The sequence below is a fragment of the Pantherophis guttatus genome, chromosome 9, assembly GCF_059756535.1.
Source record: "Pantherophis guttatus breed Tessera chromosome 9, ASM5975653v1, whole genome shotgun sequence".
NCBI classification, from domain to species: Eukaryota; Metazoa; Chordata; class Lepidosauria; order Squamata; family Colubridae; genus Pantherophis; species Pantherophis guttatus.
Window position 1 is genome coordinate 18,284,698 of NC_142071.1, and position 70,558 is coordinate 18,355,255.

At 41.6% G+C, this 70,558-nt stretch overlaps 4 protein-coding genes across 8 annotated transcripts; 2 read left to right on the forward strand and 2 right to left on the reverse strand.

Moving 5' to 3' along the window:
* Positions 1 to 1,899: 1,899 nt before the first annotated feature.
* On the reverse strand, positions 1,900 to 8,015 carry RPUSD4 (RNA pseudouridine synthase D4). The gene is made up of 7 exons (XM_034421907.3): positions 7,706 to 8,015; positions 5,931 to 6,096; positions 5,092 to 5,293; positions 4,805 to 4,898; positions 3,927 to 4,077; positions 3,217 to 3,314; positions 1,900 to 2,501 (listed from the first exon to the last, which is right to left on the reverse strand). Exons 1-7 carry the CDS (start codon positions 7,847 to 7,849, stop codon positions 2,277 to 2,279), a joined length of 1,080 nt encoding a protein of 359 aa, XP_034277798.2. The 5' UTR covers positions 7,850 to 8,015; the 3' UTR covers positions 1,900 to 2,276.
* A 14-nt stretch (positions 8,016 to 8,029) lies between these two features.
* HYLS1 (HYLS1 centriolar and ciliogenesis associated) lies at positions 8,030 to 18,629 on the forward strand. Of its 4 annotated transcripts, XM_087875623.1 has the most exons (5): positions 8,135 to 8,241; positions 10,019 to 10,069; positions 13,154 to 13,339; positions 15,882 to 15,963; positions 17,291 to 18,629. In XM_087875623.1, exon 5 carries the CDS (start codon positions 17,321 to 17,323, stop codon positions 18,233 to 18,235), a length of 915 nt encoding a protein of 304 aa, XP_087731749.1. In that variant the 5' UTR covers positions 8,135 to 8,241; positions 10,019 to 10,069; positions 13,154 to 13,339; positions 15,882 to 15,963; positions 17,291 to 17,320; the 3' UTR covers positions 18,236 to 18,629. The 4 variants fall into 4 exon arrangements, with proteins under 4 accessions (XP_060549528.1, XP_087731749.1, XP_087731751.1 ...); XM_060693545.2 differs by lacking the exon at positions 13,154 to 13,339 and having other exon boundaries at positions 8,030 to 8,141; XM_087875625.1 differs by lacking the exon at positions 13,154 to 13,339 and having other exon boundaries at positions 8,141 to 8,195.
* Positions 10,862 to 19,990, reverse strand: PUS3 (pseudouridine synthase 3). The gene is made up of 5 exons (XM_034421903.3): positions 19,719 to 19,990; positions 15,263 to 15,653; positions 13,513 to 14,069; positions 13,142 to 13,332; positions 10,862 to 11,891 (listed from the first exon to the last, which is right to left on the reverse strand). Exons 1-5 carry the CDS (start codon positions 19,805 to 19,807, stop codon positions 11,572 to 11,574), a joined length of 1,548 nt encoding a protein of 515 aa, XP_034277794.1. The 5' UTR covers positions 19,808 to 19,990; the 3' UTR covers positions 10,862 to 11,571.
* DDX25 (DEAD-box helicase 25) lies at positions 19,829 to 39,518 on the forward strand. 2 transcript variants are annotated; one of them, XM_034421904.3, is made up of 12 exons: positions 19,829 to 20,229; positions 22,059 to 22,119; positions 23,279 to 23,341; positions 25,175 to 25,310; positions 26,376 to 26,468; positions 27,063 to 27,165; positions 29,351 to 29,465; positions 31,512 to 31,689; positions 33,648 to 33,885; positions 35,535 to 35,697; positions 37,129 to 37,317; positions 39,375 to 39,518. In XM_034421904.3, exons 1-12 carry the CDS (start codon positions 20,140 to 20,142, stop codon positions 39,434 to 39,436), a joined length of 1,491 nt encoding a protein of 496 aa, XP_034277795.1. In that variant the 5' UTR covers positions 19,829 to 20,139; the 3' UTR covers positions 39,437 to 39,518. The 2 variants fall into 2 exon arrangements, with proteins under 2 accessions (XP_034277795.1, XP_034277796.1); XM_034421905.3 differs by having other exon boundaries at positions 19,849 to 20,229; positions 22,059 to 22,126.
* The last annotated feature ends 31,040 nt before the right edge of the window (positions 39,519 to 70,558 follow it).

Below are 70,558 nucleotides of genomic sequence, written 5' to 3' on the forward strand. Positions count from 1 at the left end.
TAAATCAGTATCCTGTTTTTCCCCTGAAATACTTCTGATTTTTATATAGTAGTAATCCTTTAATAAAGTTTCTTTAGTGGGCATCAACATATTTTTGCAGTAATACAGTCAAGCCCAGTTTGTTGTTCTAATTTTTGTAAGAACCATTCTAAATTATTTTAATAACAATGTGAGATCACTTTATAGACCACCCTTTAGAATGAAAAATGGGCACCTGTAGAAAAAGATGATTCTTAACCACTTTTAAGACACTGACAAACTAAAACACTCATTCCGAGATTAGCTAATATCCCCATGTTCTGAAATTTGGTATTCCCCAATATTATGCAACAATTATCTCACCTTCCAGAAATACTGTAATAAAATGCCATTTACAGTTCTACTGGCTATCAGCCATGAAGCTAAATAATGGGATTTGAAAGTTACCTTCTTTTCCTAGATTTGTAACCCTAAATTTGTAACCACACAATGTTTTACTCTAATTAGAAAAAAATGAGTAATCAAAAGCAAGTAAGATGGAAGTGGCCTGGGGTTGCAGTTTTTGTAATACTAAGCCCAAAAAGACAGTGTATACATAATACATTATGACCAAAAGCGATACATACGGTAGGAAAATATGGGAATCAAAAAGATACTAGAAATAAGTCTGTAGAGTGTCTCTAGATTCTTTTACTGAGTTATTTCCAATTCTCAGTGTATGTGCATACCACATATACCCAAATCAACTGATATTTTAAAAGTCTTAGCAGGATAAGGGGATTGTGCCTCATTGGCACTTATACAAAAGTATCATTATACTTTAAAATTACTTTTTTGACGGGGCATTTAACAGACAAAAAAATGTTTATAAAGACTTGCCACTGAGTAGCAAATCTGTTTGCCTCTTAAAATATCTTCCCAGAATAAATTCTATTCTTCAACAAGGCACACAGTCCAGCAGGGCCCAAATGCTAATGGAAATTGTGTTCCCTTAGTTTAGGGTTGTGCTTCCCAAATCCTTCATTATCCAAGACCACTTATCAAAAAGACCTTTTTACCCAATGTAAGTAAAACATGTTAAGCCAATTTAAATGTCCTAGTTGTAATTGGGTAATGGTTTTTTTGTGGTGTTACCTATAGAAAAAACACTTTCACTCAATTTTGGGTTAACCTAGGTTTAAGGAATACGATAACCAGAAAAATCCAGTGAAAGTAAAATAAGATTGGCTTGTTGTAACTGGCAACTGAAAGGGCAAAAGAAAGCAACAGTAATGATTCAGTGATGCATTAAAACCATCCATTTGAGAATATGTAAGACATTTTGTGTAGGCTGTTTATCTGTAATCTTTACAATGCCTTTACAATAAGAGCTGTGGTGGCGCAGTGGTTAGAATGCAATACTGCAGGCTACTTCTGCGGACTGCCAGCTGCCTGCAATTTGGCAGTTTGAATCTCACCAGGCTCAAGGCTGACTCAGCCTTCCATCCTTTTGAGGTCAGTAAAATGAGGACCCAGATTGTTGGGGGGAAATATGCTGACTCTGTAAACCTCTTAGAGAGGGCTGTGAAGCTCGGTGAAGCGGTATATAAGTCTAAGTGCTCTTGCCTATACTTCCAGCTTTAGGGAAGTGTGCTTAATCTTTGTCCTTTCCAGCTGCCATTCAGAATTGATAACACTGGGGTAGACAGCAGATTAGTAGTCAGAAAGCAGCTTCGTGTTCTATTGCAGTTGCGAGAGAAAGTTGAGGTTGACTTTCCTAAGACCGTCCTGTAAGCTCATGGCAGAAGTGAGATGTGAACCAAGAACTCCCCAATTCATAGTTCCATCAATTATTGCATACCCCAATCCTAAGGACCCTCTGAGTGTTCCTCTCCTCTCCCCAATATCTCTGTTCCAGTTATATGAATGTGATATAACACATTTACACAAACACAAACACATTTAATTCTGTTTGGCTGAGCATCAGGTATATGTTGACTCTCAAGTACTGAAAAAAATGTGCCCAGCTAACTCTTATTCCAGGTATAGCAGCTCATATAAACTGTATGAATCCTTCCAAATCTCCCAACTTCATCTGAAACCAGCATACAGGCTCTGGGAGATCTGTGACCATTCCTCAGTTCTATTTTCAGCTGCCAGGCAGGAAGATTTCCCCTGAAAGGCTACAAGCTTCCAGAGAAGCGTATGTTGTGATTCCACAGCTGAGAACATCTGGTTCCAGGTGTTTCCCCTTTCACAGGATCCTCCCATGGCTTTATAAAGTCAGGAAAATGAGTCCCATTAACAAACTAGGATAGCTAATCAGTCTTAGTTTCTTTGTGTTCCGATTTTGGAAATTCTAGCTTTAGCCGTTTTAAGGAGAGCTTGAAGAAGATGGGCGGCTTGCAAAATAAGTGGATTTTCTGCTCCTCATTGCCGTTTATCAGAGGCAGGGTGAGCTCGCAGGCATGTAGGTGGAGAGGGAGGTAACGGGCTTTGACTTGTTCCAAACCCAGTTTCTTCAGTGTACCTAGAGAGAGTTTCTATATGTGCATAAAAAAGAAAAGAAACAATGACCCACTTGCATTTCTAATTATGCTGAGTCCAACAAAGTATTATTTGACAATCCTAACTACTGTGAAGCCCATTTTACCCTACCATCTTCTTGGATTTTAGTTCATGGCCATATCCGCCCAGGTTCTTCTTAATACCCCTCTTACCATGGGTGAAATGCTCCCGGTTTGGACCGGATCGCCTGATCTAGTAGCAATGGCTCCGAACGGGTAGTTCGGAGAACCAATAGAAAAAATCCCTGCGCCCCTCCCCCATGCCCAGCTGAGCCGCGCGATCATCAGAGGCTTTTTTTTTTACTTTTAAAAGCATTTTTTCTACAACCTCTTCGGCCAAAAAAATGCTTTTAAAAGTAAAAAAAAAAGCCTCTGATGATTGCGTGGCTCAGCTGGGATCGTCAGAGTCTTTTAAAAGCATTTTTTTCCTCTACAACCTCTCCGACCAAATAGATTGTAGAAAAAGAAATGCCTTAAAAAGCCTCTGAGATCCCATCTGAGTTGCCTGATTGGCAGAGGCTTTTAAAAGCATTTTTTCTGCAACCTCTTAAGGTTGTAGAAAAAATGCTTTTAAAAGTAAAAAAAAAAAAAAGTTGGCCACGCCCACCCAGTCACATTACCCCACCCCCCCACCAAGCCACACCCATAGAACCAGTAGTAACAAATTTTACATTTCACCACTGCCTCTTACCTGTGGTGCTAGCTTGCTCCAGTGGGAATACTTGTGATCCCCAAGGATTGGGCAACCTAAGCCATAAGCCAAGTGGACTCTGAGTTGATGCTTCACTCCTGCATAATGAACAACATATGGAGAAAAATAAGAAACATAACCATTAAATATATTTGGTTGGTTTTGATCAGGTTACATAAAATGACTTTCATATGCAATTTATCCTGAGGGAAAATTTAAGCTTTGTTTGATTCAAACATCATATCCAAATTTTAGCAGAAAAAAAAGCAGAAAGGGATATCACTAGTTTAATAGTACAATGTCTTTCCTTGAGGGACATGTCAAGTATAGAGATATTTCTCTTCCACAAAGCAGTTTTGCCTATTAGCTTTGACCTTAAGTGTTATATTATACTAGGATAACAGCCTTTATATTTTTTTATTCTATTGTTCTTCTCAATTCTTTAATGCTTTTTGCAATATCTACCATTTTATTCATTGTTGTAATGATGCAAATCCTTGGTTATTGCATACATCAAAAAATAATTAAGGCTTCAATCCAATAGTATTTCATTTAGATTCAGTGGGAAAAAACCAAGAAGATTTTAAAAAGGTCAGATTCTCAAGATGCTTGAGGTTTATGGGTATTGATTTGATGTTTTTTAACACCAATTGTTAGAGAACAGGATAGGCAATGGGAAGCATCAAAGAAAGGGGCATGTAATTGCTTACCTGTGATTGGTTCCAATTCAATGAGAGAACAAGTGGACCAGTTGTTTAGCACACGATACTGGGTCACTGCTAAGTGAGCATCTTTGTTGCGGCGCACTTTGCGCAACTTTTTGTCTTCTAAAGATACACGATAATTTGGTGCAAGTGTCATCTAAGCCAAAGATGTACATGATTCAAAATCAATTCTTCGTAACATCCAAAAAGCCAATAAGACAACAGTTGAGAAGATTAATAGGTTACATAGAATGCAGAAAACTGTTGAATTGTTCCACTGGTAATCTAGAACATCCAAACTTACATTATTTTGGTATGGCAGCTAGAGAGGAACAGGCAACATAAGATCTGTTGGCCTTTTAGAGGCCAACACTTGCTCTCAATTTCAGGTGGGCCCATCAATTATACATAAATATTATATGTATAACAGGAAAGCCAATTTGGTGCAGTGCTGAAGGTATCAGGCTAGAAACTAGGAGACTGAGAGTTCTATTCCTACTTTAGGTGTGAAGCCAAATGAGGGATCTTGGATCAGTCATCGCTCAGCCCTAGGATGAAGGCCATGGCAAACCACTTTTGAAAATGTTATCTAGAAGACTGCAAGGACTTGTCAAGCTAGTTGCTAAGAATCAAGATTGGTTTGAAGGCACTAACCCTCCTCAAATAAAGCACCCCACAACTTAGTGCAATAGTGATACTTAGGGTACAAGTTGTTCAGCATTTTTTTCAGGAACTGGTATCCATGTTGGTGAAGATGCTGATGAGTTCCCTGAATCGAGGGTGCTAATCCTAAATCTGCCTAAATGCTTTCCAGTAAGCAATAACTAAAACAGAGGTTTCCAAGTGGCCACAATTGGCAAGTCCCTGCTGCCAGGTATACTTACTTTGAAATGTGATTGGTGGCTCTCCACTTCTTTCTCCATAATGGGAATGTCTACCAGTCCCTCTTCCGGCTCTGGATTTCCAATACAAATTGCCCTATGAAAACAAAAGGGAAGGATTTCAGTTCTCTCCAATCAACACTCTCTGCATGAAGACCAAGAGCTGCTGGGTTCTCCTTATACTATAATTTATACTACAGAAATGCAGTCCTTAGTAAATTCTTGGCTTACTGAAAGTCAATATTATCAAGTCACAATAACAACTTACTCATTTGTAAGATTTCTCCTACCAGTATTTCTTTTCCACCTGACGGGTTTTGAACATCTCTTGGACCCGGTGTGCAATCATCTCATCTTTTGCTAAGACCATCACTCCAGTAGTTTCTTTGTCCAGCCGGTGACATAAATGCAGAGGTTCAGCTTTCATGCCATCTAACATCTTGGACAGTATTGGCAGCGCATCTGTAATGCATGTCTTCACCCCAGGGCCACCTGAGAAGCAGGAATAATTTAGGTTCACCTATAATGCAAAGGCATAAACCCCAGCTTAGAAATAATTGTTAGGTTCATTTATTCCACTAAACTAAACCAAACTATTTTACACTTAACACAAATCACATAATTTCCAAAGCTATGTTTTTTTATTTATGCTACAGCATTTTCAAATTTGCACATCAAACTCAAGTTGGACCAATTTCAGGAAAAAAAAATACTTTCATGTTAAACTACTTGGAAAACACGTATCAATGTAATCTGAGTGTTGGGTGGTCTTTTTGCTGCCACTCCAATATCTACATTATTATCAAAACATAGATGCTCAGACAGATGATGACGCTCAGGTTATTTCTATTGCTTTTAATAGCAGTCTACACAGTGTACAAAAAGAAGAAAAAAACCTGGCAATGTTTGCTTAAAGAATCCACAATAGAAAGCATCTGCCCATATATCGCTAGGAAGTCTCAAGCTACATTCTGAAGCAAAATAAGACCTAGTTCCACAGAACGAATTCCTATACAGCCTCAGTAACAGATACAAAATCATTTGACTTCTCAGCAGGACATTTATTACCCAACTAGTCTAATACATTTTTATCAACACTGCTACAAAATCAGCATTATGCTACACTTACCATGGACAGGAAGTCCATAAGGCTTGTTTATTACTACAATATCTTTGTTCGAATAGAGGATTCCCTTTTTGAGAACCTTGGCTAGGACATTAGGATGGAGCTGTTGGAAGCATCGGGTCTGCTGAACATATTCTTGCACTCGTCTCAATACTCGGTCTTTTGGAACCTTTGAATAGTCAATAAAGAACAAGTCAGGTAGTTAGTCTCTTTATCACTCAGCTTTGGTGGCAACAGCATACAACAAAGCAGAAACAGATAAAAGACAAGGTGCCAAACAAGGTGCTACACAGAAAATATGTATGTTGGAGGGATTTTTGTTTTTTTTTGGGAAGGGTGAAAATTGATGTGAAGGTGCTATAGGACAAAACGATAGGATGGTTTAAGAGAGGGGGAGAGAGACAGCAGTTCTTCCATCTCATTTGTTAAAAAGTCTGCTTTTCCAAGGTTGGAGAATCCACTAATTGTTATTCAAAGATAGATTCAAATAAATCTGATGGAGCAATACTGAACAGCTAAAGAGAATTTATACTCTAGCTATGCTTCTTTTGAAAATTACTGCAGCTTGTTTTGATGCAAACATTTTTAAGTCCAGGGTAGCCTAAACTATAAATATTCCTATAAATATAAAATATGAACGATTTTATCGGTTACCTTTACAAGGTTAACAGGATGGCGGGCGAAGGATAGTCACATCTATGTGTCTGTACGTGGGTCTATGCATAATGGTTATCTTTTGAGAACTGAATGCAACAAAATTTCCTTTTAATGTATGCTGATTAGTGTACATTTAAATCAGAGGTCTTCAAACTTGGCAGCTTTAAGACTTATGGACTTCAACAATGTCCACAGCATATAAGGAAAATCAATATAAAATGTTTTATAGCTGGCATACGCCACCGGATAAGTTAGCAAAAATGTTTAAAGATAAATCAGCTAACTGCTGGAAATGTCATCAAACAACAGGATCTTATTATCATATGTGGTGGACTTGTCCCAAAGCCAAAAATTACTGGTATAAGATTAAAATCTGGCTGGAAGAAATTATACAGCAACATATTGAATTTAAACCAGAGTTGTTCCTATTGGGTATCTTTCCAGAAAAAATTAGTAAGGAAAAGGTATATTTGATTATACATGTAACAACTGCTCCAAGAATTGTGTATGCACAAAATTGGAAATCAGAGAAAACACCTATGGAAGAAGAAGTAATAAAAAAATTTTTAGACTGTGCAGAAATGAATAGATTTAACTTTGATGATTAAAGATAAGGAGAAATCAGAATATTTTAAAACATGGAATTATTTTTATTGTTGGTTGGAAAAGAGACATAAATGACTGATACTATAACTGTGCATAAATGATGATTATAATATTGATTTAGAAATGAAATGTTAGAATGGTTTGGATGAATATGAAGATAGAAGAAACTTATGGAAGATGGAGAAGAAGCCTAAAAGATAACACCGAGACATCACAGGGAAGGGAGGATTGATATATTAAATGTTTGTTTGTCTTAAAAAATACAAAAAAAATACAAAAAAAAAAAAACCTTGTGGACTTCAACTCCCAGAATTCTCCAACCAGCATAGCATCTCGGCAAATCATTCTAGGATTTTGCACATCACAAAACTTCCATTGCAGCATCTCATATAATTTTCAGCGTTCCAGCCACCAATGCACGCTGGGAAATGTAGTTTCTCCGTGGTGCATGCCGGGAAAATCCCCCCCCATAACCCCCCTCCCCTCATGATTCCCAGTCAAGGCTACAGATTCACCTCCGGGACCGCTTTTGGCTTCTTCTGTTCCCGCAGCTTCTCCGCCATCTGCTCGGCGGTCACCGAAGCGGCCGCGGCTGGACTGTGGGCAAAACTCCGAACAGCCGCTCGTAGAAAAGAGCAAGGAACGTTTTGGGCGGCCATTTTCCTTCCTGCCCGGATGACATCAGAAAGGGGTGGGTTCAACTCTTCCACGACCCGCCTCTTTCTCTCGCGGGCTCGCCTCGCGCCTTGCCCGAAGAAGGCCCACCAATCGCGGCGTTCGGGAGAAGAGCCCTCTCCTTCCAATGAGACGTCGGTGCGACGCTTTATGCCGTCTCTCTCGCTCTCTCTCCGTCCAATAATCTACCCGGAGGGGCGGAGCAAAGATGGGCAGGCCAATGAGAAAGAAAGGAGCGGAGCCCTTGCAGCCAATAGCAACGTGCCGGCGGGCGAGGTGGGTCTTGTTTTCTTGGGTTTCAAGAACGACAGTTGGGGAGCGGCTTTAACGGTTTGTCTGGCAACGGGGAAGGCGGCGCGGGTGCGGCGGTGGCCAGGTACTCGCGGAGGGACCGGCCCGGGGAAGCCAGGGGAGCGTCGCGAGGCTCAGCACGCTCGGGAGGGAAGGCTGGTGGATTCGGAGCCGGTTAGAAGAAGGGGAAGCGTGGAAAGCACGAGGCTGAGGAGAAAAATCCCACTTTCTGAGGAGTTTAGCCCTTGCTCTCAAGCCTCGCTTTTCAAGTGGTGGACTTCAACCCTCAGCATGCTGACGGGGCGGGGGGGGCGGGGAGGGGGGCATTCTAGGAGTTGAAGTCCCCACAGAGTTTCCGAGGTTGAGAAACGTTGCTTTAAAAAAAAAAAACTCCTTCTGTGAATGGGAAAGTTACAAACTCGCAGCCTCAAGCCCAATTCGGATAGGAGTTTCCTTCGCTGGCTCCGGATTAATATAAAGCGGAGAACGGTTTCTGACATACCTGAATTCTCTATGTTCCTTATGTGATCTATGTGAATAAGTAATCCCACCCCTACAGTAAACCAGGAGTCTCGGTTACACGATAAATGGCAGAAACTATGGGACAGGAATTATAAATTAACGATGTCAACTGCATATAAAGAGAATTTATATAAGATGTTTTATCGATGGCATCTTCTACCTGCGAGGTTGGCTGGTGGAAGATGTTTAAAGACAAATCAGCTAAATGTTGGAAGTGCCACCAGATACCTGTATCTTATGAGGTGGATATGTGGAGAAGCAAAGAAGTATTGGACAAAAATAAAGATGTGGTTGGAAAAGATGATAAAACAACGTATTGAGTTTAAAGCAGAAATATTTTTGTTGGGGATCTTGCCTGAAACTTATAACAAAGAAAATATATATGTAATTATTCATGCATTAACAGCAGCTAGAATTGTATTTGCACAATATTGGAAAAGTGAAGACATTCCTACTGAAGCTCATATGATATGGGAAGTATTTTACCAATGGTTAGAGGGGAAAAAAGGAGATTGGAAATAAAGGAAGAAGACAATAAGAATAGAAAATATTTTATTTATTTATTTATTTATTTATTTATCTATTTATTAATTAATTAATTAATTATATTTCTATACCGCCTTTCTCCCGTAAGACTCAAGGCGGTGCACAGGCAAGAAAAATATAGACACACAAACATCATAAAATTGCTAATTAAAATTATTACTTAGCTTGGTCAAATAAAACCCAGAATTAGATAACATTTTAAAAAAATCAAATTTAAATTTAAAATATTAAACAGCGATAAGAATAAAATGGCAATTGATATGAGTGTGATGAGAATAACTATGCTTAATGTTATTGTATTTGTACTAGAAGATATGTTATGGAAATGAAGAATTGTTTAATGTATATAATTTGTGGAAGGATGTTGCACAGAAATATTTGTACTCAGACAACACACTGCTTAAGGAGAGATGGATTGTTTATGTATGATTTTAATGAAAAATAAATAAACTTATTAAAAAAAGTAAACCAGGGGTCTCCAACCTTGGCAACTTTAAGCCTGGAGGACTTTTAACTCCCAGGAATTCTGAGAGTCCCCCAGGCTTAAAGTTGCCAAGGTTGGAGACCCCTGCAATAAAGGGTGTGACCACGAAATAATTTTATTCTAAACGATAGCTTGATAGAGGTGGATCAGAGAAATGGACCGAAATAGATTCAGTGAGGGCTAGAATTTTCAACGCACACCATTTTTGCTAAAAATATTAGCAAAACCTGTGTCCTGTATCCTTTTCTCCATTTGTTACTACCCACACTTAGTGCAGGTTTTAATATTTATTATGTTGATTCTTTCCCAGGTAAATTCATGAACATTTTGAAGCAATATTACTTGCTAGAAGATATTACAGGTATGAGAGCCCTTTTTCATTCTTGTAAACAAAATGACATCAGTTTTGTGTTACGAAGAGGTTGATTGCTGTATCCAGTTAGGGGTATAGTTACTACATTTGAAGACTGCATAATTTCCCTATTTATTTAACTAATTCTATCCTGTATTCATAGACACACTAAATCATGGTTTACTTTGATTTATTAAATAACCCATCAACTTGCTCGGGTAAAAATGTATGTTAAATTATGGTACACATTGTCTAGTTCAGACATTATGCTAAGCCACAAAACCAGAAGCCACTTTTGGCTTAGTGAGTGTTTTAGCCAAACTAATGGTGTAGGGGTGTACTGCATGCCCCATCCCTGTGGTTTATTTTTAACTAATTTTGTACAATCTCAAAAGAAAATTTTTGCAGTCTATTATTGTATAGCCATGGAAACTGGTTTCAGGTGCGATAAGCACCATGTTGAGCATGCACTAATTTGTATGCCATAATTTGCAATCCACAATGCCTGAATTCACTTGTTATACTAAGAAGAAACCATATCCTGACTTAGCAAAATGTATGAACTCAGCTTATGATTTGAGAGTTTAATAGATGCAGGCTTTTTATGTCTTTGACCACTGATTGTTGTACATCTAAACAGATGAATATTTTAATATTTCATATGGCATTCTGTAAGGCTGAGACAACCAGGTGATCTACTAAATCTCCCATTAGACTTGTCTGGGTTACATCATGCTTTCCATAAAGTGTATATAGTGATTTCTAGGGAAGGTATCCTCAGTATCCAGAGTTTCCACACTGTTTATTTTTTTTCTTTTGTTTAATGATCTCCGATTCTTGGAGATGTTTGGACAAAGCCTGCTATTTTCTTGGCAAGGTTTTTCAGAAATAGTTTGCTATTCTGTCCTTCCTAGGACTGAGTTAAAAAGACTTACCCAGCTGGCTTTGTGCCCAAGAAAGAACTAGAACTCATAATCTGATTTCTAACCTGATACCTTACCCTCTATGCCAGACTGATTCTCATGAATGTACCAAATGTTTAAAGTAGTTCAAAAAAATTAGTTTTTAAAAAATATGAGAAAAATATAAAGGACTGAGAAATTTGCATAATTAGCGAAGGTATTTTCTGGAGAAAACTAAACTATTAAAATACAATTCCCTTGGAAGCTGTACCTACTTGTCTAGCTTCCCCCATATTCCCTGAATTACTGCTTTGGCAACTATAATTGTTATAATCATTATTTACAATTGTTTAAGTATTAGATACTTTCTGTATGCAGTTATAAACAAAAAACATAGAACCAATATTAGTATCCGCTTCAGGTTTTTTAAAAATAATTAGATATCTGCCCATCACAGTTATATAATGAAATGTTTTATTTTTTGAAGGTTAAAGGGAATGTGTGTAAGTCTATATGTAATCCAACTATTTACCATTGTAACTTTAGATGTCTGTAATAGATAATTTCAAGATAATTTGTTTAGAGATAGCAAGATAGTGTCAAGAAACTTCAATCTGTACTAATACATATCCTTTTTGCAGCTTGTTCTGGAATTTCCTTATCCAATTGAATAGAATCCACTGGGCTGCTTTTAATTTCCATTTGATCATCCAATTCCCTTTCAGGATGTTTTGTTTTTTCCAAATTTGGTTGTTCAATGCGTCCTCTGCGCACAAAATGACTGATACGAGATTCTAGATCTTCACATTTGGGCCGATCCATTAACGGTTTGTAATTGTGGGCTTTCACTCCCTCGATTAAAGCACTAATCTGGTTGTGGACTGGTGGTGTTACCTCTCTCCAGAGTATTGTTGTGCTGTTGCTTGAAGCTGTAATCAACAATTAGTCATCAGAACAAAAAAATATATATCGGCATTTAATTTACTAATTGCTTCTGCCCTTTGAAGTATTCTAAATATATTGGAACTTGTAAGAACCTCTCTACCCAACAATATAGTTTTAACGTATTGCTGGATATACCGTGTTTCCCAGAAAATAAGACACTCTTACATTTTTTGAACCCCGAAATAAGCTCTTGGCCTTATTTTCGGGAAGGTCTTATTATTTTGGGGCGTGTGGAGCAAGACGGGGCTCCTCTTGTCATCTTACCTGATTTCCAGCTCTGTCTCCCTAACCAGAGGAAATGGCGGGGACTGTCTGCGCATGCATTTAAATATTTTCAGGGAGGACTTATTTTTGGAGAGGGCTTATTTTGGGGGGGGGTATTTTAGCGCATGCGCTCAAAAGCCCGCTTGGGCTTATTATCCAAGGATGATTTATTTTCAGGGAAACATGGTAGTAAACAAATAATATATTTTGTTTAACATATGTTAAACAAAAGGAAATTGTTCTTCAAAAACAAAATGTTCATTAAATATGAAGTGAGTTATGACTACACCACAGTGTACCAAGGAGATAAAATATCTTACCATCCACATATTGACAGCGGCACGCATAGTGTACGCTCAGAATTGGAAATCCGAGATAATACCAACAGAAGAAAAAATAATAACAAAAATAAATGAATGTGCAGAGATGGATAGGCTCACAAAAGAGCTCCAAGATAAAGAGAACACTGACTTTTATTTAGTTTGGCAAAAATGGTACACATGGTTAGAAGGAAGGATAGGGCCAACAACATAGGACACTAGGAGAACATAACTCAAGAATCGCAGAAATAGATACATGAGATGAGCCGTAGGTTTGTATAAATAAATGGTTAATATGATTGTAGAAAGATACTGCTGAATTTCTATGAATGTATTAAGGTATGAGCAAGTAAATTTGTAAATAGTATGATTAAGGAAAATTGGTTAAATGGACATTAATCACCGATGCGAAGGTTTTCTAGAAGTTAGTCGATGGACTTTTTGTTAATGTATAAGTGTTCACATGTATTTGTGTTTTACGTTTGTTTGTTCATAAAATTAAAAAAAAAATGAAGTGAGTTGTATGCGTGTATAAAATGACAAAATTGAATTTTACAGATAGACCGAAGTATACAGTATACCAGCAGTTTACCACATGGTAAATTGAACATTCGTTTAAATACAGTTTTTAAAAATATCATTCTTCCTACCTGGCTCTGTAGGTATCTTTGCAAAATCCAGGCCCCATAACATGCTGTAGAGCATCTGAGTTTTAATAGCATGGTTCGTCCAAAGCTGCTGAAAGCGTGTAACATTAAATTCCTGGACTTGATGATCATAGATCCACTGGATGTTTTCAAACTCACAATCATATAAAACTAGAGGAAATTCCACTGCCATGCTGCAAGGTAATCAACTTAAATTAGTACAAATCAGGTAATTCCAACAGAGTGCACACTGAAAATGTTATAGCTCTTGACAACAGATCAAAATGATAAAACATAATTTTAACAAGGCAAGCTGAAATATAGAGAGCCATTGCCAATACAGTAAGATTGTGCATGCTTTCAGGAATTCCTACCTGTACTGTGGTTTCCTAGGATTAGTTTCTATATCAAACAGTTCATCAATAATGTCCAGCTTCTCCATCCTTTGTCCAATCAGAAAGAGAATGGCCATCATGCAGCGGACTTGGTGATAAAGGAATGCTTGGCCTGTTACTTCAAATGCATATATTTGGAATTGGTTTAGTTCTTCTACTTTCCTTTCTTGATCTGCAAGCTTCACTTCTGCAGTCAGGATTGTCCTCTGAAAGTTGATCACACCGTTGGCTACGTCCATTTTGCAGAAATTACGAAAATCATGGGTCCCTATGAATCTTTGAGCTGCTGTATTCATAAGAGTGACATCCAGATCAGCACGGGGAAAGAAATAGCGATAGGTCCTCTTCAGGCAACTAAATCTAGCACTGAAGCTAGGAACTACAGGGGCCCATGCCAATACTCTTATGTCAGGAGGGAGTACCTGATTCAAAATATGGGTGTAGCGGATCTCCTCTGAAATATGACTTTTATCTTCTGTGTAAACAACCCCAGATTTATTTTCTGAAAGGTTTGACCGGAGATCCAAAGAGATCACCTGAAAATTGCAAAAAAGTTGTGATTCTAGAATTAGGTGCATATTTCTTTTCTGTTGAACTATCATTAACAATTTTCCTGTTAGTCTAGCTAACTAGCTCTGGTATAATTTTTTGATATACTGATGTTTTCACAATTTTCCTGTTTATTTATAATGTATTCCTAAGTGACTCTTGTGCCAATAAAATATAACCAGAAAAAAAATACTACTATCATTGAGATTGCAATAGAATGAATTTTGATTTAGTGGAGCTTCATACAACAGATTCTGCATGCAGTGCAGTGAACTACATTTCCATGACAGTTTATGTCATTTACAGAATGATGTTAGGCACGTAATACATTTTGGTCTAAATGACATTACTGTAATTGAAACGACACCATTTCACAAACAATGTAGTGCTTTTGCATTTAACAATTAATTTATGTATAACAACATTTCCCCACAATCCACTAAAGCATTTCACTGCATAAAAATTTTGGAGTAGTTTTTCCTGGGAACTCTGGATCTCAATTGCTTTGATTAAAAAAAAATGTTGCTTGTAATAATAGGTATTTTCTAGAGCTAAATCTTTTTTGCAGAAATAGTAGTTTGTCATCAGTTGTCGATCGATTCTCAGGCTCATCTCCTAATTTTATAATAGATGTCTTAGCTGACTATTTACAAATGTTATACTTTAAACCAGTGTAATGCATTAATAATAAATCAGTAGTTCTTGTTCTTATGTTCAGAGTTTTCTAACAGTTCAGTCATCATGCTGTATAGCAAAATTACTGAGTTCTAACTTATTGTGCAGTTGACTAAATATCAGCTTATAGGATGGGCAATAGCCCAAATCTAACAAAGCACTTTAAATTATATGGGTTGTAGGAATGATGGCAAAAAATCAGAATTCTGAAAGTACTTTTTATTGTCTAAAAATGTTATTAACAGTTGTAAATTTTTATCAGGTGAATATGATCAAGTGAGCTGCACCTCAGAAAAGCTTATGCCTTAATATTTATTAGTTGGAAAAGATGCTATCAGACTCTTATATTACAGAAGAGATTGTTAATGAAATTCACTAAGCATTTTTGCACAATCAACTAATATAGCCTTTTAAACAGTTTTGGGGGGGCATTATTAGTTGCAATAACACATGTTCTCTGTGTCACCCCATCCCCATTTTAGTGTAAATTAAATATTAGACTTACTTGTCCAAATGCACTGACTCCCTTGTCTGTGCGTCCACAGCGATGATAGTTAGAAGTCTGTCTGTTGACCACCAACCGAGTTTTTCCTAGAGCTTCAAACAGTTTCTCTTCTATTGTATTGTTGGTGTTCTCCTGGCTGGCAAAGCCCTGATATTCCCACCCCAGGTAGGCGATCTTGAGTGCTACATGCCTCTGGCCATACGCACTGAAATTGAATGGCCGCTGTGGCCGTTTCTTCCCTTTTCCTGATGCTGGGAGACCATTCCCCTCGCCTGGGCTTTTTCTGTTTTCCAAGAGCCTGTCTTCTAGCCTTTGCACTGTCTCTTCCAGCTCCTGGATTCTCTTCAGTAGCCTTTCTGTTTCTTCTGTGCCTTTGGCCATTGGTAGAATGCTATTTTAAAAAAAAAAGAATTTGGCAATATGAAAATGCAATAGTAGAGGAAAAGGATCTTTCTGCGAATAACCAAACAAATGCAATCTGTATTTGCTACTAGAAGCTATTCAGCTGAAAAAAATTAACTAACTTACTTGCCAACTGTTTCTGCAGAGAAAACTTGTTGGGATTTTATGAATTTCATAAAATACTGAGAACTGAATGGCTGTTTTTGTTCACTTACAGAAGAATCTGTTTTAAACCACCTTTATACTTGGATCCTCCATTTCTAAGCTGGCTAAAGAGGAGCAAAAAATACCTTTTCCAGGTATGCATACTAATTTATGAGCAAACTAAGTCCTGTTGGCATCCTGATAGTATTGTTTATTCAAAGGCATCCAGAGCACGCCTTCAATTAAGGAATGCCATTTATCGGGATTCCAAAAGCATTCCTTCTACGTCATGGTGTTCTGGAATGAGTCCGAGGGGTTCCAATCCTAATGGCATTCCAGAGCGCCTTAAAGACCTGATCCTTCTCCCAGTCATGGGCTAGACTGGTGGGTATATGATATGTTTATCTTCTTGGCTAGTTCTGCCATCTTGTTGTTGTCTTTTTCCTATATTTGTTATTTATTTTTATATTGTGAATTGCCCAGAATTGAAGTCAGGAAGTATGAAGTTGAATTAAATAAGATTTTTAAAGCTGTTCTAAGTTGTTAAGGGAGAAGTGGTTAAAAAGAAAAGCAAAACAAAAAAACCCCCACAAATTGATTTCATTGGAAAGTGCATCATTTTGCTGTCATTATTTAGAAAATAGGTAGGTATTGCAAAATCAAAAGTTATTTTAAAGGAAAGCTGAAGTGCTGATAGTGGGGGGGGGGACTTAAAGAGCATTGAGAAATAAATAACAAGTACTATTGTACATTCCTTCTTAGACTTATATATTCCTTCAGAAATAAACTCCATCCTTGCTCTTTAGTATAATTGCAGCCACTTTTTTTTTTTTTTTTTTTTTTTTAAATTTGATTTATATGCCGCCCTTCTCCGGAGACTCAGGGCGGCTTACAGTGCGTTAAGCAATAGCCTTCATACTTTTGTATATTTATACAAAGTCAGCTTTTTGCCCCCACAAACTGGGTCCTCATTTAACCTACCTTAGAAAGGATGGAAGGCTGAGTCAACCTTGAGCCTTGGAGAGATTCGAACCAGCAGTAAATTGCAGGCAGCTGTGTTAATAACAGGGTGCTTTAAACCACTGTAGTACCAAGGCTCGTGTTATCAAGCTGTTGGGAGTTACTACACTCCACTTACTTTTCCAGTCTAGGCACAGGGACATCTTGCTTTGTGACCCTGAAGTCTGCCCTCCCCACACCTCAAACATCCCCCCCCCCCCAAATAATCTCTAGGAGAGGAAGGGATTGGGGCAAATATGCCTTTGCCGAAAAAAAATGGGTTTGGGATGTGCAGTAGGTGTGTTTCATTTCTACCTGGTCAGAGGAGCTGGGGAGGGGCAGCCTTTACAATGTGGCACAAAGGATGGAGTTTTCTAAACTAATAAGAGGATCTGATAGAGATGGAGTTGATAAATAAGCATGAGTTGTAAGGTATTTATGACTTAGCAGACAGTACAACCTACCTTGGTATCTCTTTTCCAGAATTCATAACTACCCCGACTGAGAGAAGCAATGCAAGCCCTGGCACGACCCAACCGATACAGATGGAACTCTATGAGCAGGGAAGAACGGCTCAAAGAAGCCGCCATGGACTTTATTCGCATGTGTGCAGAACAGGGTGATGGTGATAGCCCGAGACAACTTCAAGTGGCCCCTCAGCTGGACCCCTACCCGAGAGCCTCGGTGGCCTCAGTGGCCAGACCTATGCTTCCTACGATGATCAGGCAAGGTCAGACTGAATCCAGGTTCCAGTCAGACAACCTCGAGAATTCCAGAGTTTCTAAGAAACCTGTGATGAAAAGGAAAGTTCTGAGGCGAACGCCTGACGGAGAAGTGCAGGTGACAGATGAATCTATCACTAGTGAGACAGAATCCAACAATCCAAGTGTCCACCAATCCAGTCCTGAATGTGAGAACTTAAATCAGAGAATGTACCTTCTGAATGCTCAGGAGAAGGAGGAAGAGTGTAATGAGGAGAACCAGCCCCAAAGTTCCCCTGGGTCAGTCTGTTCCTGGAGTCCTTCGGAGGAAAGCCAGAATCAGTGTTCCCGAAAAGAGAGCCAGAGCCTCAGTTCTTCGTCCTTTGAGCAGGACTTCATCCTAACTGGCTACCCCAAGTCTTTCATATTACCAAAGCTGGAGCAGCTCAATCGGAACAGAATGAAGACCGATCGAGTTGCCCGTTACCTGGAACACAAACACGACTGGGAATCCCTGCGGCTTCCAGGAGAAGACCCCAGGAAAGGTGTGCGCTGGAGCATTCGGGAACAGATGCTCTACAAGTCAGAATTGCCTCCTAAGGCTCAGCCTGTTTATATCCCCAACAATTATCTGGTGCCTACAGAGAAGAAGAGATCTGCCCTGCGCTGGGGAATACGCTGTGACTTGGCAAACGGTGTGGTGCCTAAAAACATCTACTCCTCCTAAGAACCTAGAATCTTTAAAATGTCATACACAGAAGAACTTAGTAGATCCCAAAAAGCTAGCTACCTCAATTTTGCAGCTAAGCTATTTTTATTTCTTTCCAATTCCAAACCCTACCCATTTAATCTTAAATTCTATCTTGGATCTGAATGCCTACTTTCTTTCAAAAGATTTTTTAAAAGCTACTGTTGTCTCAGATCATATTATTTGAATGTAAATATTACCTTATAAAAAGGTAGGCAGAAGATGAATCAAAATCTACTGAAGTATAGTCAAGAAAAAGGATCCTTGTTTTTTCCCCCAAGATGCTTTACACACAGTCCCTCTTTGAACTCCTGAACTTTTAAAAAGTTTTAACTTCTGGATGTATAGATTAAATTAAATTTATGAAGTGAAATGATTATTTTATTCTTTCCAAGGGCAAACTTCGTTTCTCCTGCTTTTCATCATGCATTAGAGTTGCTGGTCAGAGCTACAGAAGTAAACTTTTCTCTGGAATGAGGTACTTCCTTGTATATGAAAGTGATGTTTTACAGATACATATCAGAAAGGCAGGATATTTCCTTAACTGATTTTTAGCAATATACTTTCTACACATGAAGGTCTTTATATTATGTAGTTTGCCTACTGAAAAATACAAAGAACCAAGGTGGCTCAGTGGCTAAGACACACTGAGCTTGTCGATCAGAAAGGTCGGTGGTTCGAATCCCTAATACAGGTCTCCTCCATGAGCAGGTGGTTGGACTAGATGACCTCCAAGATACCTTCCAACTCTGTTACTGTTAACTTAAGAAATAATAATTGAAACATCTGGGTTTAAGACACTACAAAACAATTTCTAATGGGGATGTTTTACAAACTAGATAAAAGGGGGGGAGGTAATTCAGATAATGAAGGGTCCTTGGTACTCTGAGCTTGGTTGTTTTCTTGCAAACGTTTCATTACCCAAACTATAGGTGTCATAATCAGTGCTAAATGATGTTGCCTAGCTTTGATAATGAACGTTTGGAAGCAAAGCTGCTACAAATATTCTCCTTTGTTAATTCACATAACTATTAGCAAACGTGGGTAAACAAAACTGCTCCCTTCTACAAAACGTACATTTTGCAGCGTGTGCCCCTCTGCGTGTATAGAACAACAGCGTACAACAAACTTGCACAAGCCGTACATTCCTTTATAAGACGGCAGGCAGGCCGTTAGCTGCGCTCAGTCGAACTCGCAGATGACAGCCAGCACCCGCCCCCCGCCCAGCCTGGCACTTGAGAGCCCCCGTATGCTGGCGTTTCTTAGAAGTTGCCAAGTTCGAGAAATGTTACAATGTGGGGAACGCTCAAGATGTTGGTCGGAGAAGCTGCTTTAAATGAGGTGTCTCCGTCCCCCCAAGAGATCCTCCGGTGCCATCTGTAAGATACCAGGAGCAAAGCGATCCCTCCATCAATTCTGGAAAGGCGTGCGGGGACCCTTCGGCGCCAGAGCCCATTCCTACCTCCGCGGGGTTTCCACGCGCACGTGGGTTGGCAGCAAAGACAGCCGACCGATATTCCACAGGCAACGTCCATACAGGAAATGACGCATCCTTCCCCTGTCCCGATACAGAGCGGAGGTTTCTGGGAAGTGGAGTCTTTCTGGCCCCTGCGTGGCCTGCCGCAGAACGTCAAGAATTTTACGTACCAGCGTTTCCCTCACCCAGCCTAAAACGGGCGCCCCTCGGCAATCTCTAGGCGGGCGGGGCGGGGCACGTGAGGAGGCCCCGCCCCTCTGTGAGATTTCCCTAGCAACAGCGCGGTCGCTCCGCCCCATTCCAGCGGTTATAAATACTGAGCGGTCGCGCCCTCGAATCAGGCCTCGTTTGTTCCCGCAGCGTTTAGCGAATCTGGTTGCGGCCCAGCCGCTGGATCGCCCTCAGCATGGAGGGCAAGATGTGGGAGAAGCCGATTTACTTAGCGATGGGGCTTGGAGGGATGCCCAAGGGGCACCCCGGGCACGTGGAACACAACGTAAGAGGCAGGCGAGGGACGGGGCTTCTGGCACCCCGGAGCCCTCATCAGAGAGTTCCCTCTTCGCTCCAGTCCTTTGCCTTCCCCTACCCCCCCCCCCCCGCCGCCACGCATCAGGGGTGAAATCCAGCAGGTTCTGACAGGTTCTGGAGAATCAGTAGCAGAAATTTTGAGCAGTTCGGAGAACCAGCAAATACTATCTCTGACTGCCCCCAGAGTGGGGAGGGAATGGGGATTTTGCAGTATCCTTTCCCTGGAGTGGGGTGGGAATGGAGATTTTGCAGTATCCTTTCCCTGCCATGCCCACCAAGCCACACAGAACCGGTAGTAAAAAAATTTGATTTCCCCACTGCCCACATACAGGCACAGTGCCTTCCCGAAGGCCTCCCCCCACGGCTGCATCCTGAATAATGGTGGGGGAATAAAAGGTGATCTTTGCACATGCCCAGAGGCGCTTCTGTGAATGCTCCCTGCTGGTGGGCTGAAAGCTGGCTAAAAACAACTGACTGGATTAGGGCTAAATTCTCAGCTTCAGTGGCTGGCAGGTATAGTGTCCCTATCCAAGGGGGTTCAAATTGGCAACTTAAAAGTATGGGTCTTCCATTGAAGACTTTCTCATTCATTTATAGTTTTTTTCATCAAAGCATTCCCAGTGAGGATTATTTTTCCACTGTATATTACCAAATGTTTTTTTCATTGCCTCTTCTCTGTTGTGATGTTTGTCTTCTAAAGCAATATCCCTGCAGAGATTCATATGGCTCCAATTCTGATATTATAAAGATTTTGGAATTAAGGCGAATAATAATGAAAAATCTGGCTGTTTCCTGGCCTTGGGGTAGAGTAGGTGCTGGTCCCTTGTGGGAAGTTCCATAGATATAATGTATGTGGTTCCCGGACTCACCGACATACACGATATCTTAGGACATCGTATTGTCCTGCTTTTTAAAGTGTAAGCCACCCAGAGCTACTGAAATAAACATCAAAAAAATTGTAGTTGGACGGAGTTGATCAAAACCTGAACAAAAAAGGGGGAAAAGTTTAAAAACAAAAGGCAAGGTGTGAGGCAAGCTTTGTAAGAAGGCATTGAGAGCTTTACATCAGTATAAACTAGATTTCTTTTTCTTATCTCATTCCTTAATTCCTTATGTATTTATGGACTAATGTTTATCTGCTTTTTTTGTTACAATATACTTAACTGTTGTGTGGACAATTTTGTTTGTGAATATATTCTATATTCTACTATTCCAGAGTAGATGTGATCCAGCAGAATTTTTTTTTCCCCCAGTTGTCCAAACCTTTTGGTCATAAACTCATTAGTTTCCTACCAGGGCTGTACTTCTCTTTGCTCAGTTTCTTGTCTATCAATATCTGAACTCTCCTTTATCTGGTTCTTTCTGGTTATCTCTCACCAAGTGCCTTGCCTGTTCCTCCATTGCTGGCATAAGTAGATATTTTTCTCTTTGCCAATCCCTCTATTATACACAGCTTGGTACTTTGCCAATCCCTTCATCTCATTCCTACTTTTCTTGTATTTTACTTGTGGTTTTCCTGTCTTTATCTCCAATTTTTTCTTGGGCTTAGAAGTATAGAACTTTCTCCATTATTCACCCAATACCTCAACTACCACACTATACCAATCTCTGTATCATCCATGTACCATCCATCTACACCCATTTACTATCAGATTTGTTGAGAATCAGTTGGCATACAAATTTAATTAAATTATTAGCTAACCATGGTAAAATTACACCATAGCACTTTGGTATCAGATTGGCTGTGTAGCACTACTGAGTCTCAGATGGTTTGTTGTCTGCCTTTTGTGCTCATAGCTTTGCAGGCCAAGCATCCCTGGAAGACTTCTCCAACATCCTCAGCCTTTCTCAGGGACAGGTAAGAGGTGAGCTTGGGTATTTACTGTTTAAAGACCACAACAGCGCTAAACTGTGTGCCCTAATATGCATATGAGAAATATTTTATTTGCTAAGTTATAAGACATAAATTTATAAATCATCATATATCAATATTTTCAAGGAACATTATTAGTCCCTTGCATATATTGGTATGATGATATTAAGTTAGTGCATCCCAACCTTTCTGGCACCAGGAACTGGTTTCGGAAGAAAAATTGTCGTCTATGAACCAGGGTGGTGGTGGGAGAAGATAATGGTTTCATACACAGATGAAATTTCACTTGCTCTCTTGCCACTTGTGCGGCCTGATTCCTAGCAGTCCACGGATTGGTACTGATCTGTGGCCCAGTGGTAGGGACCACTGATCTAAGTGATGTGTGATGATATCTGATGATATCTGGAGTTCATTGCTTATTTACAGCAGTAGTTCTGAACCTGTAGTCCGTGGACCCCTGAGTGTATGTGTGTGGTTGTCACGGGGTCTGCAAAGGCTTGAAGAAATGCTATGATTTAAATCTTGAATTAGATCTTGGTGGTCCATGGCCACAAAATGTATTTGAAGAGGGGCTATGGTGAAGAAAATGTTGAGAACCACTGATTTACGCTATTAACTGAAACTGTACTGTTTTAATATTTTTGTATTGATCTGCGTTGTCCAGATCAGTGGGTCTCAGCCTGTAGATCTGGGAACTATTGGTTGTCTATCCAAGTATTATAGATGGTTTCTAATGCAGGTACCAGAAACATGTGTTTGTATAATTTCAAATGGCCTCCCAAATGGAGTGATTTTATTTTGAACCCATTCATTCTCATAAAACCATGGAATATAAGAGCTGAAAGGAAACCATTTGATCCAATCTTTTCCAAGACATTCTTTAAAATTTATTGTAAAGTTTGTTTTATTAATTAAATCACAATGAAGCAAGTCACGGTTTCGTGTAGTAGATGCCCTGTCTTCCTCCCATCCCTTCTGTGGAATGAAGTTATGAATGGGTCTGCAAATTAATTCATACTATTTTTTAAAAAAATCCTCCGGAACCCTAAATCTCTAAATTGGACTTGAAATGTTTCTTAGCTTATTTAAGTTTTTTAAAAATAGCATGGGCCAATCTAAAAATGTTTGGAAAATTCCTTTTAAGGATGCATCGTTAGGAGGAACAATGTGATCATGGAGACACAGGATGAGAAGGATGATGACAGAGGTAAGATGATGGATGATGGGAAGCTGTAGTTAGCCCTAGCTATGGTTGAAAGAGTATGCCGATGTCTGGATTGGATCCCTTCAGATTGTGGGCACTTTTTCCTGGGAATCAAATATTCCTACATATTCCAAACTGCTTCCCCCCCCCCGATAAAATTGGCTACAAGTAGTCTTTGTTAAACGACCAGTCACTTATAACAGATCTCCCCAGGAATACAGGTAAGCCCTTGACTTACAACCACAATTGAGCCCAATATTTTTGTTGCTAAGCGAGATAGTTACGTGATTTTTGCCTCATTTTATGGCCTTTCTTGCCACAGTTGTTAAGTGAATCCCTGCAGTTGTTAAATTAGTAATGCTGTTGTTAAGTGAATCTGGCTTCCCCATTGACTTTGCTTGTCAGAAGGTCGCAAGAGGAGATCACACGACCCCAGGACATTGCAACCATCATAAATATGAACCAGTTTGCCAGGCATTCGAACTTTGATCACGTGACCATGGGGATTTGGTCATAAGTGTGAAAAACAGTCGTAACTCACTTTTTTCAGTGAGTTACGACTGTTTTTCACACTTATGACGATTGCAGCATCCCCCTTTTCAGTGCTGTTTTAACTTTAGTCACTAAGTGAACTGTTGTAAGTCAAGGACTACCTGTACTTACAACCTGGATTTGAAGTTAGGCATCCCCTCCCCACCACCCCAGGGTCATGTGATTGCATTTCAGAGCTTGGCAACTGGCCCACGTTTACGGCCTTTTGCAGTAGCTTGCGGATTTACAACATTTTTGCCAGAAACTAGTGTTTACATCCCATTTGTGGCAATAAAAAACCACCCATTGTGGACAACGTGTGAGGAAGAAGATGGTGATGGCAGAGTGCAGGGTGGGCAAAAGGACAGAGGTTGGGGGCAGTTGAAGCCCCTTGTGGCCCTAAGTGCAGGTGAGCTGCCAAAGATCCGAAATTTTATCATATGACAGCGAGGGTGCTGCAATGGCCGTAACTTCAGGGACCGGACATAACTATTGTACCATTTGTTTGGTGATGTGGTAACTTTGAACAGTTGATGAACAAAAGGTCATTAACCAAAATCTATCTGCATTCAGATGTACATCCTTACCCAATTTATGCAGATTTACATGTTGGAGTCCATATATCAAGGCAGTATTTAATCAAGTTTTACAGATTAACCCTTATCTGCTGACCAACAGTCCCTATTGTCTTCTTGCCAAAGATGAAATGGAAATGCATATACAAATGCAATTCCACTTGATGCTTAGTTCATTTTCTGGTGATTGATATTCTCCCGCCCCCTCCCCCATCCCCTAGAGAAAAGCTGGCTGCTAAAGTTTCACATTGATGAAGACATCCATTCAGTACACTAAGATTTCTCATGGGAAGATGCGATTTCTGAACTGTAGGAGTTTGGCAAAGAAATTGTGAAGCCATTCCAATTGAAAGGAGCCACTCCTTCACTTTAGGAAATAAGTTGAAATAGTTTCGGTTCTCCAATCAGAGAAGCCCATTTTTATTCTCCAGGCTAACTTCTCTGCTGTGGCATTTAAGGCACCTGCACATGTGGTTTATAATCCAGCTGTTACGATGGGAAAGGAATAGAAACTGGAACAAGGCAAGAAATATCAAGCACCAGTACTTTTCAGTCGGTACAATCTTGTCTATAGCCTGGTGAAAAAGCCACTGTCCAGGCAGTTTTGAAAAGAAAAGTCTTCCCTCGTGAGGGTTGTATCGGTAGAGGGTATAAGCAGCACCCTCTTGGCTTCCGAGTCCATTTCTTCCAGCAAAATGCTTAACTGGTTTATTTTTCTCACTTTACCCAGTGAGTGTGGCAGAAATGTCTCTCCTGAATAAACTGATCCGGACGTCTCTTGTGGAATCGAGTCATCACGTGGAGATTCTACAACGGGATCCCAAATCGCCACTGTTTTCTGTAACCACCTTTGAAAAGCTGCATTTGTGAGTAACAGAAATTACAAATAGAAAGTACATAGAAAGTACATAGAAAACACATAGAAAGTCCACAAACAGGTTCCAGTCTCTTATAAAGTGGTCTATAATATATAATAGATGGTTAACCGAAGGATTTGAAGATTAGTGTATTGTTCAGTTTAACCTGTTTTTTCTACTTTCTTCATATGTATATGTACCAGTATGTATGTATGTATGTGTGTGTAGATATATATATATCTATCAGTGGTGAAATGTAAAATTTGTTATTACCGGTTCTGTGGGCGTGACTTGGTGGGGGAGGGTAATGTGACGGTGGGCGTGGCCAACTTTTTTTTTTTATTTTTAAAAGTATTTTTTTCTACAACCTCTTCTGCTGAAGAGATTGTAGAAAAAATGCTTTTAAAAGGCTCTGACAAACCCAGCTGAATTGCCTGATCATCAGAGGAAGAGAGGAAGGAAGGAAGGAAGGAAGGAAAGAAAGAAAGAAAGAAAGAAAAGAAAGAAAGAAAGAAAGAAAGAAAGAAAGAAAGAAAGAAAGAAAGAGAAAGGAAAAAGAAAGGAAGGAAGGAAAGAGAAAGAGAAAGAAAGAAAGGAAAGAGAAAGAAAGAAAGAAAAAAGGAAAGAAAGAGCAGTAAAACAAACAAAATGAAACAAAAGAAAATATACATTCAACCCTAACAACAACAAAGAAAAGAAAAAGCAGTAAATTCATATATATGAATTCAAAAATATATGAATTTACTGCTTTTTCTTTTCTTTCAGCAACCAGCCAGGGTGGATCCTACATGTTGAATGTTAAATTTAATTGATCACTTTTTCCGCTCCTTTTTTTTTTTTTTTGGTACACTATTATTTTTCTCTTGTTGTTGTTAGGGTTGAATAAATGTTTATTTTTGTTTCATTTTGTTTTGTATTTTATTTGTTAATGATAAAGTAATACATAATATTAAAGAATTTCCAAGTCATTTACCTTGATGCATTCATTCTTAATTATTATTAATAACACTAACAATGTTATGAATTGTTATTAATTGTTCAGCAGTACATTTGAACCTTTTGCTGTTTTGACAGAAAGCCAGAATTATTGCAAGGTGTTTATGGCATGGGATTTAACAGGCCATCCAAGATACAGGAATCCGCACTGCCAATTATGCTTGCTGATCCGTAAGTTGCTTTAAAAGAAATTAGAAGGACCTTGCTTGTGTTGTAGCTCAGGAAAACCCTATGGCCAATTAGGCAGTGACTTCTATCAGCTGATTGAATCTGATGGGAATCTGTTTATCTGCCTTGAAGCTGAACTATTGCATTTCTTGGGGTGTCAAAGATGGTAATTGTATAAAAAGAATGTTGAAATGATTGACGAGACTTTGGGGTTCTTATGAGCTAAGATAAATGCAAAACAGCTTTTTTGGGGGGGGGGGGATGGGGCTGTGGTGATGATGAGGTATTGTTCCAAAACAATACAGAGATTTATGTTTGCTTTATATATGACAATCCTGTTGCAGAAATCTTTTTAGCTTGTTCAGTTTTGTTCATCCTTTGAAATTGTATACTTTCATATATGATTATTTTTGTATCTTTTCTTAGTCTCTCAGGCTTGGTTTATGTAATGTTCTCCTGGTTCTCCTTATTTAAATGCCATTTCCACATTATTTTTTGTCTGTTTAAAAGAAATCCTGGGATGGTTTCGTTCTTTCTCTTGTTAAGTCAGTTGCTCTCTGTTTGCACAAATGTTAATTAAGTAATTTTGTATTTCAGACCCCAAAATCTTATAGCACAAAGTCAGTCAGGGACAGGCAAAACAGCTGCATTTGTTCTGGCTATGCTGAGCAGAACAGACCCAAAGAAGGAATTTCCACAGGTAAAAGTCACTGATTTGCTCAAACCTTGCTGCTTTCTTCAAGGACAGTTCACCAATGCTGTTTTGTGAGCAGAATTTTTGGTCTTAACTCGAGTAAGACTGCTTCCTTGCCTTTCCTTGACTGAAAAATATGATAGCAAAAGCTTTAGAATTTGAGGTTTTGTAAAAAAAAACACAACAACAAAACCTTTCCACTCAAATTTTAATGCCCTTGCTTTTTTGGCACACATTTAAAGAATATAGCTATGTGGCAGTGATGAAACAATCCACCCAAACATTATTTTATTGGACCAATTCAACGCACATACACATACACAAACATACCAGTACACTTGATCTCAAACACTTTCCAAAATTGCCTGCTAAAAAAACAATAAGGTGTGAGTGAGAAACTAACTAAGGTAATATCTGCCTTTTTAAAAAAATTGCTCTAAAGTTGTTCATATAGAAACAGCAAAAATCTTTACAAGTTCAAGTACATATTTAGTCAATGTGTAACCAGTCAGAAAAGTACAGGTAGTCCTCGACTTACGACCACAGTTGAGCCCAAAATTTTTGTTGCTAAGTGAAACATTTGTTAATTTTGCCCCATTTTATGAACTTATGGGCCACAATTGTTCAGTGAATCACCACAGTTGTTAAGTTAGTAACATGGTTGTTAAGTGAATCTGGCTTTCCCCATTGACTTTGCTTGCCACAAGGTCGCAAAAGGGGATCGCATGACCCTAGGACAATGTAACGGTCATAAATGTAAGTAGTTGCCAAGCATCCAAATTTTGATCATGTGACTATGGAGAATACTGCAATGGTTGTAAATGTCAAGAATGGTCATAAGTCACTTTTTTCAGTGATGTCATAACTTTGCACAATCACTAACTGTTGTAAGTTGAGAACTTCATGCCAAGGTGGGGGGAATTCAGATGTGTGATTACAAGACTCATTCCAGTATGAGTCTGTCTGTCTTAAAATACAGAAGAATGGCACCAAAATAATCCACATTTTATGAACGTCCTGCAGTTCAGCTCCTTTTGAATGGAACTGTTCTGCCCCAGCTATGGACCCCAAAGAACGCAGCACACACAAAGTCCGTACAAACCTTAGTTTACTAATTAAGGACGACTAATGAGCTTTCTTAGTAGTTGTTCGAACACAAGTACAGTTTAAATCAGTCTTTTCTGAACAAGGGCTGTTAATTTAACATCATTTGGACAAGAATCCAAAGAATAATAATTCTGAGGCACAGTATTTCAGAAAACCGTAATCTTACTGTGGTTGGCAGAATGCCCAGAAGCAATTTACAGGAAAACTGACAAGATAAACAAGAGCCGAATCAAACGTTTCTGGAATCAAGATGCGAAGGAATATGAACGAAGTTGTTTCCTGCAAATTGCATAATTCGTTGTCCTTCCTTAAATAGGCTAGGGGAATGGCCAATTAGCCCCAACCCTTACTGTCGAGGAGACCTCCTTCTGAGGAGCCACTCCTGCCTTTTAACAGCTCTGCGCGCTCGTGGATCGAGAAGAGGCTCCTCCTCTTCTTCCTCTTCACTTATGGGAGCTTCTGGAGGTTCTGAAGGCCCTGGCTGAATCCCCGCCTCTGGCACCACATCTTCTCCAGCCTCCTCATTGTCTGACTCGAGCGCCAGCTGCACAGGCTGCTGGCGCAGCACCACACTAGCCTCCTCACTGTCGGAATCAACTACTAACTGCACAGGCTGCTGACGGGCCACAACAGGAACATGGAACAATTGCTGGGAGATAGAGATTTCATAAGAAGTTTATACTTCGTTAGTCGTACCTGTGTTTCCCTGAAAATAAGACCGGGTCTTATATTAATTTTTACTCCAAAAGATGCATTAGGGCTTATTTTCTGGTTAGGTCATATTTTTGTGGAAATACGGTACTAAAAGCTCCCATCTGGCTGGCAGTCTTAACTGGGGCTTATTTTGGGGGTAGTGCTTATATTACAAGCATCCTGAAAAATCATGCTAGGGCTTATTTTCCAGTTGGGTCTTATTTTCGGGGAAACAGGATAATTACTCCCCAATTAAGTCATAATTGAAAAAGCACCCCAGGAAGTTGAATCAATGAATGTGAAAATGTGCATCTCTTATTGAAAATTAAATTTAAAATGTGGCTACAGACTATATAGATAAGTCATACATTTCTCTTGTCGTGCCTTGAAGTGCCTCTGCCTCTCTCCCACCTTTGAACTGGCTGTTCAAACTGGACATGTTGTTGAGAAAATGGGAAGATTCTGTGTCAACATCAACGTTAATTATGCTATTCGAGGCAACAGAGGTAAGGATTTCTTACATACTGTACGTGCTAGATGTTTAACCTGCCTTTCCTCCATCACCTTCTGGAGGTACATCTTCTGCCTCTTCTAGTTTTGGCTCTAATCCAGTGTTTCTCAACCTGGACAACTTTAAGATGCGTGGACTTTAACTCCCAGAATTCCACAGCCAACATTTAAGCAACTTTAAGCCAACATCTTAAAGTTGCCAACATTAAGAAACACTGCCTCCTAAGCAATAACTCTCTGAAGTGGGTTGGACTGAAAGGAAATAATTGGTCCAGGGTCATCCAATGAATTTTAATGACTGAAGATCTACTTGATCCGGGGTCCTCCAGTAAAAGTCCATCATCCTGACTGTCAGGGTCTCTCTCTGTAATGCATCTCCACCCTCTTTGTTATGGTAATGCTTCTGTACTTATTTTGTAAAACATAATTTTGCCAATCTCCCTTGATGCATACTCATGACCGCATCTCCACTTCATATAGGGGATTCTTTCACAGGTTTTTTAAAGTTTTGTAGGAATCTTTTCAGTCGCTAAGAACAATATTACAGTTCCATTTTTCATCCTCCTAGACGATTTTTGCTTCAGGTCTGGAAATTTTCTGTGGTGTTCATGTTAATTTGTCCGAATCTTTGAGTGGGGTGGGGTTGTATTGGATGAATGATATTGCTGTAATTTACAGAATAATGGAGTTGGAAGGGATTTTGGAAGTCTTCTAGTCCAACCCCCTGCTCAAATAGGAGACCTTAAACTATTTTCGACAATGGTTGTCCAGTCCCTTCTTAAAAGCCTCCATTGTTGGAACACTCACAACTTCTGAAGATGTTCCACAAGTTGATTATTCTCACTGTCAGGAAATTCCTTCTTAGTTCTAGGTTGCTTCTCTCCTTGATTAGTTTCCATCCGCTGCTTCTTGTCCTGCCCTCTGGTGCTTTGGAGAATAGGTTGACGCTTTCTTCTTTGTGGCAGCCCCTCAAATATTGGAACACTGCTATCACGTCACCCCTAGTTCGTTTCACTAGACTAGACATCCAATTTGGTTTTTGGATTGTAAGCTACTCAGAGCTGTGATGGCCTTGTCCAGCCTTACAATTTTAACTAATTTAATACATTGTAGATAAATATAGAAAATAGTCATACTTTTTCTTACAACCAGAATATATTAGGAACTACTTTCTATATTAGCTATTGCAATATTTAGTTATTTGTACCCCACCATGGCATTTGGTAATGTTGGCTTAACCATATTCCAGAAATGTCAGAATGAACTTCCAATAGATGCATATATATTGAGAAGAACTTGTCAGTTGCTTATTGGATAGTGTGAAGGCCATGGTGTAAACTCATTCTCTTTGTATTTCTTTTTGTGAGGTCCAGAGTAGGTAACACAATGCCCTCCATATATTCCATACAGCATTATAAATCCTATGAGTCTCAGCCAGCAGACCAGTAGTATCTAATTAGGTATGGGTGACATTTCAAAATATCTGGATGGATGGCACCAAGACCTACTTGCCTGACTACCTTTTTGAAAAAGAAGGCACGAAAGCTCTGCATGGCTCTGTTTCTCTTTTGGGGTTCAATAAGATTAATAATGTTTATTCTCACATTTGTTTTGCCTTCATAGCAATCCTATAGGGTGCCCGACATTCTCTTCGATTTCTTCCTTAAGTAAGAAATTGACCTGGAGACCCTAAAGAGAAATTTCCTGACAGCTAGAACAATTAATCAGTAAAATGAGTTGCCTCCAGAAGTTGTGGGTGCTCCAACACTGGAAGTTTTTAAGAAGAGACTGGACAACCATTTGTCTGAAATAGCAGCGGGTTTCCTGCTTGAAGATGGGGTTGGACTAGATGACTACCAAGGTCCCTTCCAATCTGTTATTCTGTGATTTGAGGTTCCTAATTATCCAGCCTATTCAATTTCATATTTCTCTCATTCTGAACGAGACTAAAGAAAAACAACTTCACAAAAATACTACTACATAGTCCTAAGTTTTTTTCATTGCAGCAAATAATGCTTTTTATATAAATACGTTTTTCTTAGTTCCCAGGGGGACTTCAATAAGAGAACAAATAATAATTGGAACACCAGGGACCCTGCTAGATTGGTGTTTTAAGCTAAAGCTTTTTAATCTGAAGAAGATCAGAGTGTATGTGCTGGATGAAGCAGATGTCATGATCGATAAACAGAATTTCTTGGATCAGAGTGTTCGTATCCAGAGGTAAATCATGTTTTTCTTCTTTTTGTTTCTGAATAAGATTCTTTTCCACTACTAAACATCCTGATTATTTAACTTTTCCCAAGTTGCCTCAATGCCACGCATCATCCAAAAGACAGTTCTAAAAATACAGATCATGTAAATAATAATAAAAAAACTTTTATGCATTTATATTGAGAAAATCATTAAGATTCTTTTGCCAGGGCAAAAGCAGATCTCAGGTTAAACAAATGCTGCTTCATGTGATATGGAAGAAAAGCATGGATGTGTTGGTGCTTCTTTTTACAAGCTTTGCAAGAAGCTGGGTTGATTGACGACTTTTGATGCCTACCGTTTGTCATGGTACCTGCTGCAAAATCACCCAAGTCACTGGTCGCTTCAATTATACAATGCCCTCTTAAAATTCCTGTACCTCTTTTCCGTGCATTGTCTTCCTAACTCCAGTTTGAGAGCTCTTCTGCCCCCATGGAGTCAACGAACCATTGCTCTGTTTATCCCAGGACCATAAAACGTAGAGACTTCCAGTTGTTACTGAGTTCTGGTTGCCATCAACTGAACCAGCATGGCCCATACGGAGGAATCATGGATGCTGCAGTCCAAGTAGACATTTGCTCATCTTTGAGCTATGAAATTACCATCCTCAAGGGCCATGGTGGTTAGAACGCAGTATTGCAGTCTAATTCTGCCCACTGCCAGGAGTTCGATCCTGATCGGCTCAAAGTTGACTCAGTCTTCCATCTTCCCGAGGTCGGTAAAATGAGGACCCAGATTGTTGGGGGCAATAGGCTGACTCCGTAAACTACTTAGAGCTGTAAGGCACTATGAAGTGGTATATTTATTTGGAGTTTATTTATTTGGACAATTTATATTGCTGCCTACTCACTCAAGGCAATTTAAGGCAGCTTACAGGAAATAAAAACATAATATAAAAGAAATAAAATAATTAATAATAAAATAATAACCCCCACCCAACAACAACAAATACTCATACCAACCATTTAATGGGCTCCACCCTGTTCTGGGTTTCCCAGGCCTGCTGACAAAACCACGTCTTGAGGGCTTCCGGAAGAGTGTCAGAGTAGGGGCCAGTCTAATTTCCAGAGGGATGATGTTCAGAGGGAGGGAGCCACCACAGAGAAGGCCCTTCTGGGTCCCACCAGATGTATCTCCTTGCGGGTTGGGCCCTGCAACATTCCTTGCCTCCCTGCTCTAGTGGGTCAGATGGATGTGACTGGCAAGAGACGGTTCCTCAGATGACCTTGTCTGAAGCCATGAAGAGAGCTTTAAAGGTGACAACCAGCACCTTGAATTGCACCCAGAATCGGCAACCAATGCAGGTCCTACAGGAGAGGTGACACATGTGCACACCGAGGTCTGCACAAAATCATGCGGGCCGCTGCGTTTTGCACCAACTGAAGCTTCTGCATGCTTTATATATAGTCTAGACTATGTCCAAGTGCTAAAAGTCTTAAGTGCTGTTGCTATAATGCTATTAGTTGAATATGGCCCTGGGTCTATGACAATTCCCCATGTCCAACTCACTGCGGGACAAGAGTCACTCTAATATCAAAGAAATAGTGGAACAGAGTCCTTGAAGAAAGGATGCAAAAAGAGGGACAGAATGAAACATGAATGGCAAAAATCAAAATATTTTTTATTTATTTTAAGTAATTAAATAGAATTGTTAAATTGTCCTGCAGTGAGTTGGCCACGGCGAGTTGTCCCAATTCTGCCTTGCAGGTCTGTGCTGATGACTCGTTGGAAGCACTGAAGATCCAATCTGGAAACCTTGTGCATGTAAAATCACTTGAGCTACAGGCTCTTTGAAACAAAGTTCCTTCCTTTATGGGACTGTTGGCCAAGGGCCGATGCAGAACGGTTTCTTTGGGTATTTAATATCGGCTCCTTTCATTCCTACAGTATCTGTTGGAACTATTCTTTCTTTAAAAAATTTCCCGTAGAGCTTTGTCTTCAGATTGCCAGCTGCTTCTCTTCTCAGCAACCTTTGAGCCGCCTGTACTAAAGTTTGCCCAGCGCATCATCCCTGAGCCTAACATCATTAAGCTCCGACGAGAAGAGCTGACCCTCAGCAATATCCGGCAGTATTATTTTGAGTGTGAGAAGAAGGAAGAGAAATTCAGAGCCCTGTGCAACATCTACGGCAGCATCACCATCGGCCAGGCCATCATTTTCTGCCAGGTAAGGTGCTCTGTGGTCCTCCCTTCAAAGTAAAAAGCATTCTAGGAACCCAAAGTCATGCAGCCCAGTTCCCACTTTTATGATAAAGTTAGGGGGGCAATAAAACCTTGCAAGTCTGAAAGTGCTTTTCCCCTCCCCCCAGAGAACCAGGGAGGGTTTTATCTGAGACTTTTATACAGGGAGTCCTTGACTTATGACCACAATTGGGCCCAGCGTTTATGTTGCTAAATGAACATAATTTGTTAAGGAATTTTGCCCCATTTTACGACTTTTTGCACCACAATTGTTACGTGCAGTTAAGTTTGCAACGTGGCTGTTAAGCGAATCTGGCTTCCCCATTGACTTTGTTTGTCAGAAGGTTGCAAAAGGTGATCAAGTGATCCTGGGACACTGCCAACGTCATACATCTGAGTCAATTGTCAAGGATCCAAATGTAAAATCACGTGACCATGGGGATGCTGCAACGGTCATAAGTGTGAAAAATAGTCATGTCACTTTTTTCAGTGCTGTTGTATTTATTTATTTATTTATGCATGCATGCATGCATGCATGCATGCAGGCTTATATGCCGCCCTATCTCCGAAAGGACTCAGGGCGGCTCACAACAATAAAACACACAAAGTTCAATTTTTAAAAAAATACCCAGTAAAACTATAAAAACCATTAAAATCCCCTCTAAAACCCCATCAGTCCAAGCCGGCCAGGCGCAATAGCCATGTTTTAAGGCCATGGCGGAAAGAGCGAAGGTCAGGGGCCACCTGGAGCCCCAGGGGGAGCTGATTCCACAGGGTAGGTGCACCCACAGAGAAGACCTGCTCCCTAGGGGTCGCCAACTGACATTGTCTGGCCGACAGTACCCCAAGGAGGCCCTCCCTGTGGGAACGCACCAGGCGATGGGGAGCGGTCACTGGCCGCAGATAGTCCGCCAAATACCCCGGGCCTAAGCCATGTAGGGCTGTATAGGTGATTACCAGCACCTTGAATCTCACCTGGAGGGCAACCGGTAGCCAATGCAGGTCCCGCAGGAGGGGTGTAACATGAGAGTGTCGGGACACTCCCATCACTATCCGCGCGGCCGCATTCTGCACCAGCTGAAGCCTCCGAGTGGTCTTCAGGGGCAGCCCCATGTAGACAGCATTGCAGTAGTCGATCGAGTTGTAACTTCAAATGGTCACTAAACGAACTGTTGTAAGTCAAGGACTACCTGTACATGTTACAGTTCATTTCCTGGCTCAGGTTTCTGTTATCCAAGCATTGTCTTGGTAGCAGCTTTTCTTCCTGTCCCTTCTTTTCTTCCGCCCGTCACATCTGGCCAGCATTCGGCTGGATTCAGGCATCTTCCTGCAGATGTCTCACCACTACATCTGGGACATACCCATCAGCTACCAAGCAGCCAAAGGGAATAGCATTTTCAGTTGATTTATATTGATGCAGAAATGCCATGAGATACAGAAGAAGAAAGAAGAGTGAACTGCTGTAGTAAGTTTCTCCTTGGCTTCCGTGTTTTTATTTATTGCATCCTGAAACCTATTTCTATTGGGTGGGTTGTAAAGGAATACATTACAGTACCTCAAAAACGCAACCAATGGACTGTCTGTTCCAGCAGGCTTCCCTTTGTGCCACGCTCCTTTCTTGTACTCTTTTGACAGACTCGTTACAATGCTAAATGGCTGTACCACGCCCTAAGAAACGATGGGCACCAAGTGTCCCTGCTGATCGGGGAACTGACGGTTGATCAGCGGGCAGAGGTGATCCAGCAGTTCCGCGATGGGAAATTCAAAGTTCTCATCACAACCAACATCTGCGCCAGAGGTATAGTTCTAGCTGTTGAAGCTCTCCCTGTGTTATGACCCAGGTCTCCTAGGCAGAGTCCTCAGAGCATCCATAAGAGTTCTTTATTGCAGGGGTCTCCAACCTTGGCAACTTTAAGACTCAGCGAGGCTGAGGAACTCTGGGAACTCTGTTTTATTGCTCTGTTAAATGCCACAAGAAATGTCTCCGCCCCACCCTTCCCCGAAGGCAGCCACCCTCAGTCCCACAAACAAAAACCAGTAAACAGCAAAAACCAATTGGCAAAGACAGAGAAGAGGTCCAAAGAGAAGGTGTGCGAGTCCACAAGGCAAGGCACAGGCAGAAACACTTAAGTCAAGGCTGACATTTTCCAAAGCCGGGGCAGTGTAAGCCAAAGCAAACAATTGTTCTTGACAAAGACAAACTCCCCCGCCCCCCTTCTTCTTAAATCATCCCACACCAGGTGTTCCTTGTGAGGAGGGGTGGGGCGACCTACTCCCAAGTAGCCTTGCAGCCTTCCTTTGAGCTTGCCTCTTCTCTACTCTCCGTGCCTCGGATTGAGTGGGGGAGGCAGCTGTTCGTCATCAGAGGAGATCTGCTGCACCACTGCCTGTCTACAGCTGATCCCTACCTATGTCTATGAGGCAGTGGTGAAATTCAAAAATTTTCCCTACCAGTTCTATGAGCGTGGCTTGGTGGTCATATGACCGGATGGGCATGGCTGCACAACTGACTTACATACAATGCAATGCAATACAATGCAAAAGCAGCTGGACTTCACACAAAATGGCCCCTGCAACAAGCAGGAACCTCACAGAGTCACAGAGAGCTCAAAAACAAACTATGATACTTTACACAAAAATACGGAGTTCGGGCAATAGGTAGTAAAAAAAATGCTTTAAAAAGTAAAAAAAAAAAAAAAAGTCCCAAGGATTGCTTGGCACAGCTGATTGTCGGAACCTTTTTTTTTTCTTTTTTAAAGCATTTCTTTACTACCTATTGCCTGAACTGGTATTTAAAAAATGCTTTAAAAATATAATAAAAAAAAAAAGTTCTGAGGATCAGCTGTGCCGGGCGACCATTGGAACTTTTTTTTTTTTTTACTTTTTAAAGCATTTTTTTACTACCGGTTCAGGCAAACCAGTAGCATTTTCACTACCGGTTTTGGGCGAACCACCCCAAACTGGTAGCATTTCACCCCTGCTATGAGGGCAGGCAGCTCTTCATCTGGTCGACCACTTCCCCCAATGCCTGAGTGGCCTGGGACAGCATCGTCCTCAGGCCCTGGCCTCTCCAAGCATTCCAAGGGAGACATGCCATCCCTGTCAGATGGTCACAACTCTTCCTCCTCCTCCGAACTGGGCTCCGATGAGGCCACGACACCCTGGTTTTTGCAGCTGCTGTCCAGGCAGGTCAGCCATACTGATCCTCTCTGTTTATATTTCTCCCTAGGCATTGATGTGATGCAGGTCACCATCGTGGTCAACTTCACCTTGCCTACGACAGTGTTCCGGGGGCCTGACTTTGAGGCCTACCTCCACCGTATCGGTCGAACAGGCCGGTTTGGAAAGAAGGGTCTGGCGTTCAATATGGTGGAAAGGAAAAACTTACCTCTTCTGTTTGAAATCCAGAATCACTTCAGTGAGTGTAATACGTCCCCTGGGCCAAAAACCCCTTAATATATAAACGTTAGTCAGAAGCTTCATCAGCTTTTAGTTTGCACCAGAGCTGTAGAGTGGGAAACTGAAGGCTGCAGTGCTTGGAAGATCAGAGGCACAAAGAGGTGGAATCACCTACCTTTAATTTGACAGTAATTCTTTATATTCACTTTAAATCAAGTGGCCATTTTTCTGAGCAGGTGAACCTCTCCCAAACACACCATTGTCTACAGCCATGCACCGTCTGAATTTCTTAGAATGCCTACAGAGGACCCATCACAAGGCCTATCACTAGATTCATCACAAGAGCCTCACCTGATGTGTTCCACATCTGATCCAGGGGTGATATCAGTGGTGAAATCCAATTTTTTTTACTACCAGTTCTGTGGGCGTGGCTTGGTGGGCATGGTGTGGCTTGGTGGGCATAGCAGGGGAAGGATACTGCAAAATCTCCATTCCCATCTCACTCCTGGGGGAAGGCTACTACAAAATCCCTATTCCCACCCCACTCCTGGGGGAAGGATATTGCAAAATCTCCATTCCCACCCCACTCTGGGGCCAGCCAGAGGTGGTATTTGCCAGTTCTCCGAACTGCTCATAATTTCCGCTACCGGTTCTCCAGAACCTGCTGGATTTCACCCCTGGGTAAAATGCTGTCGGTTTGGGGTGGTTCGCCCAAACTGGTAGTGAAAATGCTTTAAAAAGTTAAAAAAAAAGTTCCAACGATCGCATGGCACAGCTGATTGTCTGAACTTTTTTTAAAAAAAATTTTAAGCATTTTTTTTACTACCGGTTCCAGCAAATAGGTGGTAAAATATGCTAAAAAAATCTTTTAAAAAGGTTCCGACAACCAGCTGTGCTGCACCATCCTTGGAACTTTTTTTTTTACTTTTTAAAGCATTTTTTTACTACCTATTGCCTGAGCCGATATTTTTGTGTAAAATGTGATAGTTTGTTTTTCAGCTCTCTGTGACACTGTGAGGTTCCTGCTTGTTGCAGGGGCCATTTTGTGTGAAGTCCAGCTGCTTTTGCATTGTGTGTGAGTCAATTGTGTAGCTTTTGTGTTATTTTTGTGTAAAGTGTGATAGTTGGTTTTCCTGGTCACATGACCACCAAGCCACGCCCACCCAGTCACATGACCACCAAGCCACGCCCACAGAACCGGTAGGGAAAATTTTTGAATTTCACCACTGATCTGATCCATCAAAAGATCCTCACCTGATGTGACCCATCACAAGACCTATCACTGGGTCCATCAAAAGGCCCTCACCTGACGTGACCCTCCCATCACAAGACCCACTGACCACACAAAGCCCTGACAGCAACACTGGCATCCCCTAAACTCCGCTGAAGATGCTACCTAGCCTCGTAACAAAATGTTCGGAAACCACAGGCTCAGAGAACAAACCTCCACCCTCCGCATACCTACAGCATTTTTGCTGGGGATAGAGGCATTCTTGAAAACAGCTTACCTTAGCCGCAGGTGTCTTTGTTTTGCCGATTCTTTTAATCAGAAGGGTGTTAAAATAGAATTTGGAGCTCGGCAAGCAGAAAGGGTAGTGTAGGCAGTGCTGTGTCACAAACTTCAGAAGATGTACAGTTGGTTCTCAACGATCACAGCTGAACCCAAAATTTATGTTGCTAAGTGAGGAATCAGTTGAGTGAGTTTTTTTCCCTGCTTTACGACTTTTCTTGCCACATTTGTTAAGTGAATCACTGCAGTTCTGAAATCACCAACATGATTGTTGGGTGAATCTGGTTTCTGACTGCAAAAGGGGATCACATGACCCCAGGACACTGCAACCGTCATAAATGTGAGTCATTTGTCAAACATTCGAATGGGAATCACGCAACCGTGGGGATGCTGCAAACGGTCATAAGTGTGAAAACTAGTCATAAGTCACTTCTTTCAGTGCCGTCGTAACTTCGACCAGTCACTAAGTGAGCTGTTGTAAGTGGAGGGCCACCTGTGCCTACTGCAGTTCAGTGGCTTAGGTGCCTTTCCAAAAAATCAACTGCAAATTTATTTCTTCTTTTCAGAGATCTTGATCCAACGCCTTGATCCAGAGGATATGGAAGCGCTAGAAAAAATAGAAGACTGAAGCCGTATAATTTTGTACAAGAGACTTTTGCCCACATCTATTTTGCTTTGTCAGATTAAAGGAAAATTGTCTTGTTCCTCTATTTTTCTTCTGCAAACTGCTATGGTGGTACATAGAATTGTTCACATGATGAGCAGGAAGAGCCCTGAGTTTAACAAACCATTAATCTCAAAAGTCCCTTATTATCTACCTAGATCAGGAGTCTTCAACCTTAAACACTCAAAGAGCCATTTGGACCCGTTTCCCACAGAAAAGAAATCACCGGGAGGCACAGAACCTGGGTGGGCGTGGCCAACTCGACATTGTTCACTCCCACCCAGTCACATGACACACACACACACACACACACATACCAGCCACACCCAGGTTTTGTGCCTCCTGGTGTTACCTTAGGTCAGAGGTCTTCAAACTTGGCAGCTTTAAGGCTTGTGGACTTCAACTCCCAGAATTCTCCAGCTGGCTGGAGAATTCTGGGAGTTGAAGTCCACAAGTCTTAAAGCTGCCAAGTTTGAAGACCTCTGACCTAAGGTAATCGCCCTTACCTTCTTAGGCCAGGCGAGGATTGACTGGGAGGGGAGGGTGAGCGGGGCCAGCCAATGTTGGGTTCAGCGGACAGGGAGCCACAGCAGGGGGACGAAAGAGCCACATGCGGTTTTGGAGCCGCAGGTTGCAGACACCTGATCTAGATGCACTGTGCCATTTTTTTACACTGATGGGACTATGAGTATGCAATCATTTGGGGGTCTCTCTTTCTGAGAAAATGGAGGAACTTGGCAATCCACAGTGTTAAAGTTGTTTTTACATAAATGCCTTAGTTCCACATGTCCAATATTTCCATCACACAGTTGGATAGTATTCCCCAATCACGTGTGTACCAGGATCATGGGTATTGTCAGATCCAAATACATATGATATTTGACTTTGAGAGTGCTAAACCTGTACCATGATTTGAGCTAAAGTTTAGGTTAATAAAGTGACTTGTTAGAAGAGAGCATAAGAACAGGCAATTATTCTGCTTGCCTCTAGGAGTCAGTAGCTGCTTGTATTAAAAGCCGAGTTACAGGCCAGTTTGATTTAAGGAGATTATGTACTGTATATATGTTTTTTTTTAAAAAAAATCCCTTCTCACTCATGGGTGGCCGATGTCTTCCTCAATCTTGGGTTCTCTCCCACAGGCCTGAGAATTTGAGGGTTCTGCATAGGATCTTAGCCGTTCCTAGCACTGTATTTCCATAGCTTTCCACAGCTTGCCAGGATAATGGGTAGGTATAAGCAACAAATTTCACTTCCTAAATGAAAAAATAGGCAAACCCATCGTCTTTTCTCTAATGCTGCCCTCCAGTAATGTAGAATTGAGCCCTACCTATTGATGTCTTGTTGAAATAGACTAGATAGTCATTTGACCGGGATGGTAGAAGGCAGGGGACCCCAAGCCTCGGTTCCATGGACCAGCACTGAGCTGCAGCATGCCAGAAACTGGGCCACGCAAACCAGCGAAGCCCCATCCACAGGATGTAGGTGGCATGCAAAACCATGCCCCCTCTGGTCCGTGGAAAAATCTCCACGGAACCGGTCCCTGGTGCCCAAAAGGTTTGGGGCCACTGGTATAAACTTTCTTGCCTTGAGTAGGGGGTTGGACTAGAAGACACCCCTCCCTGCCCCCAGGTCCCATCCAGCCCTATGAATATGTTCTAAATAAGAATGTAGCAACAAATGGATGCCAGATCACCTTGATGGGTATCCAGAGCATCACTGGAGGAACAACTGAATCAAAAAGAGACACATGGACAGTCCATTGGTCCTTCTTGCTTAGCAGTCAATACAGGTAGTCCTCGATTTACGTGCATAATTGAGTCCTAAATTTCTGTTGCTAAGTGAGATAGTTAATACCCCATTTTATGATCTTTCTTGCCACAGTTAGGTTAGTAGCAAGGTTGTTAAGTGAATCTGGCTTCCCCATTGACTTTAGAACAGGGGTGTCAAGCTGGCAGCCTGCAGACCAAATGCATCACATGCAGGCCATGCCCACCCCAACTCCGCAAATGGGAAAAACGTGAAGCGTCATGTGACAGCGAGTTTGACACCCGTGCTTTAGAAGGTTGCAAAAGGTGATCACATGACCCCAGGACATGACATGCGTTATAAATGGCTGAATTTTGATCACATGGCCATGGGGATGCTGCAACAGTTGTAAGTGTAAAAACAGTCTTAAGTCACTTTTTTAAAGTGCCATTGTAACTCCAAACAATCACTAAATGAATCGTTGTAAGTAGAGGACTACCTATATTTATTATTTGTGGTTCTCTGATGTCCATGCAGAGGTTTTCGGGCTGCTTTTGCAGATAATGAGTATTAACTTCTCTATGCAAGGCCTGTTTTTTTGTCTCTCCAGGGGATTCCTTGATCTTGCACTCTGCTTTCTGAAAAAGAAACTTAAAATATTTCATGGCCTCTGGAATGATTTCCTGGAGACTTTAGGAAGCAGCCAAGATGTTATTTAAATACTCAAAAATACGTATTTATCCCTTGCATTCTCTGCTATTTTAACACAAGCACCAAATGAAACGTGGACTCTGGTTGCTGCTAGTGTGTTCTGGTCAGCACTTCAGTTTAAGAAATGTGTGTGTCATCCCACTATAAAGCAAAATTAGAAAAGGATTCTTTGAGCATCCTTTCCCCCAAGGACAGCGTTGTGTTCCCTGCTTGTTTTTAATCACATCGACGGCAGCGTGGGCTATAAAATCAGCAGAAAACAGAAATCTTTTCCCCTCTGTATTTTTTCACGTGGAAAATGTTCCACTTTGAGCAGCGCTTTTCTCAGAAGATAAAGTGATCCTGGCATTCGAATGCATGCAAAGTTGCACTGGACGTGGTGGTCCTTCCTAGGCGTAGCTGGAGACTTGAGTTGCATCATGCGGGTTCTGCTGCAGTGAAGCAGGAGCTGGCATGAAGAAAGAGAACAATTTGAAAGTCTTGCAGAGACAAGTTTGCATAACCCCATACGCACACCCCCAAGCCCCGGGGAATTGGATCATTGGCACCAGGGCACACACATGATACAGCCAATTGCCTGCTACATTGGTGGCCTGTGAATAAACATGGCACAGGAGGCTGAAAAACACAAACCCCAGGACATTTTTCCCTCCCCCTTTCTTTTTTGCACAGAAAGAATGTTGGGCAATAAAAGGGAATGCGATCGCAAGGAAAGGTTTGGCGTGGCACAACTCTATTTCCCGCGGTGTGAAAAATAGAAGGAAGAAGTTGTCCAGAAGAAAAAGAGTAGCTAAGGGAAATATATGAAATATTCTAAGCTTTTGCTTCTACCGGGCTGAGTTCACCTACTTTGCTAACTTGTGGCTTTGAAGAAGCCACAACTGGTTGAGGTCACACATCTTTCTACATCATACACCAAGCGGGACCATTGTGCTTAGACCCACCTTCTCCACTCTGGAATGCTTCAGCTGGGTGGATTTCATTTTACAGATTTTTCTCAGCCGGTGTGCCCATTGCTGAGAATTTGGACAGTTCATGTGGGTGTAGCTGGGTACCAACTCACTGCACCCATTTCAACTGCTCAAGCTTGGAAAAGCTGCGGGAAATTCAGACCAGTCAAGGAGACAATTCAGACCATCTCCATCCATGATCTGCCTTCGCCCATCTTAACTCTTCGGCGCTGAGCCAGAAGAAGGGTATTAGGAAACAAACTTCACAGCTAGTCCTACTATTAGGTGAGACCTTGATTCATGTTCTATACATAGTTAACTCTTTCAGAATCATAAAGCAACTGGATTTGTCAAGTTCAGGGGTGTCTACAAAGGAAGTAAAATAGTGAAAATGGCAGCCACAGCCATGCATTCAAAGGCCCGATCTTTCTTACCTGCATTGCGAAGAGTCCACAAAGTGGTAAAAAAATTCAACATGGTGGCAATCACCACACAATCAAACCTCCGCCCTTGATTGTGCATTGTGACACATGTAAAAAGGGCAGAGTTTTGATTGCATTGTGGTGGCTAAAGCAATGTAACTTTTGTCCTGCAGTGAGTTGGCCCTGGCGAATTGTCATGGATCCAGTGGGGGCTTATCCCACACAGCATGGCAGGAAGCAAGCTGAGACAGCCATTTTTAAGGATATATGACCAGCTGCACATGACCAGCTTCTGCCCAGCTGGAATGAAAACAGGAAACTGAACTTGAACGAACAGCTGCTAGGGAGCTGACAGCTCAGAGATCTCCTCACTCTGCATGGCAAATATTTTGAGTTTGCCCTTTGTACATGAGTTGTGCACTCTTTGCGCTAAACACAGCTGGCTTAGCCATATTTGATTGAATAAACCACAATTAGATGGGTTAACATATCAAACTTGCTAAAACAACCCACCAGCAACATTAAGGCTTAGTGGATCTATTTGTCCCCAAATAGTGTCGCTTTCTGTAGCTTAGCACAATATCCAGAAGTTTCTCCCCTGAAATCAAGCAATGGGCCCAGTTGTAAACACTGCTTAAAAGATATTGCAAATAGATGCTCAAAAACTCACCCTCTTTAACGGGGGTGAAATCTACTTACCTTCCCCACCAGTTCGGAAGTGCACGCACCGCACGAGCTTGCTCCGTGCGCACGCAGATCATCTGCACATGCGCAAATCCTTCTGCACATGCAGAGGATAAAAAAACATGTTACTTCCTGGTTAAAACCAGGAAGTAACGACAACCTGGTGGGTGGGCGGAGCCTTGCGCTGCCATCGCTACCAGTTCTCCGAACTACCCGCTGCCATCGCTACCGCTTTGGCCAAACTGAACTGAACCAGTAGCATTTCACCCCTGCTCTTTAAGTCATGCACACTTATGCTCTTCCTACAACTTCCCTTTACTTCTGCATCTCCCTTCCCTTTCTCCTCCCACTTCCCTGCTATATTACTTGAACAATTCCTGCCTTTATATTGCCAGCATCATTTCCACAATTGGCCCTTGTAGCTAATATGTAGCTAATCAGCAGGCCTGCAGCAGAGCAGGAATGATAAATTGTTTTTTTTAAAAAATTCAATAAAGTTAGTGGGGAACATTGGAACCAGCTGTAGGGTCGAGTCTGCAATTCCGGCTGGAATAGGCAAGATATTGCTAAGCTTATCCCATCCACGCATTTGCTTTGGATGATTGAAGGAGCATCAGGACTTACTAAATACGTGAGGAAGTCTCAGATTCAGATTTTTTTTAATAAAATTTTTTTATTTTTATTTTTTATCAACATATTCAAATGTACAGTCTTTTGTCCATCCAGTCATTATTCATTCATCTTATTCTTTAACTTCCATTTGCTAGTTAGTTGCTCGGGTCTGCTCTTCTATCATCTCCTTTTATTTTAATACAACCTTTCCTTTTCTTCCCTTTTCTCTCCTCTTCTGTTTCTTTCTACTTTCTTCATTCCTCCTCTTCTTCCCTTTTCTACTTTCTCGCCTCTTTCCCCTCTCCTCTCTTCTTCTTCCCTTTCTTACCCTCTCTCTTCCTCTTTCCCCCTTCTTTATTCCCCTCCTTTTCCCATTCTTCTTTTCTTCTCTTCTCACCTCCCAACTCTCCTCCCTCCCCCTCTCTACTCCTCTCCCCCTTTCCACTCCCTTGTTGTTTCCTTTTTCAATTCAATCAGATTCAAAGCTTGTCACTGCTGTAACTGACAAAGTGGCTTCAGGCGAGGTGATACCTCTGAGGATCAGGGTCTGCCCCCCCCCCTTCCCAAAACCGTCTGCCTGTTGTTCCTTTGTTTTAAGGAACAACAAAGCATAGTCTGGCACCTTAAAGATTAAAACACTTATTAAGATACATGTCTGTTATTGGTCATGAAACATTAAGATAAGGGAGCTCAAGGAAAAAAATAAAGAAGCCAAAATAATGTACAGGGACAATTATCTGATTGGCCACCAGCAGTCATGAAACTATTGTTGAGTGCAACACCGACATTTTAACATAATTGAAAGATGGACCCATAGCGTGGAGGGATTAAAGGAATTAAGGGGAAGGTTTGTCCCTGTTCAAGATGTAAAAGGAAGACAAAACAGTTCACGAAAGCTGATGTTTTTGACAAGATTTATTAGTTGGAAAAGGTGCAAGTCAAGGTACAGGTAGTCCTCGACTTACAACAGTTCATTTAGTGATCGTTCGAAGTTACAACGGCACTGAAAAAAAACCTAACTTATGACAATTTTTCACACTTATGACCGTCGTCTCATCCCCATGGTAACATGATTTACATTTGGATGCTTGACAACTGACTCATATTTATGACGGTTGCAGTGTTCTGGGCTCATGTGATCCAGAGGTGAAATCCAGCAGGTTCTGACAGGTTCTGTAGAACCTGTAGCGCAGTGTTTCTCAACCTTGGTAGCTTGAAGATGGGTGGACTTCAACTCCCAGAATCCCCCAGCCAGCAGCGCTGGCTGGGAGATTCTGGGAGTTGAAGTCCACCCATTTTCAAGCTACCAAGGTTGAGAAACACTGCTGTAGCGGAAATTTTGAGTAGTTCAGAGAACCAGCAAATATCACCTCTGGTTGGCCCCAGAGTGGGATGGGAATGGAGATTTTTCAATATCCTTCCCTCAGGAGTGGGGAGGGAATGGGGATTTTGCAGTATCCTTCCCTTGCCACGCCCACCAAGCCACACCACGCCCACCATGGCACGCCCACAGAACCAGTAGTAAAAAAATGTGGATTTCACCATTGATGTGATCATTTAACCACCTTGTTATTAATTTAAGGGTTGCAGTGATTCACTTAATAAATGTAGCAAAAAAAAAGATGTAAAATGGGGCAAAACTCACTGAACAAATTTCTCCCTTAACAATATAAATTTTGGGCTCAATTGTGGTCATAATTTGAGGACTACCTGTACCAAATTCTTCCTGTTTTTTGGCTACCATGGACTAACAGGGCTGGCCTCCTGTCTGTTCATAAGAGTCACTGAAATGAGATTTTTTTTTCAGGAAAAAAAGTCAAAATGTATGTTTTAAAATTAGATATTGAAGAAAAGTGCCTTAGATCCTTGTTGTTTTCGAATTGCTCTGGGCTCTCTAATCAGCTAGTATAAGTGTTGTTTTACATACCATGCAGTCAGTGGTTCTAATTGAAATGGGTGCTTTTGATCTTCATATTATACAATTATCAACATCATCACCTTCAACCTCATCATCAACATCATCTCAAGAAACATCCAAATCAGTGGTGGGTTCCTCCCGGTTCGGCCCAGTTCAGCTGAGCCGGTAGCGGTGATGATATGACGTCACTGAACCAATTCTCTTTGTTCAGGAGCTGCTCCCCCCCCCGCATTATTCTTACCTTTTATTTGGCCCCGCCCCCAATCTATTTGCTGCCTCCCAAGTCCCAGCTGATCGGCTAGTAAGAAAAAAACTGTTTAAACTCTAGCCGCGGAGCTTCAAAGGGCCGCCCTACAGCTGATCAGTGTTAAAAGGCAGTGTGGTGGTAGACCAGTGCACTTGAAAAACAAATGGATAGACTGGTGCCTCCAAAAACAAATGGGTAGACCGGAACGCTCCAAGAACAAATGGGTAGACCAGTACAGCTCTGCAAGCAGTAAAAGCCTGGTAGACCAGTATTTCTGCTAAATCCTAAAGAATTGTTACATGACCATCAAACCACGCCCACAAAATAAGCCACACCCACAGAACCAGTAGTAAAAAAATTTAGAACCCACCCCTGATCCAAATGACCCATCACTGTCCTGATTACACTTTACTTGGTAGATTTATGAGGAACTAACGGATTCCTTTTACTAAAAACTAGATGTTCCCAAGCTGGAACTTTCTTTTCCAGCAAAGGAGAGGCACAATTTATGTGACTGCATTCTTCCAGCAGCTATGAATGACAGCTCCTTTGTCTCAACTTGTGTAATGAAGAATCTGTATCTACCTTGAAAAGAAGTTCTTAACAACCGGTGATAAATGGACAGACATTTGTGTCTTTGTCCATATTCTCACCCAATAGTGTTTAAAGGAGGGAGGGAGAGAGAGGGAGGGAGAGAGGAGAGGTATGCTTTGTGAATGATAGCTCATGCAAATTAACTGAGGCAGAGCAAAATATCCAGGTTACCTCTCTCCCCATTCTCATCTGTAGGAGAACATTTGAGACCCAACTCCTATTTCAATGTCAAGATGATTTGATCCTTGAGGATGATCTCCCTTTCATGTCTGCATTTTAATTATGTCCCTGGACTTCATGATATTTTGCCCTTTTATCTTCCGAGAAACCTTTAAGGCTTCAGTGGATGGCAAGGAAGCTCCCTGTGTTTTCTAAATGCCCTTGTGATTTCAATCAAGGGGGTGGATTTTCCTCTAATCTGTTTTCACACTGAGCTCTTGTGTCTGAAAAAAAGTCAGTCCTGGTCTTCTATTTATTCCAAGTACCTAATAACATCTGTGCTCTGCGAATAATATTTTAACTTTTTAATATATTGGATGGAGGCTTTGCTTTCTATTGCTTACTAAACAAGCAGATTAAGACAGTCAAAAGAAGAGGAGAATGAGCTGTTAGGGAAAAAAAGCTGGATTCCAAATTCCTAGGTGTTATTTACCCAAAAGAGTGAAGAAAGAAGGCATGTCATCACTGCAAATCTGCCTTGGCGTGGCCCTTTCCTTACCGTAGACTTTCTATCTGTTCAATCGCACCGAAGTTTCCACTGAAGACAAGACAACCATTAGTCTCCAGACACTGACAGAAGTACCTTTAGGGGAGCCAACGGCTGCTTGTCTTGTCTTTTTTAACTTAATTAATTCCCTGCATATCGATCTGCTGAGATCTGATGTCATTAATTTCTTGGAGACATTGACTGTGCTTGCAAGCCCAGCCAGAATCTCTACCATCTCGATTGACAGAAAGGCAAATTATCTCTTCTTTTTGCCAATTAATTCTGCTAGTTATGAGCCGCTTCTCCTTTTGGATTCCCTCCAGTTAAACAGAGATAATTAACAACTGTTGATTTGGGAGGCGGAGAAAGAATGTTTCGACAGGCACGATTATAGTCTGGTGTGCGTCAAGGTGGTGACAGAACTCGACAGGAATTTCTTCTCTATGAATTTCAATCAGAAGTTATTAGTAATAATTAAAAATCACAGATTGTTTTCCTGAAAAGAAAGAAGGGTGCTGAATCCTTGCATTGTATCCTGCACAAAGATACAGTAGTACATCAAGTTTCCCTTGTTGGGCAATATAATTACCTACGTATTCATTTGGAAATACAGTGATGAGCATTTTATAAAATTACCAATGCTGATAAGGAACAGTTTGGGGATACAAAGAAAATCCTTGTTATATATGCGGCCTGATTGATACTGCTATGGGATTCTTGGCTATCTCCTACAGGGCAGTTAGAATCAGAGCTACTACATTCATACAGCAGAGTAGACTCCTTGATGTGCTGAACTTGTGTATGTGTGGGTAGCTGTGTCACCTTTTGTGACATTAAAGGTGCCCATTGTTCTCTTCTGAGTGAGTTCTGCTGTCAGCAAACCAACGGAAGATGAATACATTTAGAATGTGTGTGTCTGTGTTTCTTAAACTGGAATCTCAGCCTAAAATGTAATTCCTATCTTGAATTCTTGATATCTATTTTGTGTAAACTGGGGGAAAAAATGGAATCAATACTAAAACAGCCTTGGCTGTAAACCAGTAAGGTCATTGTGATTTACCTCAAAAACATTTGGCAATCTTAAACTCAATGACTTGTTCAAATTAATCCAAGTCTATGTTTTCTTAAGCCAAGGTGGTACTCATTTTACCCCCCCCCGCCCCCCTCCCCGCAACTCCTGAATCCACCACAAGAAATGGTCTCTGGCCTTACTTAATTTTTGGAATGTGGATGAAATGTGCCACAGAACAAGTGGTTCCTGACAGACAGAATGTCTATAGCTCATGCTGCATTTTTGGGTAGTTTTGGTTTTTCATCCAGAGGTTCATCTCAGCTCTTGTATCTGAACATCTCTTGACCAGTGGTGAAATGTAAAATTTGTTACTACCGGTTCTGTGGGCGTGTGTGTGTGTGGGGGGGGGGTAATATGACTGAATGGGTGTGACCAACTTTTTTTTTTTACTTTTAAAACCATTTTTTCTACAACCTCTTCGGCTGAAGAGGTTGTAAAAAAATGCTTTTAAAGCCTCTGATGATCCCAGCTGACTTGCCTAATCAGCAGAGGCTTTCTTTCTTTTTTTTTTTTTAAAGCCTCTGACGATCCCAGCTGAGCCGCGTGATCATCAGAGGCTTTTTTTTTACTTTTAAAAGCATTTTTTTGGCCAAAGAAGTTGTAGAAAAAAATGCTTTTAAAAATAAAAAAAGTCTCTGATGATTGCACGGCTCAGCTGGGGAATTGGGGGGGACAGGGATTTTTGCTACCGGTTCTCCGAACCATCCATCTCCATCGCTACCAGATCGGGTGATCTGGTCCAAACCGGGAGCATTTCACCCCTGCTCTTGACTCTGAAATTCTTGGTGAAGGGTTACCTTGCTGTCTTTCTTGCTTTGTGGAATCAAGCACCAGAGTTTAAAGGCTTGGGTGTTACTCTTAAAACCATACTGACATTTGGAGGTTATTCTGTGTAAAGCCCAATATGCAAAGTTTAAAGATTTGTTCCAGGACATTACAGATGTGTTCATTCAACTCTGGTTCCAATTACACCAAGAGCTTTTCTGTGGTTGATACCAGATTCCCCAAGCGGCTACCTTCCAGATACGTTCACATGGCTGTATTCTTGCTAGGCATGATATAAGGTGCAGTCTCACCCATCCAGGTCATCAGATTGGGGACAGTCCACCAGCAAAGGATGACCTTGACAAGGACCTTCTGCCATCTGGGGCAACTTGGATTATCTTGGATGGAGAAAAGACAATTTCTTTGCAGCTGTCCCAACGCAGAACAAATCCTGTTGATTAGATCAGGGGTCTCCAACCATGGCAAATTTAAGCCTTGGTGGACTTCAACTCCCAGAATTTCCCAGCCAGCTGGGGAATTCTGGGCGTTGAAGTCCACCAAGGCTTAAATTTGCCATGGTTGGAGACCCCTAGATTAGATGATCAAACTAACTAAACTAAACTGGAGGTTGACTCTCCTTTTCGGTCCAACCTGTCTCGCCAGACTCACGGGAGAAGCAATGGCTGCTCCTGGCTGTTTTTCCAGCTGTGGCGTGAGAAAGCAAAATCCAGAGTGAACCTCTTATAAGACACTGGAGTTACTGTGTAGCTTAGCTATTGCTTCACCGGGATAAGATCCTTGAGAGGTAGACTCACACTTTTCTCTGTATTCCTCAGGATTATTATTTAATTGGGGGGGCGGGGTTGCTAAGGCAATCAGCAATTAATTTTAATTAAAATATTGGTTGTTTGGAAGGGGCCTGATGCGTAAATGCTGGAGAGGAAGAATTTGCAGGTAATTTTGTATTATTTGCTTTGGCCCCTGCTCCCTGCACGAGTACAGCTAATTGTCATTATTTAGTTGTTTGTTGCTATGGGAACAGTGCAGGGTTTCAGGCTGCCAGATCTCCCCAACAAGCTCAAACAAGGCAGCTTTGAGAGAATAATTCTTTCCCTCTCTGCTTGCCAAGGAAACCTGAGGCATGTTGTAGTGGGAGGCGGTCCAGACTTCTCTCCTTGAGAGCTCACCCTTCTTCTTCAACTGAGAAGTTACAAATGCCATGAAGGGGATTAAAAATAGCCCTCGGGGCAGGCGAAAGGGGAACGTAAATCTGCCCTACTTTAATTGCATATGGGATACTCATTTTAGGATACGGCTTCACCAACTTTCCTCAAACTGGTACCCTTCAGACGAATGGGACCACAAGCCCTGCTATTCCGAAGCCAAATGGAGCCTCTGGTTATGGGAATGGCTAAGCTAACTGATTTGCCAGCTCCTCCATGTTGCAAAACATACTCTTGTTGTGGAGCCTTTTAAAAAGCAGGCTAAGACACATGATGGGCCAATAGAGGTTGGAAAAAGTACTTGTAGAGTTGATTGATTGAAGTTTTTTTCTGCAAGCGTGCAAGTGCCTCTTCCTCAAATGAAAAGTTCTTCCAGATATTTGTTCTGGTTAGCGAAACTAATAACGTGCACTGTGACAACGTAGATTAGGCACACAGAATGGAGAGGTGGGACTATCACTAAGCAAATTGGTCAGAACTGAAAGCAGTTGCGTAGTCTTCCAGGAGACCTTAGGACTGAAAGAAATGTTAAGCAGACCCCTGGCATTAAAGCCCCCTCAGTTAATCCACACCAGAAATTTTTGGGATGGATGTCCTTACTGTTAGCCAGAAGCTTAAAGGGAGAGGATACTCTTCTGATGCTAGATAATTGGCTGTTGAAAATGCTGATTGATTCCCTGTGTAGTACTTATGAAAACAACCATCTATTTAGAACATAGAATTATGTTCTATGTTCGAGAGAGGAAGGGGCCAAGGCCAGATAAGGGATAATGGATGGAAACTGATCAAGGAGAGGTTCAACCTGGAAATAAGGAGACATTTTCTGACAGTGAGAGCAATCAACCCATGGAACAGAAGTTGCCTTCAGAAGTTGTGGGAGCTTCATCACTGGAAGTTTTCAAGAAAAGATGGGACTGCCATTTGTCAGAAATGTGTAGGGTCTCCTACTTGGGCAGGGGGTTGGACTAGATGACCTACAAGGTCCCTTCCAACTCTGTTAATTTAATCTAATTATAGGGTTGGAAGGATCTTAGAGGTCTTCTAGTCCAACTCCCTGCTCAAGCAGAAGACCCTCTGCCATTCCAAACCAAATTGCCATTTCTTGGCAATTTGATGGCGCAGCAGACTAAAGTGCTGTTAAGTAGCACTTAGCTGCCAGCTGCCTGCAATTACTGTGAGTTCAAATCTCACCAGGCTCAAGGTTGACTCAGCCTTCCATCCTTCCAAGGTAGGTAAAATGGGGACCCGGATTGTGGGGGCAATAAGCTGACTTTGTATAAAAAAGAACACCGCTTGGGGGGGGGGCGAAAGCTCTACTAAGCTCAGGTATATACAAAAGTATGAAGGCTATTGCTTAACGCTTAGCGCCCCAAGTCTCCAGAGAAGGGCGGCATATAAATCAAACCAATAAACAAACAAACAAACAAACAAACAAATAAATAAATTTATTAATTTCAATTTCTTCTTGAAAACATCCAGTGATGCAGCACCTACAACTTCTGAAGGCAGGCCATTCCACTCGTTAATTGTTCTCACTGTCATGAAATCGCCTTTCTAGTTTGAATCTCTCTTTAATGATCTTCCACCTGTTACTTTTTTTCCTGCCCTTGGGTGCTTTGGAGAATAAATTGACCTCTCTTCTCTTCTCACATTCTGCAAGACTGCTATCATATCATCCGTGCGATGTGGCTGTGTAATGTGCTGATTGGCTGCAGTCGGTGGAAAGAGATAATTCAATAGAAATATAATTTATCAGTGACAATTACATAGCTTCATGAATTCCTAAAGAGACCAATAGGAGTGGGTCTTTTTCTTCATTTCAAGGTAGTGATCTTGTTAGGCCACAATGATAATATAATTTTTTGCTTCAGTTCAAAATATATTGTTCTTGAATTAGAAAACATTCCCACTCTCTCTATTTCTGGATTTATACAACCAGGTCTAAAATAGTTGTATTCTTGGAGCTAATTTTTTCTGTTCAGAGGCTTGTGGACAAAACACTGTTTCTAAGACTACAGACAATCAAAAATCTTCCAAGCCAAGTGACAATGTGTGATAGTCTCCATGATGTGGTGGTGACGTATTTTTCTTTCCTTTTTATTTCCAAAGGAAAATGACAGCTTTTAGAAAAGCACTATTCTAAATGGAAAAGAATTATAATTAGCATCTGCTTCTTTTAGTAGCAGTAAAGATTTTGATTTTACTTTTAAAAAATAAAGTATGTGTTAGATCAGGCGCAGGAAAGGAAGACGTGACCAGCTCGATACATTAAGTAACTTTATTAGCTACAAAAGTAACAAGACAAGACTGCAGGCGCGCTGCCGGGGCTCTCCTTATATTCGCTCCCGGCAGACGCACCGCCCCTTGACAGGGATTCAAATCTCCCGCCCGATGGCTCGCAGCCAATCCGGGCGGATGTCCTTATAAGGACATAACACTCCTCCCCCCTTAGTCCGAACTGTCAATCTCGTTCACAAAAGTCATGTAATCGTGCAGGTACGTAGGACGCCTCGGCACCCTAGCTGACCTGCGCAGTCTCACTTCTTCTCCGTCTCCGGCCTGGATGGACGGGGCTCCTTCGTCTCCTGGTTCCCTCTCCGGAACCGGGCTCAGTTCGGCTGTCGAGTGAGCGGGGTCACCCCCAGCGCCTCCGGCCGGACCGCAGACCTTGGGTGGCTGGTTCTGTTGGTCTTCCTCCTGGCCTGTGGATCTATCGCCTTGTCTCGATTGCTCGGTTCCGACCCGGGAAGAGCGTCTGAGTCTCGGTAAGTCTGTCGCTTGCTCTTCCCTGGTCTCCCGGGCACTGCGGTTCGGTCGCGGTTCGGCCTGCTGCCGGTTGGGTGGTGGTTCCGCTCGGTGCCCTCGGGTCCGGTCCGCTGGTCGCGGGTGGTGTTGGCTTGCATCGTGTTGTCCGACCTCGCAGGGGTGGCGTTGGTCCCCTCGGTTGGGTTGGCGTTGGTCTACCCCGTCTGGTTGGTGGTGGTCGACCCGGTCGGGATGTTGTTGCGGGACTACCTCTGCGGGGCGGCGGAGGTCTCCCCTGCTGGGGTGGTGTAGGTCTCCCTGGCCGGGTTGTTGTTGGCTTTCCCTTCCCCCTAGTCCCTGGTCTACCGTCGGGTGGTGCCTGGGGTCATCCGGGTTGGGTTGTTGTCCGCTGGCTGTTCTCCACGATGGTGATGGGCAGCTCTCCGTTAAAGTCCTTGTATTTGATGTGGATGGTGGTTCTGCCCAGGATTCCGATGGGATTTCCGTTGAAGTCCACAAGCCTCGACTTAGGGGTTTTCAGCTGGGTCTTCTTGCAGGATGGTTTCAGCTGCTGTAGGTGCTGCCAGTCCATGATGGAGTAGGCGGACCCGGAGTCTACCTCCATCTTGCACGGTGACCCTTCCGCCATCAGCGTCACGTGGAACTTGGTGGTCCCCTCATCACTTGTGTGAGCGATGGTTGTCTGGTGCACCGTTCTGCTGCGGGGATAGTCATCCTCCCCGCGCCGGGACTGGTTTGAGGACCGTTTGGATGTCCTCTGGTTATCTTTGCGATTCTTGCGGAATCGTGGTCTGGGTGGTTCCGGGACTGGATCTGCTGCTCTGCAGGCCTCGGCGATGTGTCCCCTCTTCAGGCATCGGCGGCAGGTCGCGTCCCTCCATCTGCAGGTTGCCCTGGGGTGGTCGCCTTTGCAGCTGCCGCATCGTTCTCCCCGGTCGCCCTGCTGTGGGTTTTCCCGCCTGGGGGGACGGGAAACCTTGTGGACGGCCCTTTCCTCATCAGACTCGGATTGCGTTGTTGAGTCATCTGATGAGGTCAGAGCTGACTTGTGGATCTTATGGATCCCTCTAGCTTTTACCATTGTGGCGGCTGCCTTCTCGGATGTTTCAGCCGCTGTTGCTTCGTCGAGGACGTCTTTGAGTGGTATCCTCTTCCGGCTGAGGAACTAGTTTTGCAGACCCACATCTCTCATTCCAAAAACAATGCGGTCTCGGATGGCATTGTCCACATTATCGAACTCGCAGTTGGCAGCGATCTGGCGAAGCGCTGCCACGAATTCTTTGATGGATTCACCTTCCCGCTGGTTTCTCTGCTGGAAGGTGAACCTGTTTGCGATTGGGGTGCCTGTGGGTGCGTAATGCTCCTGCAGGGCTTCTTGCAGGTCGTTCCAGGACATCTCCTCAATGTCCCTGGGTGCCACGAGGTCAATCGCCATCTCCAAAACGTCCGATCCGCAGTGAGCCAGGAAGAGGGCTCTTTTCCGCTCATCATCGAGGTTCTGGTAGCCATTGCCTCGCAGGAACTGCCGAAATCGGACCATGTACGACCTCCACTTCTCTCGGGATTGGTCGAATGGGTTCAGTGCGGCAATCGGAGCTTGCGGAGTTGCCATTCTGAGGGTCGCTGTGGTTTCGGGTCTTCAGCTGGGTGGCGATCGTGCCACGAGTCTTGTTCAGGTTCTCCTCTCTAGTCCTTCGTCGCCAGTGTTAGATCAGGCGCAGGAAAGGAAGACGTGACCAGCTCGATACATTAAGTAACTTTATTAGCTACAAAAGTAACAAGACAAGACTGCAGGCGTGCTGCCGGGGCTCTCCTTATATTCGCTCCCGGCAGACGCACCGCCCCTTGACAGGGATTCAAATCTCCCGCCCGATGGCTCGCAGCCAATCCGGGCGGATGTCCTTATAAGGACATAACAGTATGGATGTTTTTTGAAAATCTCAATCTTTCCTCATGCTGCAGTTTCTAGCAGGCACCCTGCTAGAAGCCAGGAGATTGGGAGTTCTAGTCCTGTTTTAGGCATGAATCCAGCTGCATGAACTTCGGCCAGTCCCTCTCTCTCAGCCTTGAGAAGGAGGCAATGGTAAGTCACTTCCAAAATCTTGCCAAGAAAATTGCAAAGACTTGACCACCAGGAATCAACACTGACTTGAAGGCACTAGAAAAACTCTGAACACCATCCATTATTCTTTCATGCTGATAGTATTCCTTCTTTGCCAACTGTTAGTTGGGTGAATGGTCTTAAGCATTCAAGGAATGTTGTTTCTAACTGCTTAATTTAGTAGCCTTTGTGAGGTGCTATGGAATACCTGCTGCCATACATCTTGAGATGTTTGGTTCAGTGGCTAAGACACTGAGCTTGTTGAGCAGAAAGATCAGCAGTTTGGTGGTTCGAATCCTAGTACAGGTCTCTTGCGTGAGCAGGGGGTTGGACTAGATGATCTCCAAGGTCCCTTCCAACTCTGTTACTGTTACTGAGTGGGAGGAGATCCTCCCTGAGTAGCTTTGACTTCCTTGAGGTCTCCTAAGAAAATCCTCCTCTTCTTCCCAACTTCTTTCTCCAATCTGTTGACAAGAGCTAAGGAGGACTTTTCCTGACTCACAAAATCCAGCATTTTTTTCCCCTCTCAACTGCTTCTCCAGTTTTGGCACACTCTACACCAAATGACTTCATGTCCTATCCATCCTAGCACCATCACGCCTTCTCTGAGGATAGCAACCAGCATTACAAACAAGAGCATAGTGTACAAATGACACAAATTGACAACCCATACTTGCCAAGATCGGGAGGAAAAAAAGATGCCTTAAACTGTAGGTCTTGAATATATTTGAAAACTGCTGCAAACCCTCTATCCTAATTTAGCATTTTTTCCAGGCTGCCTCTGACTATGGCTCTCTGTTTCTTTTAAATATGGACAAGCCTAGGGACATGGTGGCTCAGTGGCTAAGACGATGAGCTTGTCAACTGAAAGGTCGGCAGTTCAGCGGTTCGAATCCCTAGTGACACATAATGGGATGAGCTCCTGTTACTTGTCCAAACTTCTACCAACCTAGCAGTTCGAAAGCACGTAAAAAATGCAAGTAGAAAAATAGGGACCACCTTTGGCATTTAGTCATGCCGGCCACATGACCACAGAGACATTGGACAGCGCTGGCTCTACGGCTTTGAAACGGAGATGAGCACCACCCCCTAGAGTCGGGAATGACTAACACATATGTGCGAGGGGAACCTTTACTTTTGCTCATAGTTATAACTACTGTGTAGAATAGCAAATTTACTGATATTTTTAGAATGTGCCTTGGTAGACTGAAGCATCCTTCTTCCAACTTAGATCGTCTGTATATGTTAAATGATGTTCCTGCTGGGACTGAATTTGTAGTCATCTTCCAACTTAACCACCCTGCAACCATGTGAACTTCAGCTCCTAAAAGTCTCATCTCATGGGGAATTTGGGAGTTTGAAGCCTGGTACATTTGGAGGATACTAGGTAAGACATCCTTAGGTACAAAACTGAATGACCTTGGATCGGTCATTCTCTCTTAGCCCTAGGAGGGAGGCAATAGCAAACCACTTCTGAATACTGGTCACAAGAAAACTGCATGGATTTGTTCAGGCAATCACCAGGAATCAACACTGACTCAAAGGCACAAAATAAATAATGTTCAGAAAGCCTAAATCCAGGATAAAGAAGAACTACGTTGCTGAAAGGCCAACAGAGACCAGGGAAGCGATGTTATGAGGGAATGACTTTTGCACATGCTCCCTTGACAGGGCTAGCAGCAATTTGTCGAAACTAGAGATTGCATTTTTGGAGAAGGCAGACCATAAATTAGGATTTGTGCAGATAACACAGGAAACATTTGATTGGTAAGGGGTCAGAGGCTCTTAAAACTGACATAGCAACTAAGGACAGGAACATATATTTACATCCACACAAGAGGACGAAGATGGAAGCCGAGGGGAACTTGGGAGATATTTCCAAGGTCTGGCTTGTTATGAAATGATCCCCAAGGATGGAGGAGTAGCTAACTCAATTCCATTACCCCATAGAACGATGTCTGGGGATGTCAGCGGAAATCACAAACCAGTTTGGTTTGACAGGATCCGTGGAAACCCTGCAAGAGCTACATTTAAGCCCTTGAAAGAGGAAACATTTAGGAATTAAAGCCTTGCAGGATCTCAAGAAAAGGACCTGACATTGTGCAAGGGATTGCAGGAATATCAACAGTCCGTGACCATCCAGAGAGTATTGTACAGGCACCTAGGACAAATGGAAACATGTACAGAGCAAAGAAAGCGAAAAGAACAACTAAGATGATTAAAGACCTGGAGACTAAAACATATGAAGAATGGTTGCAGGATGTGGGTTTGGCTAGTCTAGAGAAAAAAAGGACTAGGGGTGACATGATAGCAGTATTCCAGTATTTGTGGGGCTGTGATAAAGAAGAGGGGGTCAACTTATTTTTCAAACTACCAGAAGGCAAACTACCAAGAAGCAAAGGATGGAAACACATCAAGGAGAGAAGCAACCTGGAATTAAGGAGAAACTTCCTAACTTGAGGACAATTAACCAGTGGAACAGAAGCTGCCTTCAGGAATCGTGGGCGCTCCATCACTGGAGGTTTTTAAGAAGAGACTGGACAGCCACTTGTCTGAAATGGTATAGGGTCTCCTGCTTGAGCAGGGGGCTGGACTAGAAGACCTCCAAGATCCCTTCAGCTTTATTCTATTCTAAGTTCAAGGAATGCTTGGAACAAAGCTATAATTAGATGACTCTCAGCCATATAGTGTTGTGAATTATTCACCAATTTCTCAAAGGGGTTATTCTTCCTCCAAGGAGACTTTTCTCATTTCTTTCACTGATGATTGTGAAAGTCCAATAAAACTGCTAGGGGGCAGCAGTGTAATCTAGATCAGGGGTCTCCAACCTTGGCAACTTTAAGACTTGTGGACTTCAACTCCCAGAGTTCCTCAGCCAGCTGGGAGTTGAAGTCCACAAATCTTAAAGTTGCCAAGGTTGGAGACCTCTGATCCAGAGGGGCTCTTTTCCTCAATTTCATTCTGGAGGGCACCAGGATTCTTCCCCAGAGAGTGAGATAGTTAATCTCAATTTTAATTTCTCTTGCTTTCAATTTAATAAGCTTCAGTCTATTGAAAAAAAACCTTTATATGTGTTTTTATGCTTATTTCTCAAAGTCTGCCAATGATGGTTAGTCCCTTGGGTGAATATTCACAATTTTTGCCCATAATGATAATTGTGATTAATATAATAATAAATTAATAATTTTATAAGTTCACATTCTATTGTTCTAAACCACCCAAAATAGCTCCACAGTGAGATGGGCAACAAATAAAATAAAATAAAATAAAATAAAATAAAATAAAATAAAATAAAATAAAATAAAATAAAATGTAAGTAAGTAAGTAAGTTTTAAAGAAGAGACTGGACAACCATTTGTATGAAATGGCATAGGATTTCCTACTTGATCGGGGGTTGGACTAAAAGACCTCCAAGGTACCTTCCAACTCTGTTATTGTGATAAACAAACAAACAATTTTCTCTGATGAAAACCAAGGAGAGCTTGTTTTGGTATAGATGATACAAATCAACAAAATAAATGGATTTTGTTGTCTGTCTCTACAATTTGGAGCATCTTACCCTCCAGTAAGAATATGAAGAATCATTTGAAGAAACCAAAGCTGTGGGCTGTTTATGCTATCAGTAAATACAGATAGTTGATAGGTTTGGAGAAGGAATTCATCCCGCTCATGAAATTCACTTAGAGACAAATTGTAGTAGTAGAATTCCCAGCTCCCAGCATGTATGAATTAACTTCCTCTGGATATCAGATGTTTATAACATTGTCTGCATCCTGGATTGACTGAAAGGTAGTTCTTCTTTTACAACTTTTTAGCCACTTCTTTTGGACAGAAAGCCTTGGAGAGATCCCATGCGATCTTTCCAATCCATCAGGCATTGTCTTTTCAGAACTTTAACCCATTTATGTCTTTATTTCCACTTTTTTTTTCTTTCCACCTTTTCTTTTCTCCACTTCCTTCCCTCCTTCTCTCCCTCCCATGCTGCAGCCTATGTTACACTAAAGGATGGCTTATTATGGAAAATGGGCTGTTTCAGATTTGCAATATTATACCACTTCAAAATGCAGAGGGGACTCTTTTTACTTCATTATTCCTTGCATTGATGATTGTGTTCAGGGGTGGGTTCTACTTACCTTTACTACTGGTTTGCAATGGGATTGCACGCATGCGCTTACTTCGCTCACACATGCGCTGAGCTTCTGCGCATGTGCAGATCACCTATGATGACATCCGGGGCAGTGGGTGGAGCCTACTGCCAGTTTTACTACCAGTTCTTGCGAACTGGTCCGAACCGGGGGCAACCCACCACTGATTGTGTTGAATGACAACCCTTCTATTTGTTTGCACACACTTTGTGCCTGGTTGAGGTTGTTTTGTTCGTTTGTTTGAGAAAGCCATCAGTTGTCTAATTCACTATCTGAATCCCGAGGTAGTTCAGTTGTCTAAACCTATCAGATGCGTATTTCAAAATTAATTTGGTCAGCCACCGGAGACCAAAAAATTCATAGAGGTAAGTATGTGATATTTCCTTCATGGCTCTAAGGAACAACACTAATCATTCCACGTTTCCAACATGGAATTTGAACCGGTTAGTGTGCCGTAAATAGATTGGCCTGTCTCTCAATCCATTCCCTAGGCAGAAGGCATTTTTACAAAGTAGCTCGGAGGGCACGATCATCTTAAATTTCCAGCACTGCCTGAAAAGATGTATGAAGATTTTTTTTTAAAAAAAAAACAAATTATTTTTGCAGCCAAGCCTAGAAATACCCAGTAAATTACTGCCTTTGATTTGTACCAAAGCTGTTCTGAAATATATAAGTCTCTAAGTTACTTCTTTGGTTTCATGGCACTTTGCTCTTAGGTTTTTTTCACACGTAATAAGGATGCTGTTTTCCTGTCATGGATCATGTGATGCAAAAATGAATAGACATTCAGCTCGGAAGAATCTCTACATTTACATCATTCTCATCTCACAGACAGTGGCATTTAAGTTACATTACAAGCCCTCATCTATATTGAATGGCTAAGTGGAGAAGGAAGGATGAAATAACAAACCAAGGCCTCTGGACTTGAATTATCATGAGCAGACCGTAACTCAGGAAGCTAAAGCTTGTGACAAATTTGAAGACAACCAACATTATGTTGGGGGCAAATATGCTGACCCTGTAAACTGCTTAGAGAGCATTGCTAAGCTCTGAACAAAGGTCTCCTTTGACATATGCAGCAGAATATCAATTTATAGAATATATTGACTAATCTGCAAATACATTGGATAGGATAGGATAGGATAGAATAGAATAGAATAGAATAGAATAGAATAGAATAGAATAGAATAGAATAGAATAGAATAGAATAGAATAGAATAACAGAGTTGGAAGGGACCTTGGAGGTCTTCTAGTCCAACCCCCTGCTTAGGCAGGAAACCCTACACCACTTCAGACAAATAGTTATCCAACATCTTCTTAAAAACTTCCAGTGTTGGAGCATTCACAACTTCTGGAGGCAAGTTGTTCCACTGATTAATTGTTCTAACTGTCAGGAAATTTCTGCTTAGTTCTAAGTTGCTTCTCTCCTTGATTAGTTTCCACCCATTACACGTAGATATTTCTACCTGTAAACCAGAGGTGGGTTGTTCTCCCTGGTTCTTGCAAACCGGTAGTAGAAATTTTGAGTAGTTCGTAGAACCGGTAAATACCACCTCTGCCTGGCCCTGCCCCCAATCTATTCGCTGCCTTCCGAGTCCCAGCTGACAAGAAGGAAGGAAAAAAATCAGGGCTCACTTGACAAAGAAGAGAGAGAAAAAAACCAAGACACCGTAGGTTTAAATGGAGAAGCCAAGAAGCCTCCCAACTGATCGGCTAGAATCGATCCGCTCCTTGTAAACTGCTCGAGGGTGGTAGATTGGCAATTGAGGCCAAGCTGCCTGAAAGCGGTTTCCAATGCTCTCGGTGGTGGCAGAGCGGCAAAAACTGTTTAAACTCTTGCTGCGGCGCTTCAAAGGGCCACCCTACAGCTGATCAGCGGTAAAAGGCAGTGTGGTGGTAGACCAGTGCGTTCCAAGAACAAATGGGTAGACCGGTATTGCTCTGCAAGCAGTTAAAAGCCTGGTAGACCAGTACCTCTGCTAAATCCTAAAGAATTGTTTGTCACATGCCCATCATACCACACCCACAAAATAAGCCACACCCACAGAACCGGTAGTAAAAAAATTTAGAACCCACCCCTGCTGTAAACTAAATCAGCAGATAGTTTGCCTTCTCAGGAAGGCCTAAGAAATGTGAGATCAACTTTTCTTGGCATCATCTTCCCTAAAGTATAAATCCCAAGGTAGGAATAATTATAGTCTGATATAAAACTGATATAAAACTGATGTAAGTGTTTACTCAAGCTTGGAATGTCTAACAAAAAGGCATAGTAGCTGGAATATAGTAAGGTCCGATAACTTTGTAAAGATAGTATTATTAGTATACTGGAATCAGTTCATTGTGTAATCATGAAGCTTGAAGATAGCTTGGAGACCATCTAGTCCAACTTGTAAAATGCATGATACAACTACAGCATCAACGTCTATGGAGATTCATGGTCCTGGTTGTCCCAAAGGCAACCAGGAGCATGGGTGCCTTTGCTTTTTGCTTTTTGCTTTTGCTTTTTGCTTTTTCAAAAGGCAACTGGACTTTCTTTGTTTTTCCTTGAAGATGTTTCATTTCTCATCCAAGAAGCTTCTTCAGTTCTTCTTCAGAACTGAAGAAGCTTCTAGGATGAGAAGCGAAGTGTTTTCAAGGAAAAAACAAAGTCCAATTGCCTTTTGAAAAAACACCTTGGTACAGCATCAATGCCCAACTTTTTGTATTTATCTAGTAAATGAAACGTTATTCTCATCTTCCAAAGCAGCTCATTTCATACCATCAGGAAGCTCCACATCATGTTTAGCTGGAATCTGGTTACCCTGCAACCTCGGCTCACTGGTTCTAGTGCCACTCATTTAAGGAACAGAGAGGAAACTGACTCCCTTTCCACCTGGTTGCAATTGTCTGGAAATATTTATTTATCAGTGTTCTTAAAAGATAGCCTTGCACATTAATGGCAGGACTTCATTCTATCAGCAGTAGAGTGATAGCATCTTAAAGCCAATCCCTCTGCCAACATCATTCCTGGGACATCTATAGTTTCAAAGTTTGTGTTCTCAATGGCCTTGTGGTAGGCCATTCCGAGAAAAATCGTCTGATCGAAGCTTGCCTAGCAAACTGAAACTGGATGAAGAGTTGTTATTCAGCAGGTCCTCCAAGTCAAAGCCTAATTACATTTTACTAACTTTACTGAAACAGGAAAAAAAATTGACTTGTTTGAGTTGTGGAGGTCATGGAGAAGACTCCTGCATATTTCTTGGACAGTAAAGGTGACTGACAAGCAAACTCTGGAGTGCATAACACCAGACATGTCACTAGAAGGCAAAATCACAAAACTGTGTCTCACTTATTTTGGCCAGGTCATGCTGGGAAAATTCACCAGAGAAAGAGATTTTGTTTGGAAGAGTTAGGGGTAAATGGAAACCAGGCTGCCAAAGAATACGGTGGCTGGACAACATCAAAACTGACACTAGCCAGACCATAGGACAACTCAAAGAAATAGAGCAAGTTGGGAAGTTGTGGAAAGACTTGGCCCTTAGGATTGTCAAGAGTCGGACTCAACTGAATGGATAACATCAATATTACTGACATCTCCATGCTTCTATGTGCTATTGAAATTGCATTGGCTGTTTGGGGAAAAGCAGGATTAGCATATGTGGGATGTGCCAAAACAGCCAAGCTTCCAGACCTTGCTATTCCCCTGCCTCCCTTGAGGTTGTCTGTATTTAAATGTATTTCTTGGAAAAGCCACGTAGAATGAGAGCCTGTTGCCAGAGGAGTGTGTATCCTGGAGCAGTTAATCAAAGAAAACAGAACCATCCCATTTCCCAGAAGAAGTTTGTCACTGCTGGAGCTGCCTCTCTGCTCAATAATATGTACGTGACTAAAACGTTTCTTTTCTACCTGTTTGGTGCTCCATTTTGCAGTTTTTCTAGAGGCTAAAACATATGAAGAATGGTTGCAGGAATTGGGTATGTCTAGTCTAATGAAAAGAAGGACTAGGGGAGACATAATAGCAGTGTTAGCCAATACTTGAGGGGCTGCCACAAAGAAGAGGAGATCAACCTATTCTGCAAAGCACCTGAAGGCAGGACAAGAAGCAATGGATGGAAACTAATCAACCTGGAATTAAGGAGAAATTTCCTAAGAGTGAGAACGATTAACCAGTGGAATGGTTTGCCTTCAGAAGTTGTGGGTACTCCAATACTGGATATTTTTAAGAAGAGACTGGACAGCCACTTATGTGAAATGGCATACAGTTTGCTGCTTAACCAGGGGGTTGGATTAGAGCAGGGGTCAGCAACCTGTGGCTCTGGAGCCGCATGTGGCTCTTTCACCCCTCTGCTGCGGCTCCCTGTCACTCAAGATATGCGTCACAACCACCAATGTGCGACACCCACCGGCACACAATTTATTGAGCTTTTCAACCCCCAGTAGGCCAACCATGGATAAATCCAAGACAAGAAAAGTTTCAGAAGAAAACTGAACATTTAATTCAACTACATATGCTAGTTTTGTGGCCGCTCAAGAAATAGTCAGGCACGGGAAGGTTTTGTGGCTCCCGGTGTTTTCTTTTCTGTGGGAAACGGGTCCAAATGGCTCTTTGAGTGTTTAAGGTTGCAGACTCCTGGATTAGAGGACCTCCAAGATCCCTTCCAATTCTATTATTCTGTTTTTCCTAGGCAAAAAGCTGTACCAGATCTTTGAAAGGGCTGTTTGTTGGCAGGCATGGGACTTCTCCAAACTGGGGTGGGGCTGGAGGACAAAAACATTAGTTTGGCATCTTGTGACTCTGGACCTGGAGGAACAACAGAATACGTACTTCTCCAGTGCCTACACTATAGAGATTATCCTTATTTCGCTATTATTGAATAAATATCCAGGGCGCACAGAATAATTTTATGCTCTCTGTTGCTTTCAGACACCAACTCTGCTACAACATACAAAGTTGCCATGTTCTGCACAGCAGCACTTAAAATATGTCAGATCTGTGCTACAAATCAATTTTAATGAGTACCAGGATGATTATCATAGAGTGTTTAGTAAAAGATGTATTATTTGTATTAGATTTTGCTTTCCATGTTTTTATTTTTTTGCCCCCCCTTTTACATTTTTTAAAAAAGATTTTTATTTTTACCCTTTTCAGTTTTTTAATGCAATTTTATTTTTATACTTTTTAAATTGCTTTTAAATTTCTTGTGCCCCACCCTTCCCACGCTGTTGTTTGATTGTAATAAAGGTTGATTTGATGTAGTTTGGCATCACTTAAATTGAATTCAAATGGAATTGTGGTGTTATGAATAATCTCCAAGTATGTTTTTAATTTTTCTTTCCCATTCTCTAGCATTCATGTTACAATTTGTTCCTAATTTTTCAAGGACTTGCATCCCACTCAAAGTACCTGGGCCTCAGGTTATAGACCTCAGTTCTCTTGATGGCAAGTGATATTTGCTTTTTTAGCTGCCAGGATAACTGAAAAGCACAGCAATGTCTTAATAAGGAACTTCAGTAGACAAAGAATGCGGAACAGCACCTAGACAAAAATGTCTAATGGCCTAAATTTTCTGGAATTGTAGTCCCAACACATCTGGCAGACAGCTGGCTAGGAAAAACCACCATACATGGTCAGTTGATGTCTAAATCAGTTGGCACATTAATAAAGAGTATGGGGTCAACACATCAATCCTTAAGTAACTTTGTAGATGTTTCTTTTGGTTTTAGAACAAAAAGGAGAGTAATAACATTGCTGGAAATGTTTCTCCTCTGTTCCTTGAATTGATGTTTATATTCCATCCGAGCACAGAGTGGGTTCTGCTAAAAATAACTGTTTTTAAATGATAAGATATAGTCATACTCATTAATCAGTGGGTCAAGAGAAGCATTAGAAGAGCATATGCTCTCATTGTTTGATCCAAGACCATTTTCCTAATTATTACAACTTTCTCTCTTATAACCTGGCTGGAAAGACATTGTGGAAAAAGTGCCTTGCAGCAGATGACTCTGGTCTTAAGACAATTGAGTTTTGCAACTCCTTGCCATCAAAGAGAAGGACCAATAGTGCCACCAGTTGTTTCAAAAAGGCTGGGCTTCTTCCCCCACCCCCAGAAATATGATTGCGTAATTCTTTTAATCTTATATATAGGGAACTCCACTAAATGTGCTTTTGTGAGCTACATCCCATCTGTCAGATTATATTTATATTAAATAATTATAACCCTAACCCTAATAATAAACTCACCCATTTTAAATTGACTGATTATGTTGTCATCAAGTCAATGCCAACTCTTTCAGATTTTCTCTGTGTGATGATTACGACTGTATGACTGTAACTTGTTGCTGTATCCTTACAATTTATATTGATCATTTCCTAGTAGGATTAGATTGCTTATTTGTACTCAGTGACTATCATTAAGTAGTGTACCTTATGATTCTTGAGGAATGTATCTTCTCTTTTTATGTACACTGAGAGAATATGCACCAAAGGCAAATTCCTTGTATGTCCAATCACACTTGGCCAATAAAGAATTCTATCATCTGTCTGTCTGTCTGTCTGTCTGTCTGTCTGTCTGTCTATCCTCTCTCTCTCTCTCTCTCTCCCTCCCTCTCTCCCTCCCTCCCTCCCTAATCTGGTCCTTCAGGCCTGCAAGCAGTTAACAGCACTTTCAGGTAAATCAGATTAGAAACCAAATTTAGGAATATTTATGCTTTTTTAATTAAAGGATTAGAGTAACAGAATCTTGCAAATCTAACCTGCTTTTACTGTATATAACAAGAATTAAGGAAATTCTAGTCTGAGTTTCAAATTACATTTCTAGTTTGGACTCAAATTTCTGTTATCTGACCATTATCTTGGGTGAGTCTCGTCCTCCTGTTGCTCAAAGTTATTCTCACAGTCCGTTACATCGGTTCACCTATCTCTGGTGTAACTGAGTCCATCCACTTTGCTTCTGGTCATGGTCTTCTCTTTCCTTCTACCTTCCTAACATCAGAGGTGGGTCTTTGCATGATGTGCCTGAAGTAGGATAATTTGAATCTGGTCATTTGTTCTCTTGAATGAGAACTCTGGGTTGACTTGTTGAATGTTCCATTGGATTGTTTTCATGGCTTCTCAAGAGTTTTCTCCCATACCAAAGTTCAAAAATAGCAATACTCTTCCTATTCTGCTTCTTTGAAGTCCATCTGTCTTAAATAGATCATGTTTATTACTTGCATATGGACAAAATCCTCATGCTACTCAATAAACAGAATCAATCTGGATTTGAAATCTTCATGAACTGTGGCATCGTAGCAGGAAGTCAACTTTGCTTTAAAATTGAGCTATTTGGGTCTTTTCCCCTCCATTTGGCCATGCAACCAAAGGTTAACCATGGCAAAATCAATACCAATGACTCCTCCCCACCTGTTTCCTGACCTAAAAGGCCTCTAACCTCCAACTCGACCAAGTCATGATTTTCTTCTCACTTGGGATCTCTGAGAGGGAACAGCGGCAGCCGAAGAATCAGTCAGGGCTGGGCGTGTAATATGTAATGAGGAGAAAGCTGATAATCCAGTGTGTGTTTTTCTGTTCTCGCTGTGTGTGGTCTGTACCCTACGTAGTAATAGTATCTGTCCCTTGGGGACTGACGTGCCTTCATACTGGAAAGAAAGAACTTGTGGAGGCATTGGAATTTGTTTGCCACTCGCAGTAAACAGCAATATACACAATTAATGGAGGAGGCCTTTCTTTTGATTTTCTCTGCCCTCCTATTCCCCCCACCCCCAATTTAGATTCTGGGTTGCTTTTTGTTGGAAGGTGGGTTTTTTTTGGCCCTAATGACTTCATTGCAGTGGTGGTATTCAGACCAGAGGTGGGTTTCAGCAGGTTCTGACCAGTTCTGGAGAACTGGTAGCGGAAATTTTGAGTAGGTCGGAGAACTGGTAGTAAAAATTCTGACTGGCCCCACCCCCATCTATTCTCTGCCTCCCAAGTCCCAGCTGATCAGGAGGAAATGGGGATTTTGCAGTAACCTTCCCCTGCCATGCCCACCAAGCCATGTCCACAAAGCCATGCCATGCCATGCCCACCAGGCCACACCCACAGAACCGGTAGTGAAAAATTTTTTGAAATCCACCACTGATTCAGACGGTTCTATCTGGTTCGGGAAAACCGGTAGCAGCGGCTGCGGGAGGCTCCGCCCACCCACCCGGATGTCATCACATCTCATTTTTGACACTCTGTGCATGAGCAGAAGGTCTTGCGCATGCGCAGAGGTGGCACATGCACTCAAATTTGTGAACTGGTAGTGAAGGTAAGTGAAATACCACCCCTGCTTCATTCCATCCCATTTTGTTTTCACTAGGAAAGACAGGAGCACCACTTTGCTGAGGGATCTATTTTCTAAAGCCTAAGAGGGAGAGTATCTGAGAAGCGGCCATTGTGTTTGGGAAGCTGTGAGCTCTTGGAGACGGCAGGGATGGGTGACTGGAAATCCTGAGAGAGTGGCAAACAAACAACTGGGCAGTCTCACTTGGAAAACCTTTACACCTATAAAATCCAGGTGTGGAATCCTGCATGGTCAAAATAAAGGATGACTTTTTAGTTTTGATGGAAAATAGAATGCTCTTCTCCTAGCAAAATGGCCTTGGGTAGTTTGAGGTGCCGTTTGTTGGAGCAACTTAGTCATGGTTTCTCTGCATCAGAGGTTTTCATTCTGTACATGTTTTAAACCAGGCTCTGCTGGCTGAGGAACTCTGGGAGTTAAAGTCCAAAAGTCTTAAAGTTGCCAAGGTTGGAGACCCCTGTTCTAAACTATCAAGAAGAATAGTCCCTCTGTCCATCAGTCTGTCTGCCTGTCCATCAGTCTGTCTGTCCATCTGTCAGTTTATCTATCCATCCTTTCATCTATCTGTCTCTCAATCCGTCCATCTGTCTGTCCATCGGTCCATCCATCCACCAGTCCATCCATCCGTCTGTCCGTATTTATTTATTTATTTATTTATTTATTTATTTATTTATTCAACTTATATACCGCCCTTCTCCCCAGGGGGACTCAGGGCGGTGGACAGCCAAACTTAAAACACATATAGTACAAAAGTTAAGAAAAAAACTAAAATAAATTAAATCATTGGCATTTCCAATTTAAAATCCCAGATCTGCAAAATCGAAAAGTTCCCAATTTAAAACCCAGAATCAATAAAATCAAAAATTTAAAAACCCCATTAAAACCATTTAAACTAGGCCAGCTTGTTGGAATAAATAAGTCTTCAGGGCCTTTCGGAAAGCGTGGAGGTCCAGGATCAGTCGTATTCCAGGAGGTAGTTCATTCCACAGGTTGAGTATATTTCCAATATAACTTCTGGTATTCATAACCATAAATATCTATGCCATATACATAAACATTCTCTACAATATGGGCCTTAGCTGAAGTTTGCCAGGTTTCCACTATTTCCAGAAAATAATGTTTTCAGCGCAACGAGGAGAAAACTAACATGGTCCAAGCAATTATTGTCCAGTGAGCCTAAAATGATAGTTAGAAAGATATTAAAACAGATAATAAAGGAAATCTTTTTACAAAATTTGCAAGAGGGAAGATTTCAAACTAGGATGTACATTTTTTGTATAGGATGTACATTTGATAGCTTATTAGTAACCTTGACTATCACTAAGTGTTGTATCTTTTTATTCTTGATGAATGTATTTTATTCTCCTTATGTACACTGAGAACATATACAAACACATATAAATTGAATTAATTAAATTAAATTAAATTAAATTCCTTGTGTGTCCAATCACACTTGGCCAATAAAGAATTCTATTCTATTCTATTCTGTTCTGTTCTGTTCTGTTCTGTTCTGTTCTGTTCTATTATTCTATTCTACATCAAAGAATATAGATTATTTAGCAACTGTGAGAATCGTAAGAATTCTTCCATATATCTGTTGTCTTCATTGAATGATACTTTATTTATTTTGCTTGGCTATTGGCTATATTTTTGTATTTAATGTGTGTTCCATATGCACATATTGGCCATTTAAAAGGTTTCATTCAACCCAGGAAGAGTAAGACTAACTTTGCAATTGAGTATGCCTTCAAAGATGAGCAAGAAAACACTCTTTACTCTTCTGCCATTGCAAAAAAATTGTCCGAAGAAATATAATTGCACGAGAGGTTTGCAAACTAGAAGCACATGGCTTAGACTTTCCTATGGAAAATTTAATGCTTTCCGTCCTTATCTTCCACTAGCATGAAACCACGACTTCAAGGTGCTCAAACCAAAGGAACTTGACTTGTATTTCCATTGTTTCTCTAAAGAAGCTCCTGCATAATAGATCAAGGAAAGGAGATTAAGTAAGAATAAATGAATAATTGAACATTAATCGGGGATGATTGGGGGTTGGGTAATCTGAGCCTAATGAGGGCTGCATTTTTTATCTTTGAGAGACTGAAAGAAGAGACAGAGAGA

Coding starts and splice junctions, on each gene's coding strand:
- RPUSD4 (XM_034421907.3), bottom strand. CDS start 7,849: ATGGCCGCCCAAAACGTTCCTTGCTCTTTTCTACGAGCGGCTGTTCGG. Junction 4,899..5,091: donor CAGGTGGAAAAGAAATACTG/GTAGGAGAAATC, acceptor TTGTTTTCATAG/GGCAATTTGTATTGGAAATC. Junction 4,078..4,804: donor GCCACCAATCACATTTCAAA/GTAAGTATACCT, acceptor TCTTTGGCTTAG/ATGACACTTGCACCAAATTA.
- HYLS1 (XM_060693545.2), top strand. CDS start 17,321: ATGCAAGCCCTGGCACGACCCAACCGATACAGATGGAACTCTATGAGC.
- DDX25 (XM_034421904.3), top strand. CDS start 20,140: ATGGAGGGCAAGATGTGGGAGAAGCCGATTTACTTAGCGATGGGGCTT. Junction 25,311..26,375: donor ACCTTTGAAAAGCTGCATTT/GTGAGTAACAGA, acceptor CTGTTTTGACAG/AAAGCCAGAATTATTGCAAG. Junction 26,469..27,062: donor CCAATTATGCTTGCTGATCC/GTAAGTTGCTTT, acceptor TTTGTATTTCAG/ACCCCAAAATCTTATAGCAC.
- PUS3 (XM_034421903.3), bottom strand. CDS start 19,807: ATGCGTCATTTCCTGTATGGACGTTGCCTGTGGAATATCGGTCGGCTG. Junction 15,654..19,718: donor CGCGTGGAAACCCCGCGGAG/GTAGGAATGGGC, acceptor TTTTTAAAATAG/CATTCTACCAATGGCCAAAG. Junction 13,333..13,512: donor CCTAGGAAACCACAGTACAG/GTAGGAATTCCT, acceptor ATTACCTTGCAG/CATGGCAGTGGAATTTCCTC.